Here is a 72,089-nt window from a genome sequence, read left to right as displayed (position 1 = left end):
ACACACACACACATGTAATCTTTTTCATACATACTTTCCATATTGTTTTCTTCCATTAGATTTTGTTTATATGTACTTTCCATTTTATCTTCTTCCATTAGATTTTAAGCTCTCTGAAGACAGAGACTGACTTTTCACTTTTTTTGTATCCCCATTGCTTAGTGCAGTGTCTACCATATTGAAAGTATGTGTTTGTTGACTTGTTGGAATAACTATCATGTGCCCAAGGCTAGATGAAGAAAACAGGAACCTTAATTGGGAGAGTCATAACTGGGAGATTTTGGAGGGTGGGGGTGAAGCATAGGGAAAAGTGATATGGAAGTTCAGAGATCTTTTAGAGGTTTACACAGCACCAGAAAAAAAAAAAGATTGTAGTTAATGAGAGATCAGCAAGAGATCCCTAGAAACCTGGGAATTAACAAAGTAATCACTAGGAAGTGGCAAAGGGATACAGAAAGGTCGGTGAGAGGGTGCCAAAGATAAACCATGGGAAGATTTCAAGATATAGCTAAGACGTGCTGAAAAATGTCACTGGAAATAGACTTTGGACCTCTCCACTATGATTTTCATGATTTCCAATCAAAGTTACATACTGGAACTAAGTGATGACAGTTCATTAAAACTGTACAGAAGGCACATTTCTTTGTTGCTCATACTCAGTTGCATGTATGGTACAATCTTTTTCCTTTTAAAAATATCTCATTTTATATATTATGGACTATATTTAACAGTGGCTTATATTTAGAACTTAGTCAATCCCTTAGCAAATGTTGTATCCTTCAAAGGAATGAGACATGAGACTGGCAAATTTTGACAGAGAGAGAGTGATATTTCCAATAGTATATACTTTACAAAACCTGAGGAGATCAAACTTAGGTAAAGTACCTGAAGTTGGGTAGGAGCAGAGGAAGGGACTGCACCAGACAAGAAAGGGTAATTGTGAAGACATTGGCCTGGGTAGTGTGGTATTAAAAGTGAGGAGAGAAAGAAGCAATAAAAAAGAGAAGAAAGAGTATCAATTTGGTTCCTCCATTCCATGGAAAACATGGATATCTAAAACTTGATTATAAATAAGTGGATCTGCTTCCATTGGGGCAGATATTTAGATATAAAAATCGGCATTATTTCTTGTCATTTCACCCTTTGAGATCTATTTACTATAAGTAGGAAGGTTGTTTTTTTTTTTTTTTAAAGCATCCATTATTGAAATGTATATACTTGGAGGAAAGATTCTTTCTTAAATGACTATTAATATAATCATGAAACCATTTGTTTCAAGGCAAGTTATTATGGAGTGTCAAGGTAAAGGTCTTAAAGTCAGAAAGATCTGTATTCAAATCTTATCTCTGATCACATATGTGACAATAGTCACAAAAAAGTGAAAATACTACAAGACCAAGACTAAGGACTGACAGATGAAGGTGAAAAGCAAAGTGAAAAGAGCGAGAACACTGGAAAACTTGAAAAACTATAATTACTTTTCAGTTCTACCCATAATCATCCTATTGTTTTTTTCGTAGCATATTCAGTTCTATGATAATCTTTTTAAACTGAATTTGTTCCAATATGATTAATATATTGGGAGATAGTTTGATCATAATGAGAATTTTGCATTTGCTTATGCCATTTTGTTCTTGAGAAATATCAGAAAGCCACACCAGGGTGGCAGATTTGGCATAGGGTACATCTTTAATGAATGAGTTTTGGTAGGGATGTGATGCTAGTCTGCATTTGATTCTCTGGGAAATAGTAAACTCTTGTTTTTGCCTTTTCTCACCCCTTCCAACTGTGTTTATCAGACCTTGGGACAATAGGGAGGAATCTGTTGGAGTGGGGAAGCAAAAGAGGCTATAACACTGAAGGAATGAGAAGCAGAGACATGGAGAAGTAGCACAGAAAGGAAAGAAAGAGAGGATGGGAGAGAGATACTAGGTGTCTACCTAGACCCTTTGACTTTCATCATACCAAGCTACTTGCCCAGGGCTCTGAGAATTATCGATGGCTGGATGACTCATTTCAGTCTTAGGATATTTTGCTGATGGCAGCCAATGTTGATGGTGACCCAACCTTCTGCAATAAGGATTCACCTTTCCTAAAGGCAGCTTCACCTATGGTAACCACATGGGACTGAGTTTTCACAGCCCACTTCCACAAGAAAACATCAGGGTTTTGTTTTGTTTTGTTTTTTCCAAAACAAAGTGACATGTTTATTGTATTTCTTCTGGTGCAGTAAAGAGATGTGGCCCACAAAAAACTCCACCCACTCCCTACCTCCTCCATCACTACAGCCCCTGCCCCATGGGAACCAGAGTGACCATCTAGGAACTTTTGGAGGACAAGGATACTGCCACTATTTATGGTAGCGTTTTATGTATTTCTTAACTATTTAATCTGTATAAACCATGCTATCATTTTTATTAAATTCCTTTCTTTTTTAAAATTGTCATCCATGAAGTTTTTTAGTGCTGTTCCCTTGACCTCATATTCCCCATAAGTCCCTATGGTTTTTATTTAGTGGTTTTGCACAGCATAGTGATTTGTAGGAACACATGTCAAGTTACAGAAGAACTGATTGTATTCCTGGCTCCCTTAGATTTTTGTCTCTCCTGGTTTGAAATCTCTTTTGAAGCAAGGATCTGTTCACACTTATCCTTTTCATTTAACTGACTGAATTCCCTAGGTTTTCTGTTTCTAAGATTTTTAAATCTTTGTTATAAATCCAGTAAAAGCTTCAGGTCATAATCTTTAAAGCCTCTCAGCAAATGTCTTTTAAAAAGGGAAGTATTCTAGCAATGTTTGAGCATAAACCACTTCCTTTTTAAGACCAACTAAGCAAATGCAATGCTAAAAATTAGGTCTCCTGGGATGATTATGTATTTAGCTGAGTCGGATTTCTAACATAAAGAAAATAAAAACACTCTTCATTCTGGATTTGCTAAAAGTATGGCCACTATCATTTACAAGGCCATGAACAATTTCCTTAATCCAATGTTTTGAAGGATTTCCAAGAGATTTCATCATTTTAGTCTTTGAGTGGGCTAATAATATTGAGAATGAATAACAATTTGAAACCTTTGCATTTTGATGAAATCATAAAGACTAGTGAAGAGCTACCCCAGACACGATGATACTAACAAACATGAAAAGAAATATCTAAAACTAAGTAGGGCAGCTAAATTATGCAGTAGATAGAATACCAGGCCTGGAGTCAAAAGGACCTGAGTCCAAATCCAGCCTCAGACACTTAGTAGCTTCTGTGACCCTAGGCAAGTCAATTAACCTTGTTTGCCTCAGTTTCCTCATCTGTAAAATGAGCTGAAGGAAATGGCAAACTGTTCCAGTAATTTTGCCAAGAAAATCCCAAATGGGGTCATGAAGAATTGGACATAACGGAAACAATTGAGCAACGATGAAAAGGGCCATCATGACAGTGAACCAGGTGCATAGTGTAGTATAATGGATAAAGTGCTCGCTTTTGGATCGAGGAATTCCTGGTCAAAGATACTTATTAGCTTGTGGACCAAGTTACTTAACCTCACAAACCCAATATCCATATCTACAAAATGGGCTGATAATAGCATTTATCTCACAGGACTATTGTGAAAATCCAAGGGGATAACCTACATAAAACACTTTGCAAAACTTAAAGCAAATGGTTGATATTTATTAAAAATATTTTGTAATTTTGCCACAACCATAAATCATCAAGCTAATGAAATAGATAAAATAACAGGTAATGCATGTTTGAATGAATATGTACTGAATATCAGGAAACCTGGTTCTTTGAATAAGTTGAATAACTTGATGATGGCCAAGTTCCTTAATCTCTGGAATATCAATTTCTTCATCTGAAAAGAAGAGGCTTCCTAAAGTCCAGTTAAGTTCTAAACGTGTGAGATTCTGTGCTTCTAACATTCTAAACCTTCCAGGTCAATTTTTCCATTTTTTCAGAGATTCGTGATTTTATCAGGTTAGGTACTTCCTTCACTGAGTCAGATACCAATACATTTATGCATTACTTAAACTAGTTCAAGGATCTGTGGCCAAAATAACATTACTTGGTGCCAAACTTTTCAGTAGTGACTTTTTCCAAGTTTAATTGATCTTGTCCTTGTATAACAAACCTAAACTTTATCCTCAGCCTATACTCGGGACCTTTCCAACTTTCAGAATTTGTGCTTTATTAACATAGTCTTTTAAGGTAAATAGATGGCACAGTGAATAGAGTACCAGTTCTGGAATCAGGAAGATTCAGTCCAATTTGGGTCTGAGACACTAGATTGTGACTCTGGGCAAGTTACTTAACCCTGTTAGCCTCAGTTTCCTTATATGTAAAATTAATTGGAGAAGGAAATGGCAAATCACTCCAGTATCTTTGACAAGAAAACCCTGAAATGGGTTCCCAAAGAGTTGAGCATGACTAAAAATGACTGAAGAACATCAAACATAAACTTTGAGAAACCAGTCACCTCCATATCACAATGAGGTATCAGTGGACTATGTCAGTAATTTCAGCTTTTTACAACTAAAATTAAAGTGGTTTGGGTAACTAGACAACCAAATGATCCAAAAATGCTACAGTCTTCCAAGTAATTCAGGAAATCTCTTTTGCCAAAAAACAAAACAAAACAAAACAAACAAACAAACAAAAACTTAGGATGATACAGGTAGGTGGGATAGACCTATAATTTCATTAGTATAAAAAATAATGCCCTCTACTTTCAATCTATTTCTCAAAAATCTCCCTATTACCTCTAAAATAAAATTCAAACTCAGCCTGTCATTTAAGACCCTGTACATTCTAACTTCAATTTACTCCTCCTTCCTTGAGCACAGAAATGATATCTACCATATTAGCACATTTATGCAAGAAACCCATGCCTATAATGGACTCCATATTTTCGTAAGAGGTATGGTGAAGAATCCTGGATTTGAAACCAAAGGATCTATTTTGGATTCCAGCTCTGTTATTTATTCTTTTACTTTAGACAAGTCACTTAACCTCATTTTCCTCATCTTTAAAAGAAGGGGCTTGGACTACCTGGTCTTGGAGGTCCTTGCTTGTTCTAAATGTATCACTTTTAAAAAATCCTTGCCATTCTTTAATTTCCCACCTTTTCTTTAAGATTTTCCTTTATGTTCCCAATTGGATGTTCTCCTTCCCTCCAAATATCCCTAGAGTACTTTGCCTTCATCACTCTCCAACTTTTTTCATTCTTCTTTATGCCTATGTTGTATTCTCCATTCTCCCTTCCTTTAGTAGAATATCATATCCATGAGCACAGGAATGACATCATTTTCCACCTTTGTATGTTCAATGCCTAGCACAATGTTGCATACATAAATGTATTTTCCATAATAGCATCCATCTCTCTTCCTTGATATTGACCTTCTAACCTTAAACTTAATCATTCAGCTTAAAACATTGTCTTATAGGAAGGGAAGAGCTATACTTTAATCATCTCTCCTTAAGACATTAGCACAAATTAACATATCAGAGTTATGGAAGTGGAAGCAGAACAGGTCGTTTTAGATGTAGACAAAAAAGACATTGCAAAGAAAGCCCCTGGGCATCTGAGGAGATGGTATGACGGCTCTGTGTATTAATATATGTACTGGGCTGGTGAGAACCAAATCCCACTTTGTTCAAATTATCATCACCATCATTGTCGTCATTGAAGGAAGGGGGAAAAGCACTTATTAAACATCTGCTATATGTATGAAACTGTGCTAAGTACTTTCCAAATATTATCTTATTAGACTCCTAGCCACTTTGGCAAGTTATATAATTATCCCCTTTTTATAAGTGAATAAATTGAGGCAGAAGTTAAATGATTTGCCAACTTCCCTAGATAGGCAGGTGTGCTGGATGCTGGGCCTGGAAGCAGGAACACCTGAGTCTAACTGTGTCCTTAAATATTCTCTCAAATCATTGAGCTTCTGTCCACTTCAGTTTCCACAAATATATAGTAATGATGATGATAATAGCACCTACCTTGGAGTTTTGTTGTAAGGCTCAAATGCAATGATATCTGGAAGGCACTTAGAATAGTGTTGGCACATAATAGGTGCTTAATAATGGCTTCCTTCTTTACTTTCTCCTGTTCTCTTCTACAGATTGACTTAATTTCTGAACCTCTCTAAGCTTAAAGTAGAAGTGGTACAGTGGATAGAATTCTGGGATTGGAATAAGGAAGACATCTTATAATTCTGAATCTGGCTTCAGACTCTGGGCAAGCCACTTAACCCTTTTTGCCTACATTCCTCATCTGTAGAATGATTTGGGGAAGAAAATGGCAAACCACTCCAGTACTTTTGCCAAGAAAACCCAAAGGGGTGTCATGGAGAATTGGGCACAAACGAAACAATTGAACAAGTCTGAGGTACTCTTTGTAATTTGACAGTAGAACTGATGTCAAAAGTCCTTCCGGACAGTGGAAAGAATATCATCTCATTTCCATCACATCGAGTTTATTGATATGACTTTAATATCAGAAACAAGATGGTGAATTTCAGTCTAGGGGATATTTTTTAGTATGTCAGGATAGGGTAGAAGACATCTTTCAGGCCAGCCTCTCCCTGAAGGGAGGAGTTCTTTCTCTGGGTCACTTGGCATTGGTTGACTGCACAGTGCTTTTTAGTCCATCTTGTGCATTCTGTTAATTTGGCATGATGTGCCTCAAGGCAATGAGAGCATTTTTTAAAACAAAAAATAAATAAATACAAGAGGAAGGAAAAAATGCAGAAAGTAATAGGAACATATTTTAGCCCCACATTAAATAAAAATATATATATATATATATATATGTCATGGATGTGATCAGAGCCAATGAAATCTCCTGGGTTTTTCATTAGGGGCTTTCCATAGTAGAGTGAATTTTTACAAAAACATGAAGATTAAAAAATCAACCATCCCAATTATCCTTAGTAGAAAGTTGTATAGGTCCTGGGAGAAATTTTTATACTGTTATATTTACTTTAAAAAATTTCAAACTCTGAATATTATATTAGTGCAGAAGATATAAATAATGAATTATTATTCAACATAGACAAATAAAAATATAACTACAATAGCTATAGTTAATATCTTCTGAGTGCCCTATGGTAATACCAAATTTCAACAGGAATTTCAAAGCTCAAGTCAAGTGCCACCTTTTCCATGAAAGCTTTGTTGATTCCTCTAGTTACTGGTGTCTCATTCCTCATTTTAGCCTGTACTATATTTATTTGTGTACATTATTCTCTCTCTCTGCAGTAACTATAAGCTTCAGGAGGGAAATTAATTTAATTAAATTTTCATCTTTGTAGATTGGAGGTCTAAGCATGTGACTTGCATATTGGCAAAGTGGATGGGGAGTTTTTTTACCTGCAGTTTTCATCAGAAGGAACACTTCATGTGGGAATACTCCATGAACAACAACTTGCAATAGCCCTGAAGCTTATGGCCTTAAATTCTTGCCTGAGGCACTAACTTGTGTAAGTAACTTGCCCATACACACATAGTGTCTGTAAGAGACAGGACTTGAAACTAGACTTTCTGATCCAAAGCCAATACTCTATCCTCTTCTCCATTCTCATTCAATCTTAGTAGAAACCTAAAAGAAGATTTGTTTAGTTGAATTGAAAACTATATGTTAAGCCTGTTTTTCTAACTTATTTTGGACAGTTATCTATTATCTAGAATAATTGTAGAATGGAGTTTTCTGATTGGCAAAATCTCTAGTACAACAGAATCACCAAAAGGGAACTGCTATAAATTAATAGTCTGATATATTCCCAAGGAAGTCAAAGACATGAGAATAGTTTCCATACATACAAAAATATTTGTGGAAAATGGAAACAAAGTGGATCCTGGATCCCATCAATTGGGAAAGGATTGGATAAAATTTGACATATGAAAGTAGTTGAATATTTTTCTATCAAAAAAGACATTTCAGAGAAAATTAGGAAGGCTTGGATAATTTGATGCAGAGCAAAAATATAACAGAGCCAAGAAAACAGTTGCACAATGATGATAATAAAATAAGGGAAATACAAATCTTTTGAGTGCAGCAACCACTCATGACTCCAAGGGACCTCCTCTCTCTTGGCAGAGAGGTAGAGAGCTAGAAGTACAAAATGAGGCATGCATTTCCATGCTTAGCCAATGAATTTATTTATTTTATTTAGTTGTACTTCTTTATTACAAGAGAAGGCTTAATGGGGTGGATGAAGTATTATTAAGATGAGACTTGGTAAAAAAAAATTAAACTTCAACAAAGCATTAAATATTAATTACCAGATTTTCATATATGGCTTATGGAAATGAGGCTCCACATTTTATAGACACATGTATAGGGCATTTTGTAGGTCACTAGTTTTTTGAAGACATAACATCAAAATCAGATTGAAGATATTGACTGCTTTGAGAAAAGGCCTTTGTAAGGTACACAACAATGGGATCTGTCTTTCTTTGATGCCCATAAGTCTTTAAAAGATATTTCAGTGCCTCAAGACTGTTATTATAAACATCAATTATCAGGTTCACCCTCAGTTTAAATTTGTCTTTGTTGCTCCATTTATTTCACTCCCTATTTGGGTACCCTTACATCCTGTTAATGTTCTCTCTCTCTTAAAGAATCCCTCATGTTGTCCTTTGACTATGTAGGGATCTTCATTAGGGACTCCCAAACAGGATTGCCTTATCCTACCTGGGTCCTGAATTCCATGCCTTTTTCCCTTTTAAAAGGGCTCTGCCTCTTTAACTCTCCTCCAAATGCCCCACTCTTTCAGGCATTGTTATCCATTCTCACATGACAAGTCAAGACTACTGTATGTATCATTATTAAAGAAGGATCACAAAAATGAAAGAAACCTCAGTAGAGACAGGATCTGCCAATTGGGACTGAGTTGGATGGGGCAAAGAGCACCTTCTTCACTGGAAGCAAAAAGAAGCAACAAGAAGCAAAGCCTGGCCATCCTTCCTTATTGCTTGCCTTCCCCCACCCCAAATTATTAATATCCATATAAAAACTCATTTCGTCTTTCACTTAGTCTTAGAATACAGCCATTGAAAAATGTTGTCACTAGCTCAAAGTAACTTAAAATCTAACTAATGTACTATTTGTGAAGTTGTGAACTGATAAACTGATCAGACAAAAACTGATGTTTGCAGTTTTTGTTTTCTTGGGATTTTTTGGCAAAGCAATTGGGGTTAAGTGACTTGTCTGTGACCAGATTTGAACTCAGATTCTTCTGAATCCAGGGCCTCTTTCCATTGTGCTACCTAGTTGCCCCTGATTCCACCATTCTAGAAAACAATTTGGAACTATATACAAAGAACTATAAAATTGACCCAGCAATGACACTTTTAAAAAAAGGAAAAGGACCTATATGTACAAATAATATTTATAGCAGCTCTTTTTTTTGGTGGCAAAGAATTGGAGATTGAGAGGATGCTCATCAATTGGGGAATGACTGAACAAACTGATATATGGTTGGGATGGAATACTATTGTACATTAAGGAATGATGAGCAGGATGCTTTCAGAAAAAACCTGAAAGACTTACATGGACTGATGCAAAGTGAAATAAGAAGAACCAAAGAACATTGTATACATTAACAGCAATATTGTATAATGATCAAATATAAACAATTTAGCTATTCTCAGCAATACAAAAGTCTAAGACAATTCTAAATGATGAAAAATGCTATCCACCTCCAGAGAAAGAACTGGTGAAGTCTGAATGCAGATTAAAGCATACTAATTTTTTTCACATTTTGGGGGATTTGTGTTTTCTTTTGAAACATGCTAATGTTTCATACCATTAATATGCTAATATGTTTTGCATGACTGTACAAATCTAATCTACATCAAATTGCTTGCCTTCTCAGTGACTGGGGAGGAAAGGGAGAAAATTTGAAGTTCACATTTTTTTTTAAATGTTGAAATTGATTTTACATGTAATTAGAAAAAATAAAATATTAATTGGATATGAAAATATATACTTATAAATAAGTCCACTTGTCCTCTAGGTAATCCCTCTGCAGGATTTCAGCAGAGGAAAAAAGAGGAAGAAGCTAATTTGGTATGATCAGCTTTGAAGCAAATTTTTGAGTTTTCACACAGAAAGAAAAAAATTGTGAAGCTTCTGGCTTACCCTGGGGGACTCTGATTTTCCTGGTTCAGTTCATTTGTTATTTGTGTGTTATTCATTATTTCTTGACGTGATATTCATAAAATAAAAAAAAGGATGCATGTAAAGAGAGGTACCAAAGTTTATGGGCAAATATTCAGGTGAATGGAGAGATCAGTAACACCCCATTACTCTCATTAAGGCAGGTCCTGCAAGATCCAGATGAGATCATTTGAATGTTAGAGGGCTTAGGAGAGGAAAGAAAGGAGATAAATCTCCAAGTTATTTTTAAATATTTTCTGTCAGACTATAGACATGTCTTGGCTGCTGTTTTTAATGAATTATCCATAGTCCCATCAGGAACTTTGGCCTAAATGTAAGCGGAACATTTTTCAGCTGTTCCTAAAGGTTCAGCAGCCTGAAACATTTTGGTGCTTGTGGGGAGGATTTCTTTCCTCACATGTCACCTAAGTCAGTCTTATTATGTCAGTGATGAGAAAATAATAGGGGTGAAGAAAATGAGGATAATCACCGTAATCAGAAGTAATCCCTCCCCCTTTTTAAAGAATACGTACAGGCTTTAATTTTACTGTTTGTCATTATTTATGGTATTAAATGTCCTTGCATGCAAGTTACTAATGAAAGGAAAATGTATCAATGTCCCTCATTGCCAGTTCTAAGAAACTCCAAAATAAAGCATTTATTCAATACTTTGTTTAATTATGACAGTTTGTTGGGCCCCAAATCTACTTTGTCTAGAAAAGCAACTTGATCACTAGTAAGAGTTCTGAATATGAGTTCAGTTACTGTCTCCAGCTCTTATTACCTATGTGACAATGGCTAAGTCAATTAGCCTGTCCAAACCTCAGTTGTACCATCTGTAAAATGGGGTTAATAATATCTAGAGTACCTACTTCCTAGGGTTGATATGAGAATGGAATGAGACAATGCATATAGATAGCTTTTCAAACTTTAAGGCAATGTAATTCTGATTATCAAGACAGATACAATACTTCGTGGTATGATATGGTTTACTTAACATACAGGCTAGCACAATGTTCCAAAATTTGGATTTTCACTACACATGGTGTTACTTGCTTTGGATTCACCTGAAACATAAACATAGCCTGAGCTTTATTTAGGATTCATAAATAACAACTATTCAGCCATTATTAATAAATAAAATAGAAATTTTCATTTTGTCTCAGTCTTCCCCATGCCTAATATGATACCTGGTAGATAATAAAGCATAGAGTAATTAGATATTATTTTATCTTATTGCATTACAGGTTAGAATCTATGAAAGGATTCTCCTGTTCTTTGAAATGGAAGTTTTGCATAGTCAGCAATACAAAGAAAAAGAAACAACTAAGTTCTATAGATATGAGTATCTTAGTAGCAACTATTTATTTAAATTCATTTACATGCCTCTTCTAGATTCAATTATTCAAGAAACTGATATATAATAATCAAGCATATAACATCCATCTGACAGCATGGAAAGATTTGTTTGGGAAAAAACAAGAAAAATATTCTAGGTGGTTATAGTATCATAAATTTAGAGCTTGAAAGGATATAAAAATGCCTAATCCAACCCTTTCATTTTACAGATGATGAAACCAGAACTGAGAGGAATAAATTAACTTATTCAAGGTAATACATGAAGTAAATAGCAGTAAGATTGCCTGACTCCAAATACAGCATGTTCTATACTACACAATGACTTCAAAATCCTCAGACAGCTTATGATTCAGTTGGGGATTCAAAGCTAGTACATATGAAACAACTAGAGGATAGGATTATATATAATTATATGCCAGGTAATGTGATTGTGAACATCAATACATTAGGAGTTAGGCTACTGTGGCTTTTTATTGATGAACTTATGTGCATAAATTATATAATCTAATACCATGCTGGTTTGCAAATTATTGTATAATTATATCCTGTCATGTTCTCTAATTACATCATTTGTGTTAGTTTTGAGATAAAGACATTAAAAAAAACATTAGTTAAATATACAAGTAGATATTATTATTGGGAATATACTCCAAGAAAGTCAAGAATAGAATGATTCAACTTGCACCAAAGTATTCACAGCAGTATTTATTCTGGTAGTCAAATTTTGAGGATGATTGAACAAATTGTCATCTATGCATATTGTTGTGCTTTACAAAGTGATAGATATGAGGAATTCTCAGAAACATGGGCAGACTAGCATAAACTCGGGCAGAATTCTGAATAAATGAGCAAGACTAGAAGACCAACATACAAAATGACCAAAAAATACAAATGTGAACACTAAAAAGGTAAATTTTGAGTCATAAAAATGACCAATGTTTATCCTAGAAGCTAGACACTCTTCTTTGAGTAGATAAGGTGAGGGACAATAGGTAAAAAAAAATGTCATAAACACAATCAATTGTTCTATTTAATGACTTTACTTATTTTTGTTGTCTTTATCACAATAAGAAGAGCTCAGTAAGTTGGCAAAAAGTATAGGGAGAAATAATTGCAATGTAAAAGCAAAAGGTATCAAAAAAAGGTTATTTTAGAATAAAAACAATGTATGGTCAGAAAAGGAAGTGTAATGTAGTAAGATAGATGGGCTGCTAGATGAATTGTCTAAATGCTGCAGAAGGTAAAAATGAATAAAAGGCTAACTGCACATTAGCCTGATCCTCCCTGAAAGGACTTGAGCAAAAATGACACAGGCTATGAAAATATGGATGATTTGTGGTCTATAAAAATAGTAAGAGTACCCACATGGAAAGATAGGGATCAGGTATGTGAATGTTATGGAATATTATTGTTTTATAAGAAATGATCAATAGGATGATTTCAGAGAGGCTTGTTGAGACTTATATGAACTGATGCTGAGTGAAATGAGAAGAACCAAGAGGATATTGCATATAGTAATAACAAGATAGTATGATAATCAATTCTGATGGACGTGAAATGATTCAGGCTAGTTCCAGTGGTCTTGTGATGAAGAGAGCCATCTGTACCCAGAGAGAGAACTGTGGGCACTGAGTGTGGAACATAACATAGCATTTTCACTCTCTCTATTGTTGTTTATTTGCATATTGTTTTCTTTCTCATTTTTTCTTTTTTGATCTGATTTTTCTTGTGCAGCATGATAATTATATAAATATGTATAAATATATTGGTTACAACATATATCTTAACATGTTTAACATATACTGAATTACTTGCCATCTAGGGGAGAGGGGAGGGGGAAGGGGGGAAATTTGGAACACACGGTTTTGCAAGGGTTAATGTTGAAAATCATATATGTATATGTTTTAAAAATAAAAAGCTTTAATAAAAAGAAAGAGAGGGATCAGTGAGGGCTGGATCAGAGACAGCTTCAAGAAGGAGTTATGTCATGGACTGGCCTTTGAATGTCACTTGAGAGAGTCTGTAGTTCACCCCAATATCTCCAGTTTCTTTTTAGGTGTGTGTTTTTTGGATGAGACTTTTGTATGACCCCTTCTTACATTTTCAATTTTCTTCCTCTTTACTCCCTCTCCTTACATTGTCTGATTGAATTATTCTAGCTTCTTTGCTATTCTGATACAACATCTTCCATGCCCCATATTCTTGCTTTGTACTGACTGCCACTTACTTGTGCCTTCAATGTGTTCCTTCCTATCCCTGCCTTTTAGAATCCCTGGCTCTCTTCAACACTTAGCTCAAGTACAGCCTTCTTTGGGAGTAATTTCTAAGGCTCTTAGCTACTAAAACTTTTCTCTCTGAGGATATCTCCAATCTACTCTGTATAGATCTTGTCTCTACTTATTTATATTTCCTCCATTAGAATATAATCTCTATATAAATAAATAAAATAAAAAAATAAAAAAAATCTAAAAAAGAATATAATCTCCTTGAAGGCAGGAGCCATAATTGCCTTTTTTTGTATTAGCAGCACCTAGAATACAAAATAAATGATAATAAATGCTTCCCCCCCCTCCCCAGGCAATTGGAGTTGTGACTTGCCCTGGGTCATACAGTTAGGAGGTGTTAAGTGTCTGAGGCCAGATTTGTACTCAGATCCTCTTGACTTCAGGGCTGGTGCTCTATCTACTGCTCCACCTAGCTGCCCCTAATAAATGCTTAAGGGACTGTCTTATTAACCATCTTATTACTCTATTAACCATATATCCATCCAGCTATGTAGTATGAGGATGGAGCCTGGACCTAGAGTTTGAAACACCTGAATTCCAATTCAGCCTCAGAATTCCTTATTATCTATGTGATTATTTACTAATTTAATATTTTACTACAATGTGTTTTGTTGGTTTTGTGACTAGGCAAATAACTTACTTTTCCTCCACTCTAAAAAAGGGATAATATAGTGCCTACCTCCTACTGGTTTTGTGAAGATCAAATAAGATATATGTAAAGCACTCAGCACAGCAATTAGCACATGACAGGTGCTTAATAAATGCTTGTTTTCTTCTCTTTCCCTCTTCCCCGTGCCTGTGGGAGTGTAAAGAGACAGGAATGATTTCAGAGCATTACTGCTTGTTCAAATATGAAATAATACGTATCTCAGAAAGTACATCCATTTCCTACCAGGCTGTCTTTGACTGCAAGCTACCCACTCTCCACTCCCTCATGTATGATTTCCTAGCCCATAGAATGCCAGAACAACATCAGAATTCTGAGAATTATGTACTGCATAGCTTTGGATTTCCCTAAGGGAAGAGTCATCTTAAGGAGCAACCTGCTAGAGTCTGAAAACTTACAAATGGGAGGACCCGGCAGAGAGAGAAGCATCAGGGAGAGAAGCCTTGTCCTTGGAAGATTGCCCCTGTTCAGGCCAACAAATGATCAAGCTGCTTTGAAATGGAAATGATTTTTGCCTTTTAGAATATCCTTCCTCATTATGTGAAAACATTTCAAGCTTATCTGGCAGCTGAAGAAATGATTAATATTAGTTGCATATAGAAGATGTCACAGCATAGAAACTAATGTCCAATTTAGGCAAGTAATGGCGACCTGCCTCTTTTCCTCCTACTTTCCAGGATCAGTTTCCCTACTACTGCTGTCATTTAGTATCTCTATGGATTGAACTGAGTGGTATTGTTCTGTGGTAGTGGTATTTGTTTTGTGCTTCCCCAAGTATTTTCAAAAATGTCTGTGTTGTTTCTAGGGTTTTCAGATTGTTTTTATTTTGCTAGTATTCTCAAGGGCATTTATTCTGTACATCATGGTACACCTCCGTTTATTTCACAAACTGATCCCCCATGAGATCCTTTTGTTCCTGAATAGGCTAAACTTTAAGTTTGGAGAGCTCATCCAAATACTAGTAATATTGGTATTTATATACTTTATTAAGATTTTCAAAGCTCTTTGAAAATATAAATTCATTTCATCCTAAAAATGCCTATTTAAATGTAATTGTCATAGAAATTATTATCCCTATTTTTAGATAAGACAGCTGAGGTTGAGAAATGTACCTTGCCCAGAGTCCCACTGCTTACTATCTCAGGTGGGATTCAAACTCAAGTCTTTCTTTTTCCTTTTAAAATATACTTTATTTTCAAATTCATTTAAGACAAATTTTGAGTTCCAAATTCTCTTCCCTCCTCGAGTCCCTCCTTTACCCACTGAAAAAGCAAGCAATATATCAATTATACATGTAAAATCATCCATATTAGCCATGTTGCAAAAAAATAAGCCAAGAAAAATGAAGTAAGTAGAAAAAGTATGCTCCAATATGCATTCAGAGTTCATCAGCTGTGTCTCTAGATTTGGATAGCATTTTTCATTATTAGTTCTTTGGAATTGTATTGGATCCCTGCATTGATTAGAATAGCTAAATCATTCAGTTGACCATATACAATATTGCTTTCACTATTTACAATGGTATCCACATTCTACTCACTTCATTTTGCATCTGTTTATAACATATTCAGGTCTTCTGACTCCAAATTGGACTCCTTTCTATTCACTGTCAAGGGTGCCTCTTGGCAACTTGGCCTTCAAGGTCTGCCCCATTCCATAAAATGAATTAATAATAAATACTGAGCTTTAGCACCTGGTTGCCAGATAACAAATCTAATTTTATGTATCTCTTTATAATTAACAAATAACTTTCACAGGCATTACGTCACCAAGGCCTCAGAATTACTAAGTAGGATGAATATTAGTGTTTTATAATTGAGGAATCTTATGTTAAAAAGGAACAAGTGACCCAAATTCACAAAACTCCTAAGTGACAGAATCAAGATCAGTACCTAAGTCTTGCAACTCCAAATGCAATGCAATTTTCCCTAAATGAGGTTGACTTCCATAACATAAAAAAAGATTTGGTAGATGAGAATTTTAAATTATATTATGCCTGGTTTTCATGGTTATAATCATGTTGACATTTGACATTTTAGGTTATTATATTGCCCCAATATAGTGAAGAATGAAAAGAAAGGAGAGGGGAGGAAAGAGGATGAGAGGGAGTGAGGGAGGGAGGAAAGGAGAGAAGAGAGAGAGAGAGAGGAGAGAGAGAGAGAGGAGAGAGAGAGAGAGAAGAGAGAGAGAGAGAGAGAAGAGAGAGAGAGAGAGAGAGAGAGAGAGAGAAGAGAGAGAGAGAGAGAGAGAGAGAGAGAGAGAGAAGGAGGGAGGGAGAGAGAGAAGAAGAGAGGGAGCGAAGGAGGGAGGAAGGGAGCTTTGGCCTGAGTCATCCAGACTAGTTACATAATCATATATTTCCCAAGTATTGCTCCAGCGCTTATTTCTTCAATCAGTTCATTATTATAAATACTCTTGAAAATTCATTTGGTATCTCTGAGCTCTAGATACTTCAAATGTGTAAGTTCAGTAGATTAGAATAGAAAATCTGAAAGAATTATAGATTTATAGTTGGAAAGAACCTTAGTGATCATCTAATCCCTTTTTAAAAAGACTATTTTACAAATGAGAAAACTAAGGCCCAGAAACTATGGTCACACAGGTAGTAATCAGAAATGCCAAGGTCCAAACCAAATTCAGTAGTCTTTTCATTGAATCATGCTGCTCCCCAACTCTTTTCTAGTTCTAACTATTTATGATAAATCCATTACCACTTATGTATTGGGCATTTATTGTATGCTAGATATCGTGCAATTGCTGATATTTCAAGAAAAAAAGTCTATTCCTTCTAGTAGCTTACAGTTTTATTGATAAATGTCTACATTAATTTTAACAAATGTTTATTATTTCTCCCTTTTACTTCCCCTCCAAATTTCAAATAAATAAGAAAGAAAAAGAAATAAAGCCATTGTAACAAGCACTATCCAGCAAAAAAAAAATTCCTATGTTAGCTTTGTCCAAAAATGTAGGTTTCCTCATACATCTTGAGTCCATCATGACTCTGACTCTTGTCTTTTGGAATTGTAGTTCGTCATTGCATCATAAGTTCTTTCAAAGTTGTTTTTATTTAAAATGTTCTCAACACTGTATAAATTGTTTTCTTAATTCTATTCTACATCAGTTCATTGAGGTCTTCCCAGTTTCCTTTGAAACAGTTTATTTCAACATTTCTTATGGCACAGTAATGTTCCATTATACTCATATAATTTGTTTAATTATTTCTCAACAAATGGGCACTCTTGTAGTTTCTTGTCTGGAAATACTATGATAATAACTGCTAAATATTTTTGTCCTTCTCTTCCTTCCTTGATCTCTCTAGAGTAATGAGGCTTGTAATAGCCTTGATATGGAAAAGAATTTACATAGTTTAACGATTCTTTTGATATCATTCTAAATTGTCCTAAATCCACAACTGTACTAATAGTACATTATTGTGTCTATTTCCCTTAGTCTCTTTAGTCTTTATCATTTTCCTTTTTTGGAATTTTTGCCGACTTAATTGGTATGAGGCAGAATTTCTCTGATGATTAGCAATTTGGAGCATTTTTTTTTAACATAGTTATTGATAGCTTTCACCTGCTCCTTTGAAAACTGGGTATTCACATCTTTTGATAATATATCTATTGGAGAATGGCTTTTACTCTTATAAAATTGAATCAGTTCTTTCTCTATTTTGTATATAATATGTTTGTCAAAGAAATCTGCTGCTAAGATTTTTTTTAGTTACTTGATTCCCTTTTAATTTTAATTGTAGTAATTTTGTTTATATGGAATTTTATACAATAAAAATTGTCCATCTTATCTTCTTTGATTTCTTTTATCCTTAGTTTGATCATGAATCTTTCCCTAGCTATAGATCCAAAAAAAGTAATTTCTTTCTGGCAAAGAGTTTACATTTTAATTAGGGACATATATAAGTCAAAATGCATAAAAGGAATACAGAAAAGATGGAAAGAAACCTTAAAGGAGGTGGCACTAACAGCTATAGGGACTAGGAAACATCCATGATTTAATGGTTTTCAAAAAAAAAGAATCAAATTTCTACTCTAAGGGGGCTTATTCTCTGAGCTTACAAGTTATGCCTATGGTAAAAGCTAAATATGAATACAAAGCAATATTGTAAAGGCCATCTCAGAGGGTTAAAGAATCAAATGATTGATATTGAAAATAAGTATATAAGGAGGAGAATCCTTCCCTTCCAAAGTTTTTTCATTTCATCTTCTCTTTGGCATCTGATCAAAGAGCATAGTGTCTTACAAGTAGGCAATAAGTCTTCAATGAATGTTTATTATTGACAATAATAATAATAATAATAATAATAATATATTTATTGTCAATCATCATCACCATAACTGACTTAATGTTTACAAAGAACTTTTATCACAGGTACCCAGGGCCATAGTACCAGTATAATTAACTCCATTTTATATATGAAGAGACTAACATTCAGAAAATTAAGGGACTTGTCCAAGGACATAGAGTTAATCAGAAGCATAGAAAGGGCTCTACTGAAATCCATTTCCCTTTTCATTTAGTTCTAGTCTTAAATTTCCCGGCCAGCCTGCAACAGTTCAATTTGTTTCCTTTTTTTTCCAAGCCATGTTTTAATTTTGACAAAGCTATATTGCAGAAGTTATCATCTCAAACATTTCTTTCCAGAATCGTGTGTACTGATAACTTATTTCCATTTCAGCAAATCTTTCTGCATTTCAATTACATTATAAACTCTAAACCTTTTATTAACATCATGCATGGCCTTTGTCAAGTACAGAAGAATACAAGGTACCAGGCTTGAAGACTCTAGTCTTGAGAGTGCACTGTCTTTCTATAATGGTACTTTTGGTTCAATCATACATGCCTTTGACAGATTGAAATAAACTGAAAAGATAGCCAGGATGAGAATGACCATGAACCTGAAGCAATATAATTGAACTGAGTTTTAAATCCTGTGAGTGGTGCTGCATTAGCTAGGGGATGATCTTCAACAGAAAGAATTTCAATTCTTCAAAACAAGCATTTTCCCCCTTATATACTGTAGGAAGTGGCAATTGACATTTTTAAGTCAGAACAATGTATCATGCAAGCCTAAATCCTAAATTAAAAGACCTTTAGATGAGCAAATAGGCAACATGGCCCACTAGGTAAACAGCTAGCCTTGGAGTAATGAACATTTGAATTTATATTCTGTTATGTGAACATGAACAAGTGATTTAACATTTTGGTACCCCTGGACAACTTTCTAAGAGTCTGTGTTATAGGGGAATTGTTCATCTGCATCAAAGGATGGAGTTTTCATACTAAGAGAGCTTACTATAAAATGAGGTCCAATAAAAGAAAAATGGAGGAACTTCTAGTTCATTTTCTTTTGCCTCTTCTACAAATTCATCTTGAGATTCTCTTCCTCAATAGTACCTCAAATAACTTTCTTCCTTATCTATCTCTGAGAACAAAAATAACCCAATACCACTCATTTGCATCTTAGATTAGTATAAACCATTCAAATAGCCTTACTGAAGGTATTTTCTATTTCGCCTACGTGTACTATCATTTTAAATCTTCTCTGTAATTCCAGGAAAAAAAAAAAAAAACTTTTGTACTCTGTTAGAATTATCTCAAGCATAAATGGGTAGGAGAAGTATTTGGAGGCAGACAGGTAATTTCCAATGATCAGGCTAGCCGTGCCAAGTATGTGAATCCCAAAGAATCCCTATTAACCTCCAGAAGAGTCCCTTTCTTCAACTGTCTTACTCTTACACACGGAATTAGAAAATGTACAAGGCTGAATCTTGATCATGAAATGAAAAGAAAAATCAAAGTGGATCATTTTTCTAGTCAAAATCCAGCAAAGAGAAACAGAGAGGCGTGTGGACACTAAGTATAAAATGTATTCAGGAACAGCTCAGTGGAGCATGCTAATAGAAGGACCAGCTATATGTTAGATAAGAAAGGGACTCAGATGCACAATGAGGAGTCTGACCTTAGGTGGTGTATAAGAACAGGTGCCAATTAGCACCTTATTACTCAATTTTAGTCTCAGATCCAGGATGAGCAGAACCTGAACTCAGGGCTGGCACTACAGGGTAAGGATGGTCATGGGTATTAAGCAGTTTAGTGAGCAAGGAAAAATTTTAGGAGCAAGTAGCAGCTTTATACTTATGTGAGTGTAATGGGGTTTCAAATCCAGACTCCAAATATCATGGAGTCTACAGAACAATGAATACAACAGGCTTTTGGATTTCTATCACTCTGAATCAGCAGAATTTTCACTTGATAATGGCTAATTTTAGCAGCAGTCTATTGAAACTCCAAATAGGGGCAAGCCCACAGTTATTTTCATAAGACTAAAACATAAATCAAAAAATTGCAGAGCTCAGATAAGGAACTCAGTTATCATATTTTGGATGAAACCAGATCACTTGTGGAATACTGGAAGTTTGTAATTCCCTAGTCTGAGCTGTCCCTAAGATCCTGGAATAACACAGTTTTCAATACCCCCGGGGAAAGTAGCAGAACTCAAGAAGATATGTGAATCAAGATATTCCCTTCAGAAATGTGCAGAGTCTAACCTCAATATAAATTCTGAAATCAGAGAATAGGTTAGAAAAGTGAACAAAAACAAATTCTACTAATAGAAGCCTACTATAGTGACAAGTGACTTAAGACACAAATCTGAAAGAGAATGATTCTGAAATATCAACATGCAAAGTCTCAAAGAAAAATACAGAACAGGTAAAACAAGATATTTTAAAAGAATTTTAAAGGTCTTCTTTATAATTAAAGTGCTCAAAGAAAAAAATGGATAAATAATAAAATCTATGGAAGAAAAAGCTGGAAAGAGAAATAACAGCTTTGAATAAGAGCTAGAAAAATTCCTGAAAAATTAGAATGAATCTAATGGGAGTTAATGACTGCATGAAAAAAAAAAAACAAAAAAATATTAAAGTCAAAAGACTAAAAAAAATAGAAGAAAATCAAAGATATTTCACAGCAAAAATAATTGACCTGAAAAAGAGATCAAGGAGAGATAACTTAAGGATCACTGTATTACTCAAAAGTCATGATCAAGAAAAGGGACCTAGACATGTTTCAAGAAATCATTAAAGTGCCCAGACCTCTTACAACCAGAAGGCCAAGTGAAAAAGAATGAACCCACTGGTCACCTCCTGAAAAAAAAACCCAAAGTGAAATTTCATAAGAACATTATACATAAGTTTCAGAGTTTTCAAGTTAAAAGAAAAATGTTTCAAACCTCCAACAATTTTTTTTAAAGAATTCAAGTAATAAGAAGCCATTATCCAGAACACAAGATTTAACAAATATTTCTTAAAGAAACAGAAAGCTTGGAATACCATATTTCAGAAGGCAAAGAAGATAGGCTTCCAAAGTAGAGTAATTTACACTGGAAAGACAAGAGTAATCCTTTGAAGCAGGGCAGCGGGGAGGGAGAGAGAGACAGCATTAATTAAATAGAGAACTTCTATACATTCAAGATCAAATGACCAAAGTTGCATAGAAACTTTAATCTGCAATCTCAAATTAACATTAAAAAGTAAATATAAATGAAAAATTATAAGAGACTAAATGAGGATGAAGTATTTACATGCTAATATGGAGAGGGGATATGTGTGTGTGTGTGTGTGTGTGTTTGTGTATGTATCATAAAGGGACTCTAATTAGAGGATTTGGAGGTGGGTTTGTTATGTTTTAATTAGTTTTTAAAGAAAGAAAAGGAGGAAAAAGAAGTACATTTGAGTGGGGTGGAAAAGATGGAGGATATCATTTCATATAATCAAGGAAACTGGAAATAAGAAAAAAAGGGGGGGAAGGGAAGGAGCCATCTATATAAACCAGGAATTAAGAATGGGGGAATGAATTACATTTGAATTTCACTCTCGTCTGAATGGGTCAAAGGACGGAAGAGAATACACACACACACACACACACACACACACAGAAAGACAGACAGAGAGATGAGTATAGACATAGACTTCACTCTATAAAGTGAAGGTAGGGAAGAAGAGAAAAGAAAAAGAAGATTAAGAGGGAGGATATAGGCTAAAGAATGAACTAGTTCTAAGCAAAACAAAATCTAACTATAGATATTAAAATATTTATAGCAGTTATTTTTACAATGACAAAGAATTGGTAAGTAAGATTATACCCATCATTTAGAAAAGGATTATATGTATGCAATTTAATACCTTTGTGCCATAAGAAACAACAAAAGGGATTATTTCCTAAAAACCTGGGATAATTTTTATATCCTGATGCAGAGTGAACAACAAAACAGTTTATATAATAACAATAATGTTGCAAAAAGAAACAACTTTGAAAGACAAACTCTGCTCAGTGCAATGATGAACTGCAATTTCAGAATACTCATAATTGCTACTCACCTCCTAATTGAAAATCGTTGGACTACCCAAGTAATTAGTGGATTTGGACATGGCCAATGTGAGAATTTATGTTGCTTGACTCTACATATTTATAATAAGGATTTTGTTTTTCTTTCTCAGTGAAAGAGGAAGAAGATATGAGAGGCAGAGAAGGTAGATTTTTGTTGATTGAAAAAAAATAATTTAAGAAATAAATTCAAATGAGTGGATTTGACCAGATGGCTTTTAACAACTTTTTCAGCTCTAGAGCTAAGATGCCAGACATAGCTAGTTCAGCACTCACTTGCTGAACTTAGAATCAGAGTGGGAATTCTAGGTATGTAAACCTGAATGAGTTGTTTAACCTCCATCTACCCTAGTTTCTACATCTATAAAATAAGGATAATTATAGCACTAACCTCCCACAATTATTGTAAAGACAAAATGAGATAATATACATAAAAAGATTTTCAAACCTTAAATGCTTTATATATCTGTTAGCTATTATTAGCTATGTTATCCTATAATACTGATGGAATATGGAAGCACTATTTGCATATGCCCAGCGTCATAATCAATATCTAAAGTTTTGGGATACTATTCATTTTCTCCTTGTTTCTGAGATTATTCATGTTCAGGAGGCATACATCAAAGTCTTAGAATGAGAAGCAATCACAAAACAAAAGAATGAAATCTAAAGTATTATGTTTATCTTTTAAAGCTCTTCACAGTCTGCTCTCCTATCTTTCTAGTCTTCTTATATTTTACTCCTCCAGTAATCTGCAATCCAATGATTTTGGTCCCTTTCCTGTTCCTCACATATAATTCTGCACCTCTACCCCCATTTCTAGACATTTCTCCTAGCAACTCCTCATGCCTGGAACTTCACCTCCTGGATTCTCTGACTCCTTTTTAAGTCTCAGCTAAAACTTTCTTTCTCCCACAAGCCTTCTCATTTTTACTGACTTCCCTCTGTTGACGATTTCCAATTTATCCCATATCTTGTTTGTACATAATTGTTTATTTGCTGTTTTCCCCATTAGGCTGTAAATTTCTTGAGAGCAGGAATTATTATTTACTTTATTTGTGTCCCAGCACTTAGCACAATGCCTGGGACATAGTAACTTATTAATAAGTTCTTGTTTACTTATTGTTTTTCTTCACCCTACCACTAGTCAGTTTTATTTCTTTCATTCAATATCCTTGAAAACGGAGTCAACCTTATTATCTATCATTTTGCCTTATTAAGCAAAGTTAGCCTGCCTTCTCCCATTCTCTGCCTCCAGAATTATCATTTTCCTACATTCAGGGTCACAGGCTCATGACTAACCATAACTCATCAAAGAAAAAGGAGTCATGGGGGAGCTACAGGTAGGGTTAGTGGTAAATATCTATGGATACCTATTATCAGCCTTTTTTTCTGGCTAAAGAAGGGTCTAGTCAGAATAAAGTTTGTAATACCCCAAAACAAAACAATAATAAAGAATCTGGAGAATGTAAAATATTCATCAAATGAACTAAAAGTTTTTCTTGAAAACAAAAAAGAAGACGTTATTGAGAGCATTCAAAAGTCCATGGGATTCTAACATCTTGGAGGGCAGGTGTACTCTGCAGCACAATCCCCAACACCCGGCTACTTCTCCTATGGTCTCATTGCCATGATTCCTTTCTCTCAAGAGAAATTTCCTCAAATACATGGAGAATTTTCCTCTGTGTTAACTGATGTCCCTAACAGATTGCTTCCCCCCTCACTCAACACTTCCCACTCTCCATTTGTTTTTGCCTCAGGTAAAAAACAATCCTAATTATGAATCTGTGCAAGTGAGGTTGAATGGAATAAGTGTCACAATTGATCTTTGTCATTTGAAATTAAAGAATGCTGAAAAAAATCCACGTTTAATATGAAAAAAAAGACATTTTCTCACTATTCTTCCTCACAGTTCTGAATTTAAATAAGAAAAAAGAGCAATTCCAATCCAGTATAGATCAGCAAGTCATAAAATAATCACGCCCAATTTTTCAAGTGACAAGTCTGTTGATGTGAAAAAAACAGCTACTGGGCATGTTAAGCACTTTTTTTTTCCTTGAAAGAAGCTCCAGACAGGCTTAAGTTTCCTAGAGGATCCTTGTAATAATTATAATAGCTCATATTTATATAGCATTCTAATATGCAAAATGTTCTCCTTACAACTAGCCTTTGGAGGGAGGTAGAAATAAGATATATTTGTTTCCCTTTCTAAATAACTTCTCTAATTGCAAGTCATTTAAATTAATGGTCTTTGTTTTTCAAAGACCTAACTACTTGCAGAGCAGACATTGGAAGTGAGGGATAGAGCAATATTCTTATACCTGTGAATACTCCAACCCATGTTCCCTAATTTCCCAGAAGTCAACTCTTTAGAAGCCTTAATTTCAGCCCAGACTCATCATTGTTGCTCATTCTAAGGAATTCTGGGACTAGTAGAAAAATGAATCTTCCCCCACTACTAGGTATATGCAAAAAATAGTTACTTTCATTAACAAAAATCCTGCTCCTGTGGCTGGAGAAATTTTGTCACCCCCAGAACAGTGTAGAATGGTGATTATCTGCTGACAGTCGTGACATAACTGCTAAATGCTTGCAGATTTAATGAGATTAAAGAGGAAGCTTTGGTCTCAGGAGTGTAGGTCCTGTGAAATTCAGGAAAGGAAAAAATGAAACAACCAGGCAAATGAAAAAATTAATTTTAATAAAAAGAAAATAGCCTGCTGTGGTATTCACTTGTTTTTCAAAGACCTAACTAGTTGCAGAGCAGATGTTGGAAGTGAGGGAGGAATAGAGCAATGTTCTTACACCTATGAATATGCCAACCCATGCTCCCTAATTTCCCAGAAGTCAGATCTTCAGAAGCTTTAATCTCAGCCCAGACTCATCATTGTTGCTTATAAAGAACACCTGGGAAACAACAATTCCATTTCCAAAATCTGCTACTATTGGACTGAGCTCATATGCCTTATGAATAAGCAATTTCCTGCTTTCCCCTTGATTTCTATCATGTCTTTGTGTATAAAATTTTCAACTTTTCACATACAACAGTGGGTATGTGATAAATGCTACAGTATTGTCAAGTTCCTCTTCTTGCAGAAGAGAACTGGCATCTCGCTAACAGGTATGAGAGATCAGGAAACACTGGCTGCATTCTGCTTTGGTGTCCCTTCAGTTGCTCTGGATATGACAATGCTTAGAACTTGTTATCTGCATTGAAATGAATTACCACCTAATTGATCAGATTGAAAGAAAATGTGCTTATTTTAGCTTTTCCCCCTTTTTTCCACTTTGAGACAGGGATTAAGATCCTTAAAAATGCTAACCTTCTTCCAAGTCCATAGCGAAATCTATATGCAAAAGTTTATATCAACCAAACACTATCTACTGTCTTATTATGATAGATTACAATAGCGCTGTAGAAATCAGATTTTTCTGGGAGTCACTTGTGGTCTCTGTTCTGACACTAACTGCTCTATGATCTTGAACAAATCATTGCCTCTCCAGTCCCTAGATTATTCTTCTAAAAAGTAAAGAGTTTCATATTAGATGATCATTAGGTTCCTTTTCTTTCTCTGACGTGATGTGATTTCTTATCCAGTCTTATTTCTTAGAGGGAAAAAAAAGCTGGATTTAGAGACAAAGGCCCTCAAATCACAACCTTCTTATGCATTTTCTGTGTGTTCAATGTTGGGCAAATTATCTAACTTCTAAGAAGTTTAGCTTCTTGGAGGCAATTTAACTAGACTTAAATATGTTTGCAATCTGGCTCCAATTTAACTTTATAGCCTTACTACACATTATTTCTATACATAATAGACTGGGGTTTATGAAGTGTTCAGGGAGGACTAGTACCTCTGGTGTGGGGCTTACCAAGTCCTCTTTAGTACTTTACATCTGCCTTTGGTGTCCACCTCTCCCCTAACTGTCATCTGTGGCTCTAAGAAAGCTGCAGCATGCCAGTGGCCATACCCCAGGAAAACCATTTTGGCAAACAGACTCAACCAGACTAAGGGTAAATGACAGGCTTTAATCCTAAGGGATATCTACCCCCAAGAACATGAAGTTTTCTCTCAACAGATTGGGCATGTAAAAACAATTTATTCCAGCAACCATGAAGGCAGCTAAAGTGGAGCTATGCAGCAAGTAGAGCTTAGTCAGACAATGAAGAACCAAGGTCATATATTGCACTCTGAGCCATTACCAGTCATCATGACTTTTGTCTTGCCATTGAACTTTGGTGACTGAAATGAAGAGTGAAGGAGACAACTTTGTGCAATTTTGCCTCATTTAAATTTAAGCTTGTGAAGTCATTATCCCATGAGGTTATTGGTCTTCAAAAAAGGATGAACAGCAGCACAATAAATCAGGGCAATTCTGCCACTTTCATCACACTCTATCTCCTATCTTTCTGCCTGTGCACTGCACTGATTATCCTTAATGCTTAGAATGCACTTATCAAAGCTTTGGCTTAAGCACTACCTTCTACCTGAGACCTTCCATGTTTGCACCTCAGTTGCTAGTGCCTTCCCTCCAAAACTGTCTCGTATTTATTATATGCTTGTCATTGTGTATACATGTCATTCCTCTCAGCTAAACTTTTAAGTTTCTTGATAACTTTTCACTTTTCTGTTTATAACCCCAAGTACTTAGCACAGTACTTAACACATCTAACACATACCTGTTGATTTTACTTTACTTTACAACCATTTATCTTCCTATTCTCTCTTGTTTGGGACATTATCTAGTTCTTAATGTCACTTGGAAAATTTCAGTGGAAATCATCAGGAGTTGGTAAGAATAAAAGATATAACCCCAATGATTTTCAACTTTCAAAGTAGCATCTTAGAACTGTGGTTAAAGAAAATATCAGAAACAAACATTAGAAAAGAATTTTAAAAACTAAATGATGTGGTATTCTCAGTACTTAGTAAAAGAATCAGTCATCAAGTTTATTCCCAGAACTCTTACAATAGCAGAGATCAGAGCTAAAACACCCTATAAGGTCATCTTGACTGTCCTCCAGGAGCAAGTGCAGAGTTTGTCTCTATAATATGCTAAATTGGAGAAGTTTTCCATCTGAATGGAAGTGTACCTTTGAAGAGGTAATCAAAACTAAAATACAGTGATGTGATAGAATACCATAGGGCTCAGAAAAATCACAAGCCTGTGAACTTTGAGTCTACATAAAAATATGAATATGAAATCATGTTAAGTAAAAACAAAACAAAATTTCATATACTCTAAATTGTAGCAATGTAAGAAACATTCCTCCATATTAACAAAAAATAAGAAAGAATTTGGAGTGATTTGAAAAGGTAAGTGTAATATTCATTTTGAAAATGGGAAAAGGAAGGATCTAGCCTTGTGATTTCATCAATATAGAGAACTCCTGATTGAAGAAATTCCCTCTACCAATGTAGATCTATATCTATTCTACAAATCAATAAGCATTTATGACTATATGGTAATCATTGTGTTAATCTCTGGTAATTCAAAGAAGTTTATAATCCCTGACCTCAAGAAGTTTATAATATATTGCAGAAGACAGCAGGCAAACAATCATGTATATGTGTATGTGTGCAAGATTTAAATCAAGTCTTCCATATTCCCAGGCCTGGTTTTCTACCCATTCTGCCATGATGCCTTTTATGCCATATTAAACCCTTTCATTTTTATAGAGTTGCCTAAATTCCTACTAACATTTTTAAAAGATACAATCTTCAAAAGTTATTTCTTACATTTAAGCAAATGCAGAGCCATCCTTAATTAATAGTTTCCATGTAAATATAAATATTAATGAATCCTGATAGTTATAGCCAGTAGGATAACTCTAAATTTCCCGTATTCTTAGTTAATTGAAGGGGGGGGAAAGTGATTTCTAGTAAAAGAGAGAGAGAGAGAGAGCGAGCGCCATTCTTTTCTCACTCATATGCTATTCCCCCTTCAGTTTAATGACTATTTCTGATCTATTTTTGCTGCTTTAGCCATATGTTAATTCCTTATTTACATCAATTACACCAGTCTTGCCTCATAGTTTCTCTAGGATAGAACTGTATTATATTTACATTCATAGTACTCTGAATAGAAAAGGTCCTCCATAGAATTATTTTAAATTAATCAACTAATTAATCAAATAGTTAATTAAAGCAGTCATTGCTAATCTCACCCAGTGATCAGATACACCTTCTGTAGGTGAACATCACAGACATTCATTAATCAGCATAGAATGAAGTCATGGATGATTCTCCTAAATAAATATTATATAATGTCTGTTTTAGAACTGGATGTAGTAAATCAGACACATAAATCATAAATATCATATGCTAAAGCTACACATCCAGAATATACATAGTATATACTATTTTAAATATATATATGACCTCTTATTGCTGAGGCATCATTTCAAATTGAACACATGATGGCTGACTAATCTTACCTGTTCTGCAATGACTGTTGTACTTTCTGTACTCTCATTAATTCAGGTCCACTAGCTTCCAATCCCAATCCCGGGATTAATAGTTATCTCAGATTGGTTATTTGTTGCCTATAGATCAATGCATTAAGATCCTTACCTGGTTTTTGTCCTCAGTAGCCTTCACAGTTGAAGTATTAAGCAGTAAAAGATGATCTCAGGATTCAGCTTTCCCCTAATTTGGGGGTAGCAGTCTCCATCAAGCTGTCATAAAGCTTATAGGCATTGTTAACCCTAAAATTTATATCTACATATAATTACTACTTTCTTTTTATTGTGTTCCGGGTCTTTTCCATTTGGAGACATTGTTTATAGGCAATTGACCATCTTTACTTGGAGAAAAGTACATGGATTCTCCTTAAATAATCTTTTGTGGTTTGTATCCTTCTTTTGTTCAGGGAATCAAAATAACTTCCCTATGCATAAATAGGAATGGATTGCCTATTACATAGACTGACAATGTCCACTCTTTTACTGACTTGACAAGATGTGCCTCTCCATCATTCACCAAATAGCTTGGGAAAATCATGTAGCTTCTTTCAGGTTCAGTTTCTTCTTCTATAAAATATATACTTTCTTTTAACTTTTAAAAATTTTGAGTTCCAAATTCTCTCCTCTTGAAATCCTCCCCCTTCCATTGAGATGTTATGCAATATGAAACCAATTGTACATATGAAATCACACAAAAACATATATTCCTATTAGATATATTGCTGAAAAATAGGCAAGAAAAATAAAGTGAAAAAAGTATGCTTCATTTTGCATTCAGAGTTCATCTGTTCTCTCTTTAGAGATGGATAGCTTTTTTCATCAGAGGTCCTTTGGAATTACTTTGCATCGTTATATTGATCAGAGTAGCTAAGTCTTTCATAGTCAATCATCATTATAATATTGCAATAATCTCCAGGTTCTACTATTTTACTTTGAATCATTTCATATAAGTTTTCTCAGGTTTTTCTGAAACCATCCTTTTCATCATGTCTTATATGACAATAATATTCCATCACAATCATATACCACATCTTGTTCAGTCATTCCCCAATTGATCAATATCCCCTCAATTTCTAGTACTTTGCCATCCCACAAAAAAGAGCTCTTGTGTGTGTGTGTGTGTGTGTGTGTGTGTGTGTGTGTGTGTGTGTGTGTCCTTTCCTTTCTCTTTAATCTCTTTGGAATGCAAATCTAGTAGTCATTATTGCTTTGTCAAAGGCAGTACACAGTTCTATAGCTCTTTGGACAGAGTTCTCCAGAATGGTTGGCACAAGTTCACCAAATATTACATGTCCCTATTTTTCAAATTCTCTCCAACATTTGTCCTTTTCCTTCTCCTTTATGTGAGCCCATCTGATGAGTGTTAAGGGTACCTCAAAATTGTTTCAATTTGTTTGCCTCTAATCAACAAGTGATTTAGAGCATTTTTTTCTTATGACTTTTAACACCTTGATTTCTTTTTCTGAAAACTATTTGTTCATATTCTTTGACAATTAACTTGGAAATGGCTTTTATTTTTATAAATTTGACTCATTTCTCTTATATTTGAGAAATGAATGAGACTTTTAACAGACAAGTTTGCTATAAAGTCTCCTTTCCCCCCAATTTCTTGACTTCCTTCTAATCTTTGCTGTATTGGTTTTCTTTAAATCTTTTAAATTTCAAATAATCAAAATTATAGATTTTACTTCCTGTGACTCATCTCTTTAGTCATAGATTCTTCCCTTATCCAGAGATCTAAGATGTATATTTCTCCATGCTCCCTCAATTTGCTTATGATATCATCCTTCATGTCCAAATCATGTACCCATTTTGACATTATCTCACCTGTTTTTGTGAAATGGTGACTTTTTGGCCCCAGAGCTTAGATCTTTGAGTCTATCAACACTAGAATAGTATAGTCATTTCTTACTATGTTGTTTTTTTTTTAACCCAATGTGCTTCAGTGATGTACCACTTTATTTCTTAGCCAGTTCTATTTTATGATTGCTGTTCTGCAATATATTTTGAAATTTGGTACTGCTAAGCTGCCTTTCTTCATGTTTAGAATTGATACCTTTGATATTCTTGAACTTTTGTCTTTCCAGATGAATTTTATTATTTTTCTAGATTTATAAAATATAGTTTGATTAGCATAGTACTAGATAAATAAATTAAAGTTGAATTGCCATTTTTATTATGTTGTTTTAGCTTACTCATGTGCAATTAATATTTCTCTAATTGTTTAGATCTGTCTTTATTTGTATGAAAAGTTTTTTTCTAATTGTGTTCATATATTTCCTGGATTTATCCAGATAGATTCCCAAGTTTTTCTTTCTATCTCCTCCTGTTGGGTTTTGTTAGTAAGATAAAGAAATGTCAATTATTTGTGTACCTGCCCTGCAATTTTGCTACCCTGCAATATTGCTAAAGTTGCTAGTTATTTTGATCAGTTTTTCACCTGATTCTCTAGAGTTCTTCATGTTCACAAAGAGTGATAGCTTAATTTCCTTATTGCTTATTCTTATTCCCTTAATTTTATATTCTTGTCTTATTGCTATGGTTAGCATTTCTAATAATATTGAATAATAATGGTAACCATGAGCATCCTTCTTTCACACCCTAATCTTATTGGAAGGCTGCTAGTTTTTTTCCCTATCAGAAATAATGCTTGCTCTTAGTTTTAGATAATAACTATCAATTTAAGAGAGGTTCCATTTACATTTATTCTTATGCTTTCTAGTGTTTTTAATACAAATTAGTTTTTATTTTGCTAGAAGCTTCTAATGCCTCTTTTGATGAAATCATAGGATTTCTGTTAGTTTTGTAATTGACATGATCAATTATGTTGATACTTTTAAAATATAGAACCAGTCCTGCAATCTTAGCATAAATCTCACCAATCTATAGTTTTCTTTGTTTTTGTTCTCCTTGATTTATACATCAGCACCATATTTGTGGTCAATACCTATTTGTATCATAGGAAGAATATAATAGGGCTCTTTACCTATTTTTTTCAATAGTTTATACAGTATTGGAATCAATTGTTCTTTAAATGTTTGGCAGAATTTGCTTATGAATCCATCTGATCCTAAGGATTTTTTTCTTTAGGGAGCTCATTTATAGCTTGCCCAATTTCTTTTTCTAAGATAAGGTTATTTAAGGATTTTATTTCCTAGTCTATTAACAGGGCAATTTATATTTTTGTAGATATTATCTTATTGGTATATAATTGGGCAAAATAGCTTTTAATAATCGCTTTGATTTCATCTTCCCTGGTCATACATTCATTGTTTTCTTTTCATTTTTATGCTGGTAATTTGGATTTTCTTTCTTTTTAAAATCAAATTAACCAATGATTTATCTATTTTATTTGTTTTTTTTAATAACTAACTCCTAGTTTTACTTATAAGACCAATGATTTTTTTAAATTTCAATTTTATTAATCTCTTCTTTGATTTTCAGGGTTTCTATTTTGGTTTTTAGTTGGGGTGGTTATTTTGTTTTCTTTAAATTTAAGCTTTTTAAAGTTGTATGCCCTATTCATTCATTTATTCTTTTTCTTTTCTTATTGATGTTAAGTGCTTGAGAATAAATTCCCCTAAGTACTGTTTTGGCTATATCTCACAAATTTTGGTATATTGTCTCACTGTTTTTATAATCTTTAATGAAAGTATTGATTGTTTCTATGATTTATTCTTTGACCTACTTATTCTTCAGACGTAGGTTATTTAGTTTCTAAATACTTTTAGTCCATGTTTCCATAGATTATTGCATTATCATTTTTTGTGTTATTGTTTAAAAAGAATGCATTTAGTATTTCTTCTTTCTTGCACTTGTTTGTTAAATTTTGATTCTCTAACAGGGGTCCTCAAACTACGGCCTGTGGGCCAGATGCGGCAGCTGAGGATGCTTATCTCCCTCACCCAAAGCTATGAAGTTTCTTTATTTAAAGGCCCACAAAACAAAGTTTTTGTTTTTACTATAGTCCGGGGCTCCAACAGTCTGAGGGACAGTGAACTGGCCCCCTATTTAAAAAGTTTGAGGGCCCCTGCTAGCACATGGTCCATATTTGCGAAAGGCTCATGTACAACTGAGAAAAGGCTATACTCTTTTTTAAATTCCCATTTACTTTTCTCTAAAGGCTTGTAATACCTAAATTTTCTAATATTCTATTGTTTCTTTAATTTAATTTATTTTATGCCTTTACATCCTGGATGGGGGAGAAGTTACTATGTATTAAAAGTGAAGAATTATTTTGTCATTAAAAAAAATTCCATGAAATAAAAGATTTAAGAATGTAGCAGCCTATTTAAATATCATCTATTTATAGAATAATGGCAATATTACTCAAAATAAGGGATATGAGTAGGTCAAGAATCTGCCTCCAAGATTGAACAAGGTCAGTGTGAGGTATTGTATCACAGGATATGAAATAAAACAGACAAAATTGCTGAAGTAGTGGTATAGTTGAATACAAAGTTGAGGGCACCTTAGATCCCTATAAAGTGAATTATCAGATCTGGTATAGCATCAGTTCCTTCATATATAAGTTCAGCAAGTTTTTGGTGTTCTATAAAAAGTTCTTTCGGTTAGATATATCTGCAGTGATGATAATGTCTATCTTTCCATGTTTTGTGGAGGAATCCTCAAAGAGATAGTGTGGAAGGAAGATGACAGCTAGAAAATAACTATTCTTCTAAAATAAAAATTTATTACTATCTTTTGGTTTTGCGCCACCTACATTTCTCAATGTATCTTTTCTCCTCTCTTCTAAAATGTAAAAAAAAAAAAAAAAAAAAAAAAAAAGGGAAAAAAGATAGGGAAGAGGTTTAGTAAAAAACTAACCAAGATATTGACAAAGTCTTACATTAAAGACAATGCTCTATGCCCATGGCTCCCTACCTCTACAAAGAACTAGGGAGCAGTACTCTCTCACTTTTTTGGAGCTAAATATGACCATTAAAATTTTATACAATTCGATTTTGATTAGTGATATCACATCAATCCACATCTACAAATTTTGGAATTTTTTGAACCTTTGTTCAGTCAGTGGACATCCACTTTGTTTCCAATTCTTGACTACCGCAAAAACATTGCCATAAATATCTGAGTGTATGCAGGATCATTCTTTTTGTCACCAGTCTTTATGACATGTATGCCTAACAGCAGACTCTCTTAGGATAGATAAGGTCATTTGATTCACTTTCCTCACATAATTCCCAATTGTCTGCTACATTTAACTATTCCAAACTTTTACCATCATCCAATTTGCTGCATGTGAGATTTTTTTTCAGAATTGTTTTGATTTACATTTCTATTGTTATTAATGATTTAAACCATTCTCTCATGTGGTTGTTTGCAATTCTTCTTTTAGGATCTATTTGTCCATATTCATTGATCACTATCTATGAGAAAATGGCCTTTATGTTTATAAATTCTGTTAGTTATATCTTGTAATCAGTTATATATTTCTGTTGGTTATATCTTATAAGCAGAACCTTATTAGTTCTGTTAGTTATATCTTGTAATCAGAACCTAATTAAAGATATTTTATACAAAGATTTTTCCCAATCATTTCCCTTCTTAGATTAGTTGTGTTATTTTTTCACAAAAGATTTTTAATTTTATATATTTTAAATTATATTTTTATTTTTTATAGTTACCTCTACTCCTAGAAGTGTCTCCCTAGCCAAAATTATGAAAGATACTTTTTCTATGAAATAACCTGTAGTACTATAAAATGATAGTCTAAATCTAATTTCTATCACACTGCAGAATTTTTAAGAACACTGGTGTTTAATATAAAATAGCACTTGACTTTCCATACATTATTCATTCATCCTGACAAAATGTCCCATGAGTTGTATCACTATTATTATTTCCATTTTACAGTTGAGGAAAATTAGGTTTAGCAAGATTAAGTGATTTATTCAGAGTCACATAGTAAATATTGAATACAGGATACAAATCTTGATACTTTGACTCAAATTGTATTCATTCATTCAATGAGAATTTAAGTGTATATATGCAGTGAGTGTTTACTAGTTTATTAGTTTAAGTGTTTACTAGTGCAGCTACATACTGAAAAAGATACCATATTAAGGATTTGATAATCTAAAAGGTGTGTAGAAAAGAAATAAAATACCAGTGATTTTATTTTATTTATTTATTTTAATATTTTATTTCATTTATTTTACTTCATTTATTTATTTGTTTAGCCCACATAATACATTATGTTATGTGGGATAAATGATGTAAGAAGCTTTACATACTAAACATGGATTGGTGGCCAGAATAAGAATTTGTTTGCAAGGGACTTAAAACTTTAAGATTTATAAATAAAATTTTTTCATTTTAAAAAAGTAGAGCTACAGATGCCATAAAATTAACATGAAGATTGAGTTCCCCATCCATGAAATCAAGGTGGTGGACTGTTGTTGCTTAGAAGCAAATCAAGAAAGGGGGTGGAATATTTAATATCCATTGTCAGATGTTTAGTGGAAAATCACTAAATCTAAGTAGTAAAATATCTGTGTTAATTTTCTTACTTCAAATCACTTTGAAAAAGAAAAGTTGACAGTGCTGTGGGAAATAACCTCAAATATGTTGAAACTTAAAGGATTTTTTTCCTTTTTATAAAAAAATACCATGCTATTTTTTCCAATTTCATATTCTAAGATGTGTTTTCAATGCCAGGATAAACCAGCTTCTCACAGAAGGTCAGGCTTATCTGTATGATGCCAGGTCAGTTAGCAAAGCTTTCAGAAACAGGGTATCTGAGGCAAACTTTCTGGAAACAAGTCTTTGGGGGATTGGTGGTATCTTATGTGATGTCATGATGAAGAAGGGCTCAGAAGGTTATATTTACTGTTCCCTACACATGCCCTGCTCATTTCATGCTCTACTTTTTTTTTTCTTTTCCCTACCCTGAAGTGCCCTTCGGACTCTCTTGCTTATCTAAAACCTCTTTATCCTTCCAGCTTACTCTCTGCTTCCTTGGAGTTTTCTCTGAGCATTCTAGCCTGCATGGGTCTTTTCTTTCTCTAATCTTCCATTCCTCTTAGTAAAGAGCAAAAGAGAAATATATCTAGAGTTTGAAGAGATCTGAAAGTACATCTGATCTAATCTCTTCCTTGAATAGTTGAGGTAACTGAGCCATGGGGTGCTTCATTCATTCGTATGGAAAGTAAGTGCCAGAAGTGGAATTTGAATTCAAGCCTCCTTATTTAAGGACCATTATTCTTCCCAATGTAACTTAATAAGAGTCTCTAATTATTTCATTATGTCAGTCCTTTATATTTACTTATATAAATCCCTTGGAAATTGAGTGCATGCTCAGTTGAGGCAGTTGGGAAATGGCTGAATAAGTTATGGTATATGAATATAATGGAATATTAATTGTTTTATAAGAAATGATGAGCAGGCTGATTTCAGAAAAACTTGGAAAGACTTACATGAACTGATACTGAGTGAAGTGAGTGGAACCAAAAGAACGTTCTACACAGTAGCAAACTAGATTTATCTCTTTTCAACAATGTGGTGATTCATGACAATTCCAATAGACTTGGGATGGAAAATGCCATACTTATCTAGAAAGAGAACTATAGAATTGAAAACAGATTGAAGCATAGTATTTTTACCTTTTTGTTCATTTTTTTCTCATAGTTTCTTTCCCCTTTTTGTCTTATTTTTCTTGTACAACATGACAAATATGGAAATATATTTAAAATGATTGCTCATATTTAATGTATATTAGATTGCTTGTTTTCTTGGGGAAAGATGGAAAGAAGAATAATCTGGAACACAAAGTCTTACAAAAATGAATGTTGAAAACTATTTTTACTCATGTAAAATGTGTGATTTACTAGTCTAATAACCATGCCAAAAGAAAAATTGAGGTGAAGTTGGCATAGACTTCTCCATCATGAAGTGATGCTAAATCTTATTGACCACTTCCTTTTCTCTTATTATCAAACTATCTTTTAATATAGCATGATTTTCCCCAAAAATTGAAATCTCAGATTTGGAAGTTGAAAAATACATATGCTTTCTCCCTTTCCCTCCTGAAAATCAGGACAAGATTTCACTATCTCTAGTTCTATATCTCTCCTATTTGCAGTGATTCATGTTGTAATCAGCAATATTTTCACTTGAGGCAAATGTCAGAAAATGGATTGGGTAATTCAACTTGGGTGTGCCTGGGATAGAGGAAGAAGCAAGCCTTCAGTAGAGGCTAAGAGTTCAACTTCTCAGAGAAAGAAGGACCCTCTTGAGACAACCAAAATTTCTAGCCTGATATTATCATGGCCATTGGGAATGGAGTTAGATAAGGGAGGATGACTAGTAACAGGATAAATCAGGGAAAAAGCACATCTCTCCTGCCAGGTAAAGATAGATAAGAGAAAAGACTACCCAGGAAAGTATTATTATCATTCTTTAAATGTCCTGTACTTTTCCTACTTAGTTACAATTTTGTCAAGGAATAATCAGATTCTTTTAAAATCCAGATATAGGATTTATCCAGGTCTGGTGAATCCTAAAGGGCAACTAAGTGCTTTCATTATCTCAATAAATTCTTTTAAATCATATTATTATGGATGTTGAAGGTAGAGCTGAGTCTCTGTATTCCTTTCCACCTTGAAAATAGCACACAGACCAATGGGAAGTTTGGGACCTATTTACATAGTGAGGTTCTTGAAAATGGAGGCTTTTACATTTCTTTGAATGCTCAGCACTTAACATAGTGCCTGGCACATAGTCGACATTTAAAAAATGTTTCTGGACAGATAAATGCTTATTAACCTTGCCCAGTTTTCTGGTGGATTAATTAAATACTGCCTGAATAGTAATTTAGTCTCTCATTTTGATATCTTTCAATCAAAGTAGAAAATCAATTAGTGAGAATTTGAGTACCTACTATGTGCCAAAGATTATGCTAGTTATGGGATTGGAAGAGGCCTAAAGGGAAAAAATATGACACCTGGCCTAAAGAAGTCTCTTATTTAGTTGGAGTATGTGTAATCATCATATAAAATGTTTGTTGAAAATGCACTTGGCAATAATTTAGAGCAATTATTTCATAAATGACTAAGTAGAATCATAATTTCTTCTTGTAAGACTAAAAGCCACTGGCCATTTCTATTTCTCTTAGCTTTCATCTCTTTCCTCTAGAAAACTATTTTGTTCTCTTGAGATAAACCAAGTGCTGATAGTCCTGCTAGCTTCAATAGCACTGTTTCTCTTACTGAAATGAGCTATTTCAATTGCATTCATGCCAGTGACTGATTGTGCAAGAAACAGTTGTGTTTTCCTATATTGTTTTTCTCTTCAGTCATAACCTGACCTCTCTTTCCCCTCTCCTTGGCAGTCCTAAATTTCTTTCTTTCTTTTTTTTTTTTGAAGCAATTCAGTGAAGAGACAAAATCCCCAAGGAGTTCTTTTTCTAATCCTTCTTATCTGTTTTGCCTTGTTTTCTTCAACACTACCTAGGAATTATTTAGACTTGTCTTTTGTTTTAAAGATCTCTTTTTTCCTGCTAGCTAGGGAAGAGCTTAGCTGGTCAGTATCTCCATTCCACCCAATCTTTAAATCACTGCCATGTCATTTTCATTTTCTAACCTCAGCTAAGTGGGCCGGCTGAGTATTTTCAAAAAGAGATGGTACAAGTTCATTAATAAAAAGCCATGACACATTTACTTTTTTTTTCTTTCTTTTTGACAAGGCCATGAGACTTATAGATCAGGGAAATATTCTAGATATTTGCCAGGATTCTAGAGAAAGGATTAAACAACATCTTTCATGCTATTCTTTTATAAAAGACGGGCAGATGTCGACAAAAGGAGAACACAATAAAATATATTAAGAATTGGTTGAGTAGTCTTTAATGGAGGTATGGATATTTGAATGATATTTCCTATGGAAATGTCCCAAGATTCTATGTCCCAAGATTTCCTATGGAAAAAGTCCCAAGTCAGGTGGTTGACCTGAGACTTTTTTCAGTGACTTAGAGATAAGCACAAAAGAATTCTTGTGAAGTCTAGAGATAATATAAAGCTTAGAGAAGATAGCTAACAAATTAGGTGACATGAATCAGGACTTAAAAGCTTTTGCCAGGCTTCTCTATTGACCTGAATCTAATAAGAACAAATTTAATATAAAAAAATGAAAAATCTTACCCTGAAGTTCAAAAACCCTACACTTTCACAAATACACAATGGGTAAAGCAAGGATAGAGAACAGTTCATCCAAATCAGATTTGGACATTTTAGTTAATTTCAAGCTCAGTCAACAGTGTGACATGACAGTCATAAAAGTAAGGAGACTTTTTAGAATTGTGAAGGTGATCACATTCCTATAATTCTGCCCTAGACAGACCACATCAGGAGTCTTGTGTTGAGTTTGAAGTATCACATTTTATGAAGGATATTGATAATCCAGAAAATATCTTGAGCAAAGCAACCAGAATGGTGATGGGGCATATGAGAATAGAAATGAAAAAACTAGGGTTTTTATCCTGGAGATGAGAAGAATTGAGGGAAAGCTAATATGTTCATTTTGATCTTTAAGCATCTGGGGAAAAAATGAAATTGTTCTCCTTACTCTCATAGGGCAGAACTAAAAAACATCAAGTAAAAGTTGCAAAGAGGCAGATTTAGGATTAAAATGCAGAAAAACTTCCTATCAATTAGACCTATCTAAAAAAAAATAGAATGATCTGCATTAGGATGCTGTGAGTTTGAAGTTACCAAACAAAATTATATTGTAAATGGGATTTATATAAGGTACGGATTGGATTAGATAGTCTTTTTATTTCTTTCTAACTCTGAGAGTATATAAATGAATTTATGCTAATATCATAACTCCCCTGTTGATAAAGTGGATAAAGCACTGAATTGGGAGACAGGAAAACCTGAGCTCAACTATTACTCAGATACTAACTAATAGTATGATTCTAGGCAAATTACTTAACATCTATTTGCCTCAGTTTTCTCAACTATTAAATGGAAATAATAATAGCACCCTTCTCACAGTGTTGTTGTGAGGATTAAATGAGATTTTTGAAAAAAAGTATGGCACTCTAGCTAGCACACAACAGGCACTATATAAATGCTTCTTCCTTCCTCTTTTGCTCCTTGCATACTTACAGGACAAAAGAAGAATGATGATCCCAAAAAAGAAATTGAGAGTTTACTGGACAGATACGAGAGAAGCCAGGAGTAGCAACATAAAAGACAAAAAAAAAAAATCACATGAGAATGTTTAGGAGGATGCTTAGAATAGTGGTCAGCAATTTCTAAAAACTTAAGCAGGTCAAGGAGGATCAAGACTGAGAAAGACCAGGATTTAGCAACTGAGAGATCTTTGGGGTAATCTCTGAGAGGAGATCCAATAAACCAATGGGATCAATGCAGAAATGAGTGGATGGAGAGGAAGAGAACATAAATAACTTTCTAGAAACTTGACAGTGAATGGCAGAAGGGATGTAAATAGTAGGTCAAATAAATATTAAAACCAAGAGGTTTTTGAGGAGTAAAGTTTAAGCACATTTTTAGGCCTTAGTAATGAGTCATTACATAGGAAGAGATTGAAGAGAAGAGAAAGACAAGGAAGAGAATGATGATAAATATGTAACTGCCTTCTGTGAACAGAGAAAAGGAAGAAAAGAATAAGAAATATTGCTAAGACTAGCTATTTAGAGGAATAGAGGAGCTCTTATCAGGTACTCTCATTCTCCTCAATGAAATTTGGCAAAAGGTCAAAGCACTTATTCTAAATAACTGGCATCCTGATTAAGAGAGGGAATTTGGAAGGAATTTGGAAGAATCACCCTAGGACTGTGATAAAAGAGGAGGAGGATTGCCCAACATTAGCAGCAAAGGCCCCTTATTTCTGAGGGTCTATTCCCTCCATTTGTAGAGGATGAAATTAATCCATTTTGTGCCTTTTCTAGGGACTTTTACGTGCTGGGAAGTTCACAGTTTAGGTCTTAGAATTGGAAAGGAATGATAGTGACAAGGATTCTTCTTGGGCAGTGGATAGTAAAATATTAAAGTGGAAGATCATGACGTCAAATCAGGTCTTGGTAACAAGTGAAGATGTAGTGGATTCATTTGAAGATGATATTAATAAGCACTATGTTTAAAATGACAAGAAAATTATGTTGAAATTGATAGGTTTCTTTCAATTCCACGTATGAAGTTATCTATACTTTACCATGTGAATATTTATTCTTTACTGCCACCTTGTGGTCTTTCCACCTTAGAAAACACTTTGGATTTGTTTTGTTTTTTAAATTTTCTTTCCTCCTCCCTCCTTCCCTCCCTCCTTCCTTCCCTCTCTCCCTTCTTCCCTTCCTCCCTCCCTCCTTCCTTCCCTTCCTCCTTCCTTCCTTCCTTCCTTCCTTCCTTCCTTCCTTCCTTCCTTCCTTCCTTCCTTCCTTCCTTCCTTCCTTCCTTCCTTTCTTCCTTCCTTCCTTCCTTCCTTTCTTCCTTCCTTCTTTCTTCTTTCTTCCTTTCCTTCTTTCCTTCTTTCCTTCCACGCTTTCCCTGCCAATCAAGGTTTCAAGTCCAAGCAGGCTCAGACTGGTAAGGTTTAGCACATTTGAAACTTGGACACTAAAACTCTTATGTGCCCTTAGTTCCTGAACCCAAGGCTGGAATGTTTAGTGGACACAGAAATCAGGGGATATATGTGAATTCTGTGAATAATAAATTGTAAGAACATTGGATAAATTATTCATCCTCTCTAACCCTATTTTCTCTTTGATAAAAAAAATAAGCAAGTTGGCTTAAATGATCTCCAAGACCCTCTTCCAATTTAAATATTTAAGAACCAATCTTTGGAGGAAAAGGGTAACAAAGAAAGATGAAGTAGCACAGTGCAATAGAACCCCATTCTAGGATTTAAAAGGCAGAGTTCAAATCATTTCAGCAAGATAGCATATATTTATTTAACAATCTACAATGTCCTGACATTGTGCTAAATTTTCAAGATAGTACTGACTTGCTATGATCGTTGAAGTTCTCAATTTAGTTCTCTGTAAAAAGGGTTAATTAAGTGATCTTTAAGGTTTCCTGTAACTAAAACAAAAGATATTAGTCTTGTCATGCCCTAAGTACTTATTATGGTAACATAAAAATGAAACCCAACATGGAAACAATATATCTGACATAATATTTTCAGTAAAATTATCTTTCATTATCACTTATTAGTTATTCATAGCATGATGGGTCTCCATATGTTATGTGGTACTTAAAGGAGTTTAAATGATGTGAAACAATATCAAGTTGAACAGAAGGTTCTCATCCCAGATTTGTCACGAACTTGCTGGGTGACGTTGGTCACACTTCTCTGGGTCTCAAGTTTTTCATATGAAAAATAAAGAGGGATTTTAGATTGTTGCCAAGGCCCCTTCTAGGCTAAAATTGTATGAATCTACTTTTTAACTAAGACAAAGGAAGGGTTCCAAAGGGTTGTAAGGGAGAGATATTCCCAAGGAGACAAAAGAGAAAAGAAGGCTGGATGTTAAGTACCATGCCTAAGTGAAGGAGCAGGTCAATTCTCTGAGAGCCTCCACAGCTGTGAATCATAACACTTGAAAGAGTTGCAAAGTAGCCTTCGCAGATGTTCCTTGTGGATTGAGAATGAAATAAATTGGAGGCAGAGGGAAGAGGAGAGAGGGTAGAGAACACAACTGCCTCTCAAGTTCCTTGTATCATCATCATCCTCTCACATGAAGAGATCCATTCTATGGGTCTGAGTTAGACCTCCAGCAGCCACTGGCAGGTGGCTGCCATATCACAACAGCTGGAAATGCTGGAGTTGTGTCATAAAGCACAACTCTATAGTTGAGTGATGCTTTAACAAATAAGTAGTTCAAGTGACAGCATGAATCCAACACTTATCCATTAGCTCTTGCTTTCTTTTGCTCCAATTCTTCATCTTGCTCCCCATAATGACATTAAGAAATAAAAAAGTGAGAGCAGTTATTTTTTCTCTTTCCCTTGAGAGATGATTTAAACTAGGCTTTGTATCTCTAAAATATATTTGGTTGGTTTTTCTAATAGTCTTTGTAATTTGTTAGTTTATCTAGCTCCTTAAAGTAAGAATTTCCCCAGACACTTAATGCCCTTTGGATCAGCAGTCTTACATCACCTCTCATTACATTTCAATTCCTCCACTTAGAGAGAAGTTCCTCTGTCATCTTCTCCCAACCATGTCAAATCCAAATGGAATCACAATGAAGCCAGAATGAGGCCAAGTGAAGCCTTCTTCTGGCTATATTCATTCTGTGCCTTATTTATTCTAGCCTAATATAAACTGCTCTCCATTAACAACAACAACAACAAAATACTTTCCATTTCATAGTAAAAAAAAAAAAATCCTCTGTTTTCAAAGAGCTTTTTAATCCTTGAAAGGTATCTCTGAAAAATAAATAATAAAGAAACTTTCCCTTTATTTTTTGTAATTTTAGATTCCTTTCTGAGGATTAAAATATACCCCTGGTCATATTTCTTATTTTAAAGCTCTCCATTTACATAGGAATGCTTTCTCACCATGCTGCTGTAATTCCCATAATAAAGAAAGAAAGGTCAAAAATGTTTCCTTTAAAGGGGAAATTATGGAAAGATTTATCTGTGTGTTAACTGGAATGCAAGAAAACCTGGATTCAAATCCCAAATCTGACACTACTGTGTCACCATGAGCAAGTCATTTTAAGCTGTTTTCTAAACCTCAGTTGTTTTTTAGAATTGTAAAATGGGAATAATAGTACCTAGTTTACTGGGTTATTGTGTTTTAAATAGAGTACACATAAAAGTACTTTGCAAACTCTGTAATGCCAGGCCAGTAGTAGTTAATATTAATAAGTACTCTTTGCTAATGATCATTTTTGTTTATTCAACACATATTTATCAAGGACTTAAAATGTTAGGCGAACTGGCCCACATAATAAGAATGCTAAGAAGAATAAAACATGGTTCCTACTAAGAGAGATAAGCAAGGACTATAACACAAATCTCAATGTGATCTGTGTTTAGGAAAGATGCATATAATGTGATTTGAGAAATTTGAACAGGAAAAAAATATTCCATCACAAGCTAAACTAAGTTTATACTGAGATGCTATTTGCCAACACCCACAGATGGATGGGACTTCAAGTTTTTTGCTCAATCATAGTCAATTTATGAATCAATTAAAACAGAATTTTAGAATTTTGATATTCTGAAGCATGATTCATCTTATTCAGCTATGAACACTGCAAATATACTTCATCTGAAGACTTTGGCAACTAGGTATCTTGGATACTGTAATCTATTATATTCATATGATGTTACTAATAGTATGATCTAGTGGAATGGGTATGAATTTGAGGACCCGAGTTCGTATCCCAGTTCGATTATTAACAATTAATATAACTCTGGAATTGATTCATCCATCTGAGGCTCGTATTATTCTTTTGTTAAAAGATAGGGGTAAATTAAGATGATCTCTAAGGTCACTTCAAGTTCTAAATTCTAGAATCCATCCATTTACAAAAATCTTAGCTCATATTTTACTGGAAAAATAATTGAGACAATTCCCTAAGAACTCCTTCTCTCATTCTCTGTATCTCATATCACTCAGATGTCTTTTTCCACTCACTATCTTTGCCTTTGTCCCATCTCATATTAAGAAATAGTTCTTCGGACCAAGGTAGACCTTGGTAAATATGCTAGCAATCCCATTTCCCCAGAGATTTCTCTCTCATCCCCACTCTCCCATTCTCATAGTCTGTAACTGTTTTCATACTGCCTACAAACATATCTATTTCTCTCCATTCCTCAAAAAAATTTCATTTGATTTATCATCCCTAATATCTCACCTCTTTGTCTAAACTCCTTGCAAAGCTCTCTCTTCTCACTTTGTTCTTTCTTTAAAAGCTTTTTATATTCAAAACATACACATGAATAATTTTCAACATTCACCCTTGCAAAACCTTGTGTTCCAAATTTTTTCCCTCCCTTCTCGAATGCCCTCGCCTAGACTGCAAATAATCCGTTATATGTTAAACATCTGCAATTCTTCCATACACATTTCCACACTGACCAGGCTGCACAAGAAAAATCAGATCAAAAAGAAAAAATGAGAAAGAAAAGAAAATGCAAACAAACAACAACAAAAACAGTGAAAATACTATGTTGTGATCCATGGTCTGCTCTTTGGTTGCAAATGGCTTTCTTCATCACAAGACCAATGGAAGTGGACTGACTTATCTCATTGTTGAAAAGAGCCACATTCATCAGAAATGATTTTGGTATAATCTTGCTGTTCCTCTGTACAATGATATTTTGGTTGTACTGGCTTCACTCAGCATCAGTACATGTAATTCTCTACAGGCCTCTGAAATCATCCTGCTGATCATTTCTCATAGAACAAGAATATTCCATAATATTTATATACCATAACTTATTCAGCCATAATCCAATTGATGGGCATTCACTCAGTTTCTAGTTTCTTACCACTACAAAAGGGGCTGCCACAAACATTTTTGCACATGTCTCATTTTGTTCTTAAAATTCTAGCTTCTGAATTCATCATTCAACAGAAACTGCTTTCTCCAAAATTATTAGCAATTAATTGCCACATCTAATAATCTTTTCTCTGTCATCCCTCTTGATATCTCTGCTACCTTTGATACTATTAGTTATTCTCTCTTCAATATTCTTTTCTCTCTAAGTCTTCATCACATTCCTCTTTCCTGGCTCTCCTCCTTCTCATATTAATATCCTTTGCTAAATCTCCATCCTAATCATAACTACTAGCCAAAAGCATCTAATAAAACTCCTGAGCTATATTCTCTTCTTTACTATTTTATTTAAGGAATCTCATCAGCTCCTATGAACAACATTTGATGATTTTCAAATCCACTTATCCAGCCCTAACCTCTGTGCTGACCTCCAATCTCAAATCTCCAACTGTTTATTGGATATCTAAAATTAGATGTTCCCTAGACATCTTTAAACTCAATATATACAAAGCTGAAATTCCCTGTCAAAAAAAAATTCCCTCTCTTCCAAACTTTCCTATTACTACTGTTGTACCACCAATCTAGAAACCTGTCATTCTCAACTTCTCATTCTCTTCCTCCATATCTAATCTATTGCCAAGGTCTGTTGAATTTACCTTTGTAATATATCTTTCCTACACCCCTTCTTTCCTCTGACCAGCACTCTACTGGTGCTGGTCCTCATTACCTCACATCTGGATTATTGCAACCCTCTGCTGGTTGCTTCCCTTTCCACAAGTCTCTTCCCACTTAGATATAAAAATGATCTTCCTAAAGTATATAACATCATAACAGCTCCTCCACTCAGTTAACTCCAGTAGCTCCCTGTCACCTAAAGGGTCAAATATAAACAAACTCATCTGTCAGGTATTCAAACCCTTCATGACCAGCAACTTCTACTCTGATCTTTCCAGTCTTATTACACTTTTTACTGCCCCATGCTCACCACATAACTCTGCAATAGTTACCCCAATTTCTTTGCTGTTCCTGAAGCAAGATACTCCATCTTCCAACTCTGGGAGTTTTCCGTGACTATATCCCACACCTGGAATGCTCTCCTTCCTCATTTCTGCCTCTTGGATTCCCTGACTTCCTTTGAGTCCTGCCTAAAATTCCACCTTCTCCAAGAAGTCTTTCCTAATCCTGCTTACTTGTAGGGCTTTCCCTTCTGGTTGATAATTTCTAATTTCCTACATAGACCTCGTTTTTATTTATATGTTGTCTCCCCTTGTTTATATAGTTGTTTGCATGTAGATTCTGAACTCAAAAGCAGGAGCTGTCATTTACCTTTCTTTTTATCTCCAAACCACAACACATAGTAGATGCTAAATAATATGCTAAATAATAAATGAAATTATATGAGCAACTTAAGCACTTAACTCACCAATGAATTTTTGATGTTTTCAAATTATTTTTCTTCTCCATAATGCTTAATTTTTTCTAAGACTACTTAAAGGTAAATGAAGCCAGCTGATATTATGGCCATGCTTTATTAAATTTATGAGAACTAGATAAAATGTAATCCTTTCTCTATTCAGTATTGAATTGATTTCATTCAGAATGGATTCAATAAAATTCATTCCCACTAAGAGAGCTTAGAGGTTATTTATAATATTTATATGTAATACATAATTAGTAATACATATTAGATAGAAAGGTTGTTTATAATGTTTGTATTTACCACAAATTATAAATAATAGGATCCAGAAAAGTTAAATGACTGAACCTTCTTCAGTGACTCAGTGGCAAGGCAAAGATTCTAGATAGTCAGTCTATGATTTAATAAATTTATATTTTAATTTAATAAATATGATGTGCTGGGTAATGTGCTAAGCAATGGACACACAAAGAAAGACAAAAGATAATCCATTCTCTTTTTCCTACATTATGCTGTTTCATATCAAAACATCTACCCGCTTTGTGAAATATTTCTGTAGCGCCTTCAGGTACATTTTCCATAAGAGAAAGACATATAGTCAATGTGACTTGCACTAAAAAATTATGTACTAGGTTTAAGAGGCAATCCATTCTCTCTTTTAATTTTCTTCTTCTTTTTGCTTTTTCTTGTTTTTTTTTTTTTCATTTCTGGCCTCCAAAGAAAATCAGGAAAAGCTCATGGCTTCTTTTCAGCACTATGTTAACTAATCACCGTGGACAATCTCTCTCAGCAATCTGACCCAGGACAAAAGACTTCTGTTCTTCAAACTGGAGTGTTGAAATTCCTTTCCATGCTAAGTTCCCATACACACACTAGATGAGGCTTTGAGGATATGTATCTCACAAGGGAAGGGCTGTTGATTTTAGATGTTAGTTGAGATTCATTAGCACATATGCAGAATATAAATTGGGAGTATGTCCTTCAGAAAGGAGGTCATCATATCCAATGTTCAATACTTGCCTCTTCATATAATTCCCAACTCATTGTCTTCTTGATTACTTCCCTCATCCTTCATATCAATGTGTACAGTTAAGAATTTGACTTTCTAAAAAATGTAGTCATTGAAAGCTATAATTCTAAATGAGATTTTTTTTTTTTTGCTAGGAAGTGGCAACTATTCAGCATGATGTCTCTCCATTAATTGACAATAATGAACTCTGACTTGGAATCCATGGTGATTTTAGTCCCAGATGACAAACTGCCATGTACCATTACCCAAAACTTTAAAGATCTGACAACTTCAATTTCATCTACCAAGCCCAGGTAACATATGCATACTTTGGGGGGCGGGGGAGAGTTGTTGGTAGGTCCAGCTGATGATAATCTGGTGAAGAGTTCCTGAACTCTCTGCAACCTCATCTCAGAAATGTTTGAATGGCAGATGTATATCTGCATTGTAGTTCCCAAGTGTAGCTGCGGTTATTTTTTCCTTCATCTATGCACTTTGATGAAAATAATGATAGCACTTAATTAGTTATGATAAAGAAGTGAAAAGTATTGCTTTATGAGATGATGGTAGGGTGATATTTTTTAAAAATAAAGTTTTTAAAATTTTGGTAGATCATTGGAAGATTAGAGTTTCCACCAATCATTTCCATTAAGCTGAAAATCACTTGAGAGTTTCCAAAGTACTGGGAAGTTTATGTAGTGAGTCTTGTGGTTTTGGTTTTTGTTTTTTAAATTTTTGTGTCCTTGGCCTGAGTTTTTTGAGCTTTTTTTTTTTTTTAATTGCTATTAGGAAATAAGTGCTACAGAATGATTTTGCTTCCTTGGATTTATATCCCTGAGACATACAACTGATTCGGGGGTCTCAGGGAATGTAGATCACAGATACAAATCTCTGGAAGTCAAATAATTAGTGAGGCCCTTAGAGATAAAGACCATATGCTCATTAGTTTATGAGAAGGCTAGAAAACTTAGAAAGCAGAGTTTACTCTTAAAGGCTTATATGACTAATGAATTTTGACTTTCCAGATGACAACAAAATGTTAAAAGCAAAATGTTGGAGCTGACAATAAGCAATATTCCTTGACCCAATACAGAATTGAAAGATGAAAGTTACGTTTTAATACTTCAAATAACTATGAATGTGCAAAGACATCTTTTTCACACCCATAAAAGGCATCATCTATAGTGCCTGAGCTCTCCAATTGAAGTTAGTGTGTTTTTATAAAGCTCTTTGTCTTTGAATTGGATTTATGAAGTGCTGTCTGGAAGCTTGAGAAAGAGATTCTCTTATCACAGAAAGGTCAGGGTTGAGAAGTGTAATAATGAAGTCATTTGCATTGAAATGAACTTGTTACTAACTCAGTCCTTCAGAAAGCCTTCAAAGTGGAATGAGAGCCAATATCATAGGTCATGATTTTCTTATTTAAGCTCCACAAGTAAGTTGAAGGGATTTCTGGCTAGTCTGATTCAAGGATGGCTAGGAAATCATGGGGCAATCTCAGAAAATTTAGGATGACATTTTTATTCTGGCAGCAGTGAAGTAATGAATTTCAAACTTGTGTCTATGGAGTAAAATGGAAAGAGTACTGAGTATGGAACCAGGTGAGTTCAAATGTCACCTCTTACATGAACTACCTGTGTGACTTTAAACAAGTCACTTAATTTTTTTTATTTTTTTTATGTTTGCTGAAGTAATTGGGATTAAGTGACTTGCCCAGGGTCACACAGCTAGGAAGTGTTAAGTGTTAAGTGTCTGAGGCCCGATTTGAACTCAAGTCCTCCTGACTTGAGGGCTGGTGCTCTATCCACTGCACCACTTAGCTGTCCCCACTTAATTTCTCTTCATTTTAGCTCCTTTATCTGAAAAAATGAGGATATTGAATTAGCTGATCTCTGAGGTCCCTTTCAGTTCAAGATTTATAATCCTCTAAACTCTAGTTGAATTATTGTTGTTCAGTCATATCTGACTCTTCATGACCCATTTGGATTTTCTTGGCAAAGATACTGGAGTATTTTGTCATTTCTTTCTATAGTTCATTTTATATATTTTAAAACTGAGGCAAACAGAATTATGTGACTTGCCTAGAACCACACAGCTAGCAAGTGTCTGAGACTAGATTTGAACAGCTGAATATTCTTAAAGGCCCTACAATCTATTTATCTCACCATCCAACTGCCTTAGGTGAAATAAAGGACTGAAAAGTCAGACTCGATTTAATATTGGTTTTGTTGGTGATGATGCAAAAAGCATTTTCTTGCTTTCTTCTTTCCCCAGTTTAACCACATGGTATTCTTAACTCTGGGGTATACTTAGCCATAATTAGAGTTGAGGAAATCTTTTGATATCCTAGGAAGCATAGCATGAAGAAAAGTAGTTTTCTACATCCATATTCTGCCTATGTGTTTTTTATTTTATTTTATTTTATTTTTTTTTGGTACGACAACCCATGAAATAGAAAAAATTCCAGCCATGATCCCATAATAATCTTCTCTGCATCTTATAGGACTAACATCAGCCTAGTTCGCTTAAAGTTCATTGTGTGTTTGTGACATTTGGGGTTTTCTTTTCCAATCTGAAATGTATTTTCTTCCTTTAATTTTCTATTTTTAAATTGATCCTAGTGTTTGTTTATTCTGCAACATTCAGTTCTCAAAGGATAACAAGAAAAGTCAGATCCCAAGACAACAAACATTTAGGAATAATTCAAATGGTATTTATTGTTCAAGGCCGGAAGTGTGTTGCATTCAATTATGCAGAAAATAAGGAAGACGTTTTGATGAAAGTTTAGAAATTTTTTGTGTGTGTATGTTAGACAAAGATTTTTGTTTTAATGACATTTGGCCTTTGATTTCAGAAGGTTTTTTTTACCCTTACAAATTCAGCTAACTTGATGTTGAATGGTTACTTAAGGGTGAAAAATTATATCAATTATAATATTGGATGGTTTAAAATATTCAAATATTGGAAATCTCTGTATTTGAGGAGACGAGTATAATTCACTACATTCCCATTTCAATCAGATACACTTAAGTTCTCAGGAAACATACCCACAACTATGTTTTTGAGTCTTGCCTATTTTCCTCCCTAAACCTCATAAATTTAGGGTAATGCCAAAATAACCAAACAAAAACAAAACAAAACAATCCTAAACTTAGAGTCAGAATCTACCACTTACTGATTTAAATGGATATGAGCAAGTCATCCTGTTGAGTCATTAAAAAAGATATGATTCATCTTCTTTTTCATCTTTAAAAAATGTATAATATTTTATTTATTTGACATGATTGTTAGGAAAAAATACTTTATCAATTGTGAAGTGCGATATAAATATAAGCTATTATCTTTCCCTTCCTCAAAAACTGTCCAGTGAGAGCATCATCAATCTGTTACCTTATGTAATGCAACCCAGTTCTCAGGTTTCTATCACCTATCAGGGATAGGGAACTTTTTTTTTTTTTTTTTGGTTGGGGGGGGGCGGGATGGCCATTTGGATATTTACAACATCATTTGCAGGCCATACAAAATTATCAACTTATAGAACTCAAGCAGTGGAAAGTTGTTATACCCATTTTTCAGCTCATTATCTCTTACAAGTTGCCTCAGCAAATGATTTATTGGGCCTTATATGGGCCATTGGCTGGACATTCCCCACTCTTGAATACTATGCAATAAGACAGCTAAGTAGTATAGGGGAGTAGACCTGGAGTCAGGAATATTTAAGTTCAAATGTATCCTAAGACATCTAGCTGTGTGATCCTGGGCAAGTCATGTTATTTCTGTTTGACTTATTCTTCTCAGCTTTAACTGGGAATAATAACAGCACCTACCCCGTAGAATTGTTGTGAAAATCAAATGAGATATCTTTAAAGAACTTATCATCTCACACATATATAGATGTTTATTCCTTTCCTCCCTTCCAATAAATCACCATCTATTAAAAAAAATCTTTAATCATACTTTAAAAAGTTGAACTCTTTCTTTGGCTACATCTCTCCTTCTTTTGAGTTCTTAAGATCATAATTAGAGATGCAAGAACAGCAGTCATCTGTTACAGTGGTGTGAAGCTCAGATAGAAACAGATCCCTGCAGGCAGAATAGCGCCTTAGAAAAATCAAAATTATATTATCATTATGTTGTATTTTTATTCATTTTGTTAAAGATTTCCCTATTTACATTTCAATATGTTTTGTGAAATTGGGAGTTTTGAAAATGGGCAGCAAGTTAGACACCTCAGATGGGGGGCCCCATCCCCCCAATTCATAGAACAAAAAATTGAGATTCAGAGCTATAAAATTATTTGTTTGAGGTCACACAAGTGATAAGCAGCAAAGCCAGCATCCAAACATCTTGAAGAAATTCAGCCTCTTTTCCCATTATCATGTCAATTGAAACTCCTTAAATTCTTTTTGCTGGAAACTTTCCTCACTTTCTCCTGACATTGAAAGGATATCAATGGAACACTCCTGCCATGTGACTAGTCCATTTTCTTTTCCTATCATATATTTCCCTGTTGTCCTATTGTCCTGTTTTCTTTTGAAATTGTTCAAAGTTAATATGTTCCGTCCTGGTCCCATCCACCATGTGCTGCTCTGTTGCTCTCTGTTTGAATTACTACCAAAGAAAGTAATTTATAAAATAGCCACTATCCATATGACTAGTTTCTCATCTCTATAAAATATTAATGGAAGTGTTTATATACTTACTGATGGTATCCTTGGTAAAAATATGAGAGAGGACCTGGTAGACTTCTACAGATCTGATTCTCTGCAACAGAATACATCTTCACAGTAATACAAAAGACTAAAAACTTTAGAGAATATAAAACATCATTTGTTAGGATCATATAAGAATCCTTTTTAACTATAAACACAGAGATAGTTCTCTTCGTTATATATGGATATATGTATGTGTGTCCAGGATGTCATAAAACAGGTCCTTGGATTTACCAAAGGCATCTCTCATGGTTTTAGATGATGTACCATAATGATGGCATTAAGAATAACTCACATTTATACAGCAATTTACACTTTGCTTGAATTATTTTATTTGATCATCAACTTGTGAGGAAGATGTGGGTATCTCTCTTTTGAAATGAGGAAACTAAATATTTACATGCTGGGGTCACACAGCTGCAGGCAAGATTCAAATACAGTCCTACCCAATTCCAAATCTGTTACTCTTTCAGATTCTAAATGATGTAGGTATGATAAGGTTCTCCAAATAGTCCTGTTTTCAGATGTCTTTGTAACTGTCTAAATATTCCCCTCATAGTCTTTCAGCTCCATTTCTTACAGTGATTTAGTCTACTGGAAAAGAACCAAATTGATTATGTTCTGAAGTATACCCAACATTTAGAACCATAACAATTACAATGGAAATTGTTGGGAGCACATGAACTATATTTTGCATGATTATTTATGTAGAACTCCATAAATTATTATTACAGTAGGCTATAACTAACTAACTGGACTTTGTCCATTTCCTTCTCTGGGAAATGAAGGGGCAGTCAGGCAGATGTAGAGATAGTATGAGTAAACAAGGGGAAAAAAAACCCAGTTCAGCCCAAACTTGTATTAATTGCTGACAGAGATACTAGAAAAGCTTTGTAAAATGTCACTTGAGTGATGAATTTTCAAAATATAGAGCCATCTAGAAGATTGCAGCCCATCTAATATGGTCCAGACTGAATTTGACTAACTCTCTAGTGCATCATAGGCTCATGGATAAGTCACTTAAGCTCTCATTTGCAAAATTAGAGATTGGAACTTTTTATCCATGATTCTATGATCCCCTGTGGTCCATATTATCAGAGATCCTATTAAATTCAGTATCTTTTGTACAGCTGGCCAAGAAAAATATGGTGCAAAAGATTATTATTATATCCAAGCTATTTGGAGAATGAATTAGTGTATATTTAGTTAATGTAGTATAACTAGTTGAACCTATACCCTACTCCACATTCTATATGGCCTTTCATCCTGCCTCATCTTACCACAAGCATCTTGCCATCTGTCCTGTTGTCACATATATAGTCCCTTCCCTACCCCCCACCATTTTTACTTCTTTCTCTAGGGATCAGTAATTAAATCAATTCTGCCACTTCTTCTGGAGAATACATGACAATCAACTGCCCTTGTGGATTTCCATGACAATCCATTTGCCACTCTTAAGACATTTCAAACTATTGCTTTCAGCACCAGGTAATTCTCCAAGACTATGCATAAATTGTAGGGCAGATAAAACCCTGGCAAGGGAAATCCCTTACCAAGATCGTTCTATATTGAGGAAATCAATAGTCCAATTAAAAAATAAAATAAAAATCAAAAATAAAACTAAATTGAAGAATTTAAGATAATTTCTAAGATCCTTTCAAACTCTATAATTTCACATTTGCCTCTAGCAAAAAGTGATCCACTGTCACTGAGGCAAGACAGAATTAAATCAGAAAGCAGCCAAGGAATTAAGACTATATAGTTAAACTTTTGGAAATATTTGAGTTTGCATGATCTTAAACTAACAATCAAAATGGTGGCAAAAGGTTCAATACTACAATCATTAAATTACTGTGAACAATCACGTTACAAACAATAAGGAATAACTAGCTAACATGAATGTATTCCAACATAAGTACTACCAAGTCCTTTTATAAAATAAACTGTACTCTGCCTCACTGTTAATTAAGGAAGTGTAAGAACATAGTCCAAAGCACATGGTCAGGTGACATAATTTTTAATATAGACCAACCAAGTGAAAATGTGTATGTGTGTATATTTATGGATATGTGTGTATGTGTGGAATATACATACAATGTGTTAAGATATATATGTATATATACATATATGTCTTCATAATATATTCATACCTCTGCTATTTTAAGTTCTATATTATAACATATAACAAAAGTTATATGTAAAATTATAAGTTATTGTAATATATAATATATAACCATAAAAAGTTTGTAGATTTTTTTGACACCTGGGTATCTTTAAGATATTGGGTTGCCTAATCTCTGATGCTGGTGATAAAAGTAAGTCAGAGATTACTGGAGTGGGTATACAATTTCACTCAAAATATCCATGGAGAGTTTTCTGTCTCAGTCTAGGTTTGGGATTTACAGTCAAATTCATCAGTCCAGCTGAGCAAGTAGAGTCTGTTTTGTTTTGTTCTTGCTTATACTTTTGGAAACTATTTAGTAGCCATAATGAATTTGTATAAACCACTCTAACTTTCTATTATATTCTTACAAGCAGTAAGGGAGGGGAGGAATGAGTGAGTTTCTTAATAAAGATTGATTTAGAGCTAAAACTTCCAGTTATTTACTCTTTTTTCTCTGTTGGATGTCCTGAACAACCACATGCTCCATCACCCCTAAAATTCTATCCACAAAGGCAAAACTTGATGTTTCTATATGGACTTTTCCATTCGTATCTTGAACATTAAAGATGAAGATTAATCCCTAAACCATTTCTTTATACATATTCTTAATCTTTCTCTCACATTAATGGATTACACAGCTCGAAGTCATTTTACTTCTGACAACTCTGACCCTGATATTTAACTTTGAATCTGCTTGTCTATTCCCATTCTCCCCTAAAGCTAGCACTTATGCTGGATCTCCTAGTACTTTAGTTTTTCTGTTTCTGACAGAATCCGGATGCTATAAAACAAACTTCACTCATTTTGATTTAGCTCACAAATATTGTCTTAGTTTTAAAAAATCTGTTCTTCCCTTTTCTGGGAAACATTTCATTGTAATCCTATTATTTCTGCTCCACCCATGAAAACAAATACTGGCCCAGAAACATCACTGCTAACTTACCTAATGGCAAACAGGCAATGGGTCTAATGAGGATCAGACAGTGAGTCTAAGAAATTTCACATACTCCACCCATTTGATTAGATTTTCACAGGAAGTGGCTTCTTAGGGGCATTATTAGTATATTCACTTCAGACCTGCTTCTTAGAGGAACTGGAAAAAATAGAAAATGAGTACAAGGGAGAGAAAGTAGAAATAAAAAGTAAATTTTAAAAAGTTGATACTAAAGCAATACCTATTCACCAGGCCATGCAGAATTTGGGATTATGATTAATTATTTGAGTTTGGAAACAATCTATTATTTTGTAATAACTCCAACCTACCAGTTATGCTACCTTACTTTTTCTTCGGTGATGATATAATTCAGGATCAATATTTAATATATGGATAAAAATAATATATAGGTAAATTCCAAAGTAGAAACCCCTTCCACCAGTAGACCATTACGTATTTGCAATATAATTTTCAATCTTTGTTTTATACAACACAAGATTAAGCAGGGCACATAGCGACATCTTACTGAATTTTTTGATTGTTTTAAGTACGACATTGCTTCTTTTGCGATGCATAAATGTTAAATCTAAGAGAATACATAGTTTGACTTGAAATCATGAAGACTCTTTCCTTCAAGAATAAGTTCAGCTCCATAATTTTAGGAGAAAGGAGACATTTAATGCTTGTTCTTCCATTTTTCTCATCCCCAACATCCTACTAGGCTTAAGGTGAATATTTGATAATTATCAAAGCTATGAAGCACATTATTTGCTTTTTCTTTCTCTTAGAAGCTCAGTCATGTCTAATTTAATAATTATATTTTCTTAACAAGTTAAAACCCTACATTTTAATATGGAATAGCTCTGCTACATTTCAATACACATAATTTACTGAACAAGTATGCATTGAACTCCTACGACATAAAAATATCTCACTTAAAAAAAAAAGATCTTATAGCCTTCTTATGTATTTTCTCATTTGAAATCATTTAAGTCCCTATGTACTAGGTGAACAGGTGTCATCTCCATTCAACAGAGGGAGATAAAGGTTGAATGACTTCTTCAATACCACATTGATAATTTTTTTTCTCTTTGGAAATTTTTAAAATTTTTTAATTTTAAAGCTTTTTATTTTTAAAACATATGCATGGATCATTTTTTAACATTGACCCTTGCATAGTCTTTTGTTTCAGATTTTCCCCTCCTTCTCCCCACACCCTCCCCTAAATGGCAAGCAATCCAATATATGTTATACATTTTAAAATATATGTTAAATTCAATATGTGTAAACATATTTATTCAATTCTCTTGCTGCACAAGAAAAATCAGATAAAAAAGGAAAGTAAATGAATAAGAAAACAAAATGTAAGCAAACAACAACAAAAGGAGTGAGAATGTTATGTTGTGATCCACATTCAGTTCCCACAATCCTCTCTCTGGGTGTAAATGGCTCTTTTCATCACAAGATCATTGGAATTGGCATCAATCATCTCATTGTTGGAAAGAGTCATGTTCATCAGAATTGATTGTCATATAATATTGATGTTGCCATGTACAATGATCTCCTAGTTCTACTTATTTCACTTAGCATCATTTCATTTAAGTCTCTCCAGACCTCTCTGAAATCATCCTGCAGATCGTTTCTTATAGAACAATAATATTCCATAACACTCATATGCCATAAATTATTCAGCCATTCTCCAACTGATGGGCATCCATTCAGTTTCCAGTTTCTTGCCACTACAAAAAGGGCTGCCACAAACATTTTTGCACATACAGATCCCTTTCCCTCCTTTAAGATCTCTTTGGGATATAAGCCCATTAGAAACACTGCTGGATCAAAGGGTATGCACAGTTTGATAACTTTTTGAGCATAGTTCCAAATTGCTCTCCAGAATGGCTGGATCTGTTCATAGTTCCACCAACAATACATCAGTGTCCCAGTTTTTCCATATCCCCTGCAACATTCATCATTATCTTTTCTGTCATCTTAGCCAATCTGAGAGGTGTGTAGTGCTATCTCAGAGCTGTCTTAATTTGCATTTCTCTGCTCAATAATGATTTAGGGCAATTTTTCATATGATTAGAAAGTTTTAATTTCTTCATCTGAAAGTTGTCTGTTCATATCCTTTGACCATTTATCAATTGGATAATGGCTTGAATTCTTATAAATTTGAGTCAATTCTCTAGATATTTTAAAAATGAGGCCTTTATCAGAACCCTTAAATGTAAAAATGTTTTCCCAACTTATTGCTTCTCTTCTGATCTTGTCTGCATTAGTTTTATTTGTACAAAAACTTTTTAACTTAACATAATCAAAATTATCTATTGGTGTTCAATTATGAGTTCCAATTCTTCCTTGGACACAGATTCCTTCCTTCTCCACAGATCTGAGAGGTAAACTATCCTTGTTTCTTCTAATTTGCTTATAATATCACTTTTTAATGTCTAAATCATGGACCCATTTTGATCTTATCTTGGTATGTGATGTTAAGTGTGGGTCAATGCCTAGTTTCTTCCATACTAGTTTCCAATTTTCCCAGCCATTTTTGTCAAATAGTGAGTTCTTTTCTCAAAAGCTGGAGTCTTTGGATTTGTCAAATACTAGATTCCTATAGTTTTTTACTATTTTGTCCTATGTTCCTAACCTACACCACTGATTGACTACTCTTATTTCTTAGCAGGTAGCAAATGGTTTTGATGACCACTGCTTTGTAATATAGTTTTAGGTCTGTTGCAGCCAGGTCATGTTCATTGGCCTTTTTTTTTCATTAATTCCCTTGAAATTCTTTTTTTTTTCTTCCAGATGAACTTTGTTATTATTTTTTCTAGGCCTGTAAAATATTTTTGGGGGTTTTTTAGGGCACTATGTAACTATATTAATTTAGATAGTATTGTCATTTTTATTATATTCACTCAGCCTACCCATGAGCACTTGATATTTTTCCAAATCATTAGATCTGACTTTATTTGTGGGGAAATTGTTTTGTAATTGTGTTCATATAGTTCCTGGCTTTCCTTTGGCAGATAAATTCCCAAATATTTTATACTATCGACAGTTATTTTGAATGGAATTTCTTTTTGTATCTCTTGTTGCTGGGCTTTGTTGGTGACATATAAAAATGCTGGTGATTTATGTGAATTTTTTGTATCCTGCAATTTTGCTAAAGTTGTGAATTGTTTCTAATAGTTTTTTTAGTTGACTTTTTAGGGTTCTCTAAATATACCATCATATCATCTACAAAAAGTGATAATTTGGTTTCCTCATTACTTTCTCTAATTTCTTTAATTGCTTTTTCTTCTCTTATTGCCAAAGCTAACATTTCTAATACAATATTAAATAGCAGTGGTGATAGTGGGCAACCTTGTTTCACTCCTGATCTCAATGGAAATGGTTCTAGTTTGTCCCTATTACTTATGATGCTTGCTGATGATTTTAAATAGATGCTATTGATCATTTTAAGGAAAAGTCCATTTATTTCTATACTCTCTATGTTTTTAATAGGAATGGGTGTTGTATTTTATCAAATACTTTTTCCACTGCATTGATAATTGACAAAATCTAAAACCCGGATTTCTTTCCTCCAAGTTTAGTTTTCTTTTTTATTCACCATTATAATGTCCTCTCTAGGATCTGTGGGGATACAGAGTGCTGGCCTTTGAGAAGCTTATATTCTAACTATTACAAGCAAAACATATATATATATATATATATCAAGCCAGAGATTATATAGGGAAGATCATGATAGTATAGCTCAGACTGTAAACAAAGCCTGCTCAGGAAACCAAAAGTAGAAGAAAGATAAAGATGAGGTAGAATTACCAGGGAAGATTTATTAGGGAAGGGAAGAGAATATATTTAATTCATTAAGCACTATATCCAGACACTGTACTAAGTATTTTTACAATTATTATTTTATTTGCTAACAGAAGTAAAGGTACCTGAATCTCCTACACATTGATATTACTAAATGAACAGTGGCTTCTCACTTTTTTGTTCTCAAGAATAATTTTTCCCCCTAAATAAAGATTTATATATGGTCAGGTATATGAAGCTCCTGGGTAGTCCAGAGCATTAGGCCTGGAGTTAGAAAAATCTGAGTTCAAACACAGATTCAAACACGTACTAGCTGTGTGATTCTGGGCATGTCACTTAATCCTATTTATCTCAGTTCTTCATCTGTCAAATTGGGATACTGCAGAAGAAAATAGTAAACCATTCCACTATCTTGCCAAGAAATGACATGGGGTCATATAGAGCCAGACACAACTGGACAATGATAACAACAAATGGCCAAATATAGACCACTTCTAAAAATGCCTTGGTAGTTAAGTAAATTAGTTATTTGTTGAATCAAGCTCAATGATACCTATTTAATTATATTGAAGTTATTTAAAAGCATTCTAGTGATTTTTTTAAAATCTCATTAAGAAATCTCACAAATGCTTAACTCCTCCTAGGTCACAACAAATTATTAGAAAATAAATCACCCTGGCAATTTTTACAGTGATCAGACTAAGTTAATTTTTTCATTGCAGTCAAGCATGAAATACAAGGCAAAATATATCCTGACATTATTATAAGGAAGCAGATGATATCAGTCAAGGTATGAAAATGAATGACAAGAACATTTGAACCAAGGACCAAAAGCCCAAGATTTTAGTCTCTGCTTCTACACCTCTGTTGCTAATCTCTTGGGTGATCTTAGGCAAATCCTTTCACCTATCCAGACCTCAGTTTCTTCATTTATGAAGAATATTCCAAATGCCTTTTAATTCAAAAATACAGCATAATATTGTATTCTGAAGATAAAATTTCCTTTTCTAAGTAACAATCCCCAATCAGCCCCATGACTCATGGTTCTTGAGCTAATGCTAATTAGTTAGAAAATTAGTAGAAGAGTTCACATTGATGTTGATATGAAATCTCAGGTGCTATCCTGTAACTATTCCAAAAATTTTGTGGCTTATGTATTCCTTTTCTTTTTTTGATTCTTGGTGCCTTTACATAGGCTTACTGTACAACAAAAAGTAGCTTAGGGCAGTTGTCTTAATGAATATCATTTTATGCTTGGACTAGACCTGTGAATTCATTGGGTACCCACTATATATCTGGTATTATGCTAAATTTGGGGGATTTAGAAAATATGTTAACTCTTTTAAGGAATTTATATTTTATCAGAATAAACAATATGTATGTTTACAAGTATATATTAAAAAGACAGAAGTGTATATTAAAGGAAGATTTTGAACTTGAAAGAAAACTAGAGGTTCCTTCACTTATTTATAATTCTTGAAAAATTCAGCACATTTCATTAATTCAACAAAAATTCTGGATTTGATAAGGAATTTGAAAAGTTTCCAGTATTAGTTTAATATGCTAAGAAAGAAATAGTATAAATAAGACTGAGTCGTAAGTCAAATAGATATTTTAAACTGTTCAAAAAAGTTGGAATGAATAATTTGCTTTTAATCATCTAGTAAGAAAAATGCAAGTTTAAATAACTCAGAAGATTCACCTCACACTCATCAACAAATTGATAAAGATGGTAAAAGATGAATATAGTATAGTAGAATTTGGAGAGCTTGTTGAAAGATAGGCACATCTGTTTGCTGTTGACAGAGCTATGAATTGGTCCAACTGTTCTATTATCAGTTTCAAATTACATAAGAAAAGTTATTAAACTGATCATTCTCTTTGACTCAACAATCCCAACACTTGGCACATACCCCTAAAAGAAAAATGTTTTTTATACAAGAATAGTAATAATAGCATTTCTTATGGTAGAAAAAATATTAGAAACAAAGTGGGCATCCAGTGATTTGAGAATGACTAAACAAAATGCAGTATATGAATGTAATATAAAATCAGAGTACATTTTTAAAAAAGAACCAACTGCCTGGATGTTAAGAACTCAAGGAAGCATTAGAAGGTTTATAGGATGTATTATGGAGTGAAGTAAGAGGAACTAGGAGAAAAACATATAAAATTATCACATTAATGAAAATAAAACACTGAAAGATAGTCATATTCTCTATAATTGTAGTAATCAGTTACAAGCTATAAAGAACAGATAATGAAATATGCCATGAAGAATTCAGAATGTAGATTATTGAATATTCTTTTCACTTCAGGAACTATATTAGTTTGTTTTACCTAATTTTTTGTCTACATTACAAGGAAAAGTCTAACAGAATGGAGAATTCTAGGGTGTATATTGGAACAATGGCTGATATAAAAAGAAATCAAAAATAGTTAATTAAAAAGAAGAAATAAGTAAATGGTAAAGATGGAAAAATTAAGCTTTTCCATATAAATTGAAGGCTTGAAATGACTACTAAGCATTTTGTAGGACTTTCACTCAATAAACACACTATCTCCTCATATGTAATTACTGGTTAATAACCAGAGCTTCCAACCAACCCATTAATATGTTTTTTAAACAACAGTACAATAAACTCATGAAATTTAAAATTCAAATAAAACCTCTTCTTAAATTTATAAAATTTGCAAATACTTTTTTTTTTATTGGGTTGAATAATCTCAGGCTACTGCCACTGAGAAAGTAAAATAGTATAGTGATTATTTTGGATACAAAACTTGTAAAAAGTATCTTATAACTTCCAACTGTCATTTGATGGGTAGAGAGAGAAACCTGGAAGTCAGGAAGACAGTTTCTCATTTAGACTCAACTACTACTAGCTAAGTGACTGGGAAATCACTTAATATTTATTTAATCTCTGAGTGTTATAGGCAGAAATCTAAGACTGCAAAGACCCTGAAGGGAATGTGTATTCTCTTCAGCTCTGTCTGATAATTCCCTAATATCTCCAGCTGTTTATCACAAATTATCTTTGATTTAGTGTGTGTGTGTGTGTGTGTATACATATATTGTCTCCCAAAATTGAATATAAGCTCTCAGAGGGTAGTGACTGTTTTACTTTTGTCTTTACATTTTTAATACCTAGCAGAATATCTAGCACATAGTAGGTACTTTTTACTAAATGGTAATTGATTAATAACTTGCAGAATACTTATAGTTCTCTATGTTCTCTCTAGTGTCTTGTAACTTTATCCTCTCAACAGTCATGCCTTGCCAAATCTCAGCTTTCTATTACTCCTATGATCTGCTGTCTTTATTCCTACTTAGATGTACTGAGTGAAACTGGAGAAAACCATAAAACCATGCTGACTGGATCCATCACAAATTTATGTTATATAATCTAACTGTACCCTCATTGTGGCAAGAAATTCCTTTTATAATTCCCTCATTGACTCCCACTCTCTATGGCAGTTTTTTCCTAACCTTTTCATGCTTCCTCAAATTTCCCATAGTTCCCACTACCTCAACTCTCTCAGTAGAGAGCCTTGTTTCACATTTCACTTTTTTTTTTTAAATGAGGCCATATCATGAGAACTCCCACTTTTTTTCCACCTAATGTTACATCACAAAGTTGACTTCTGCCACCAACTCTTCGTTTACCTCTTGCTCACTTGAAAAAGTAAATGGCCCCATTCCATCTCATCTCCTCCATCTTACTGGCCTCTCTATCATTCCTATTCTCCTATTAATCTTTATCTCTCTCTGTCTAATGGTTGTTTTCCTACTGCCTCAAAACACGTCCATGACTATTCTATCTTAAAAAGCAACAATAACAACAACAAAAATATCAAGTCAACTCTCATTTGATCCATTCATCTTTGCTAGATATCCTCTTATTATGATATGGACTTCTTTATCTTCAGAGCTTGTCACAGTGCCCAGCACACAATAGAGGCTTAATATATACTTACTTGTTGACTGACTGTGTTGGTTGAAGGAGCTTCTCACCAATTAATTTGCAAGAGTACTAAAAAAAATAAAATAGCTTACATTACCAAAAAACTACTTTTGTGGTATATAGCAGATTTGGAGAAAGAAAAACAGAAAGGAATAAAAGCCAAGGTAGAAGGTACAAAGAAGCAGGAGGGTTTACATTTTGACAACATGGAATTGAGAAATTAGTATTTGATAATTCTCCACTTCCTACTTTCCTTATTATTGCCTATATTAACTCAAAAATTGCAGGCCATACCCAGTTTGGCTTGGATGGGAATTGTTGATTATAAAAGGTTTTCCCCTCAAGGAAGAAGACAAATTTTAGAAAGTTTAGTAACTGCAATTTGCAAGAGCAATTCTTTATGTTCTAAACATTATTGAATCAGAATATTGCTTTTTATTCCCTAACTCTCCTCTAACTACAGACACTGGCATCAGTCTATCCTGTGCCTTTTTGACTATATGAGTGGAAGGCTACCATATTTTGTTTTCTCCCAAATTACATGCAATTAAAATCAACACAAGTAATTATTTTAAGTAAAATGGCTTGAACCCAACTGACTGCTGTGCACATTAAGAATGAGACAAGTAATACATACACACCAGATAAAATTGGATTGAACTGGAGAGCAGGTGTTTCTAATGTACACAAAATGATTCACTCAGTATCTGAATGTTTAAAGTGCCTCTATCCATGCCCTAAAGATGTTGTATGACACTTTCTTCTATAAACTTATAAACTCCATTTACAGTTCTGCTGGGAAACCCTGAATGTTTTGATTACAAATTTAGAATGTTCATCCCATGGGGTCCCAGTAAATCCCAGGCTAACAAGTTCAATTCAGAATTGCCTTTTGCATTCTCCAGGAAGTAATTCAAGACATATGCTGCTAAGCTGGGGAAGCAAGAAAGGGCCTTTTTAATAGAAAAAAATGTAAGATGCTTTTGACTGCAGTGACTTGCATGTTGGGTGACATTGAGTTCCTATTTCTACTTTTGCCTTCCTCTATCTAGTCAGAGAAGTCTGACAGGCCTGAAAAGACAGTCCTATCAACACATCAATAAAAGTATAGGCCATTTTTCTTGCATTATTCATCAGCTCCTGCTGAAAATAGAATCGAAAGTCTTCTCATTCCTCATATCACTTGTCACTGTGTCTTATACTTACATTAGTTCAATTTAAAAGACAGTCCAGCTTTGGAAGAGAACATATTTTGTCTCACAAACTAAAGGATTCAAAGACTTGTTATAATCAACCAATCAATCAATAAACAAATATTAAATGCCTGCTATTTGCCAGGTATTGCTTTAGGTCTTGGGAATGGAAACATAAAAGTGAGATGATCTTTTCCTTTCAAGATTAAAGATAGGGACCTAAAGAATTATTTGGTGTTTTTATCTTTGTATATCTGCTTTCTACTCCAGTGACTTGTTCATTATGAGGAGTATGACTTCAATGGCATGACAAACTCCTGGTATGGAAATGCCTTCCACCATTACAGAACCAGTAACTTGCCAATAACAAAAAAAAATTTAGACACTTATCTGGATCTAAAAAGTTAAGTGACTTTTCCAAGATAGCACAACTACTGTGTCAGAAATCAACCTTGAATCAAGATCTTCCTCTTTCTAAGGACAACATTCTGTTCTCTATAGTTTATTACCTCGGAAAGCAACATGCTGTCAATCAATAGGGAATATTGTTTTCTTTATTGCAAAACTGATAAGTCTCATGAGTGATTCAGCCACAAAGAAATCTGACCTCATTTCAGGTCAATTGAAGATGGAACAATAGTTTCTGCTAAATTTCATCCCTCTTTCCTCTCCCTCTAGTGGCAACCCGAGGAACTTCAGCAACTCCAGAAGTCCTTACCTCATAGAACTGTCACCATGGAAATTTTTCCAGCCTGCTGAGGATAGGTAAATATAATCCTATTCATCAACTAGACTATTCATCAACTTGAATGATTCTTTTGATAAATGCATTTAATATCTACAAATAGATACTGGATGACCATTTATCCGGTCTGTTATTGCTGATTTCTGCAATAACAGACCGGATAAATGGTCATGGGAGAGAGTTAATTGTCACATTTGCAATGTGAGAATTTACATATCAAAAATTGGCAAATACTGCACATCTATCTTGATTTGTGGTTTGGTCTATTTCTATGCTTAAGAAAATTATGGAGAAAATGTTCATAATAATCTAGATTAAGCTTAAAAGTCTTTTTTAAGAGAGCTGATTATTAAATATTGACCAGCACATTCCTGCATTTAGGTTAAATTTATTATAGTATAATAGTATGAATTCCTTTGGCATTCTTTAAATTAGATTAAGGAACTGGTATTACTGGATGAGATGAAGTAATAGTTTTCTATTCAGAAATTAGTTTGCGGCAATCGTTTCCAATCATGCTTTTAAGTCCACTTTTAAAAAAAATGTGTAGGCATTTGATTTGCTGTACATCACATTTGCCGTGCTCTTATCCCCTAATGTTTAGTTCAGTAGTCTCTGCATAGTGTTGACACTTAAATATTTGATGATATTGTTCTTATAAGCACTACAATAAGAAAAGGGGACATTATGAATTTGAAGCTTTTGTTAGTTGAACTGTATGATTGGTAAGATCTTTTTCATTGTTCAAATGCTTTTAGGAAGAAAGAGCATATACACAAAAAAGGACAGAATATCAGAGTTAAATAACAGTATAGAAATATTGAATACATCACAAGGTAGTCAGTATATGCTTAACTGTCCAGATGAGAGATTTTATATAAAATACTTTGCAAATCTTAATAGGCTATTAAAATGTTCAGTGTTATGTTATTTTCATTTTGTCTGATAGTTCAAATATAATAATCTAGAGACAAGTAATTATCTTGATGTTATCTTCTATTTAATGTTCTAAAGACTTGCATATGTATATGAAATAAATGCTTTTTTGTAATTAAATAAAAACATTAAGATCAGGTTGCTTGGCAGAAAACTGGTGAAAAAAATTTTGCAGCCAAGAGTTCTGATAAAGGTGTCATCTTTAAAACCTATAGAGAATTGACTCAGACTTATAAGAATACAAGCCATTTTCCAATTGATAAATGGCCAAATAATATAAACAGACAATTTTCTGATAAAGAAATTAAAACTATTTCTAGTCATGAAAAAATTCTCTAAATCACTATTGATCAGAGAAATACAAATTAAAATAACTCTGAGTTATCACAATACACCTCTCAGATTGACTAAGATGACAGGAAAAGATAATGATAAATGTTGGAAAGGATATGGGAAAACTGGGCCTCTGATGCATTGTTGGTAGAGTTATGAAATTATCCAACCATTCTGAAGAGCAATTTGGAACTATGCCGAAAGGGCTATCAAACTGTACAAAACCGTTTGATACAGCAGTTTCTCTACTGGGTCTATATCCCAAGGACATCATAAAGGAAGGAAAAGGACCCACATGTTCAAAAATGTTTGTGGCAGCCCTTTTAGTAGTGGCAAAGAACTGGAAACTTGAGTGGATATCCATCAGTTGGGTAATGGTGGAATAAGATATAGTATGTGTGTGTGTATGTGTGTGTGCATGTTACGAAATATTATTGTTCTATAATAAGTGATCAGCAGGACTGTTTCAGAAGGCCTGGAGAGACTTATATGAATTGATGCTAAATGAAGTAAGTAGAACTAAGAGAACATTGTGCACAGCAACAACAAAATTATGTGATGATCAATTCTGATGGACTTGGCTCTTTTCAACAATGAGGTCATTCAGGCCAATTCCAATGATCTTATGATGATGAGAGCCATCCACATTCAGAAAGAGAACTGTGGGAACTGAATGTGGATCACAACATAGTATTTGCACCTTTTTGTTGTTGTTTGCTTGCTTGTTTTCTTTCTCATTTTTTTCTTTTTGATCTGATTTTTCTTGTGCAGCATGATAAATGTGGAAATATGTATAGAAGAATTGTACGTGATTAACATATATTGGATTACTTGCTGTCTAGGGAAGGGAGATGAGAAAAAGGGAGGGAGAAAAACTTAGAACACAAGAGTTTTTCAAGGGCGCATGTTGAAAATATGTATATTTTTTTGAAAATTAAAAGCTATTATTAAAAATATTTTTAAAAGATCAGGTTGCTTGGGAATGTAATTCAAAGTGAGAGGTAAACTCCATCTAAGGCTAACTATTATGAAACCAATAGTCAATAACTATCATAAGGAAGAATTGAAAAAAAAACTTTGAGGAGAGAGTTCATCTCCTTTGAGTTCACTGAAAGTATCCTCTGTACAAGTCTAGTAACAAGAAGATGACAGGGAAGATGTGTACCTCATGCTGTTCCTACATTATTTTGAGTTCGGATGCTAAGTACCTGTATTTTGAAAGCTTTTTGTTCCATTAAGTTTAAATCTTATGAATATTTGGTAGAGCAGCCTCTATATAAAACTTCCTTAAGTTTTTATGGATTAATATTTTGTTCTGACAATTATGGACAACATGTTCTTATTCCTGTACCATCATGGGTTAAGTTCACAAAGAAATTTTGAGGTTGTTGTCATCTGGAATTTTTTCTCTTAATCCCTAAAAGATAGAAAGCTTCTAATATGTAATTCTGACTGCTAGATCATGTCTTGCTAACTATTTAATGGTGCTAAATGTTTTCGTACTTTCTCCTATTTCTTTATATAATCTGCAATGATCACTTGATCTAGACTTGTTGAACTTAATCCTGCTTGAATTGCTGATGAAACCTGGTCTTGTCTTGTTTTCAAAATCCTCCGCTTCTACAAATATGTTTGTTGCTATTCTTGTTTGCCCTTCATTTTCAAAGAAAGCCATGATGTCAGGGAGATGATGCCATTACATGCAAGTGAATTGAATTTGAGTAAGGGAGTGCTGTTCAAGGTCACTTGCCTCACTTTCTCCTCCAGAATCATCTGAGTCCAGTAGCCATATATATTCAGGATGATTAGAGATGGCACTGGATATAGTGGGAGACCTTAGCTTTTTTAAATTAAGGTCTTTAATAAGTCTTACTCTGACTGAGGCAAATACCCATTCAGTGATTAAGGCTAGATAAGAAAAAAAATCTATATATGAGTCACCCATTTGTCTGATGCTCTCTTATAAAAATATTGTTGGCTAGATCCAATGTGGATATCTACCATGAAGAGCTTTTGGATCCTCTCCTTGGACCTGATGTATTTTATTTTGTGGCTGTTCAGTAGTATCTGACTATAACCACATTTAGAATTTTCTTGGCAAAGACATTGGAGTCTTTTCCTTTTTCAGCTCATTTCCTTCTTCATTTCCTTCTTCAGCTCAATTTATAGATGAAGAAATTAAAGCAAACAGGAATGAGTGTCTTGCTCAGAGTCACACAGTTGGTAAGAGTCTGAAGACAGATTTGATCTCAGAAAGATGAATCTTATTGATTCCCAGCCCAGTGTTCTATTCATTTTATAGACTCTATTTAAAAACAAGTGGACTTTGGTTACGTTCCACAAATCCAATGATATGTACCTGATATTAACCTTTATTATTATTAAATGAAGGGCTTTTTGCTTGGGCCAAAATTATTTTGTAGTTTTTAGACCCATTCAACATGTATTCCGAGGATATTTATGATGACTCTTTCTTATTTATGGCAAGGAAGTAGTAAGTTTTTATTAGCTACCTTAGAATGATGGGCTTTATATTTCATTAAAATTTTATGAATTTTTGGGAATATTTCTCTATTCATGTCTTCTTATATGCTTCCAAAAGTAATTCTTAAACCTGGTATGACACAGATGATAAGTGCTTTAAATATGTTCTCATTAAGCTTTGATTTCAGGATGACAATAAATCTCTTAACATATTAACACATTAAACCATAGTTTTCTCCTTGATAGTTATATGTTCAATGTGAGTGCCTAGTTAGTAAGTATTGCCTTTGTCCCTTGACTTATTCTTATAATTAAGATCTTGTTCTCATCTTTTTTCAATTGAGTTCAGAAACAGTCCTGAGACTAGTCGGTATTCTACTATTGTTTTACATTCCATTTTCTGCACACTATTATATAGATGGATAAAAAATTGCTTTATGTAGTTGAATAAACCTATTAGGATTTCAGATTATCCTGTCTAAATTCCCTGAAAACATTCTCAGAACAACTCAAGCAGCAGACAAGATAGCAAGAATTATATACCGCTTCCTATTCACACACAATCTTGATCTTCTTGGCCTGGTTGCTATTCTCTGACTTTTCATTCCTGTAGCTTGGAGATTGAGTAGTTGGTATGATAACCTCTATTAAAAAATGATTTTGAGCTTTTTATAAATTAATGCTACATCAGGTTGGGCAATTGTGAACAAATTTAGAACATGATAATCTTCTAATTTTAGCAAAGATTTTTGTTGAATTATAAAAGATATTTTGAGATCTATATTTATAAATGTAAATATAAATGTCTATACTTACAATTGTAAATTTATGTAGATTTTTGTTATTTTTCAGTCTGTAAAAAATAATAAGGCTAGGATTTATACTTCTAACCACTGGGTCATGTCATGCTAGATAATCAGTTAAATTTGTTTTTTTACAATCCATAATAATAGATTGCACAGTACTGTTAAGCAACAATTCCAACTGTTTGCATAATCTATATGGATTACAGAGGCTGAGTTCATTAGGGATAATGCTTTTATAGTTCCTAGTGGGCAGTGATCTGCTCCTGAATTATCATAATAGAGCCCTTCTTTTCAACAAATAAATCTGCATTATTTAGCCATTTGTTCAAGACCTATCAACTTACTGTTAGTTAAATTCATGTAAGGCATTGACATTCTAGTTAGACAGCTAAATGTCTAGAATGCCAAACCTGGAGGCAGGAAAACCTGAGTTTAAATCTGTCCTCGGATACTTCCTAGCTGTGTGACCCTGGGCAAGTCACTTAACCCTGTTTGCTTTAGGCTCCTCATCTATAAAATGAGCCAGAGAAGAAAATAGCAAAGCATTCCAGTATTTTTTGCTAAGAACACTCTCAAAAGGGATCACAGAGTTGGATATGGCTGAAAACAAATAAACAATAACAACAAACACATTCAAATGGAGGAAACAATCCATACCTCACAAATGTTGCTCCCCTGGGAAGTGGTTTGGTCATAGTACTGTTATGCTTGGTTTGGGGCAGCTTACCTGTCCTTCAGTGACACAAAAATCCCATATGATAAATGATGTATCCTAATATTAGAGCTGCTTTCAGGACAGATTTATGACATTGTTGATTCATGCAAAGACTAAATCTAGAACCTATTAATACACAAACACTACTTAACCACACACACTGAGAAAAGAAACAATATGTTATGAGCAGAACCAGGAGATCATTATACACAGCACCAAGAAGATTATACGATGATCAATTCTGATGGACATGCTCTCTTCAACAATGAGATGATTCAAGCCAATTCCACTTGTTAAGTGATGAAGAGAGCCATCTGTGCCCAGAGAGAGCACTGTGGCAACTGAGCGTGGTTCACAACATAGCATTTTTACTCTTCTTGTTGTTGTTTGCTTGCATTTTATTTTGCTTTTCTTTTTCTCTTGTGTGGCACAATAATTGTATAAATATGTATACATATATTGGATTTAACATATATTTCTACAATGTTTAAATATATGGACTACTTGCTATTTAGGCAAGGATGTGAGGAAAGGAGGAGGGAAATTGGAACATAGGGTTTTGCAAAGGCTAATGTTGAAGAATTGTTTGTGCATATGTTTTGAAAAATAAAAAGTTTTAATAAAAAAATCTCAAAAAAAGAAAGAAAGAAAAAATGTCAGCCACTAAGACCACCATAGATTCAGAGACCAGATTTTTCGTAACTGGAACATACCCTAGACTATAACTTCAAGCACTGAGCTTCTTACTGTGACCTACAGAACAACGAGAAGTACTTCAGACAACGAGATTCACTTAGAGCTAAGAGTCACCATTTTCTGACAGTACATCATCACCTGACATTGTGGAATAAGGTAGAGAACCCAACTTTAAGTCTAGTCATGTCTCTAAGATCACCACTCACTATTTCCTGATTCAGAGGCCAAACTTAACCTCCTTTTCCCCCTGGTATTTTCAAAAAGAACTGATGCTAATTTACAGAGTAACAATAGCATTCTAAAGACAAACCACATTAAAAGACCCTCCATCTCCTTGTTAA

Source organism: Antechinus flavipes, chromosome 5 (assembly GCF_016432865.1).
Source record: "Antechinus flavipes isolate AdamAnt ecotype Samford, QLD, Australia chromosome 5, AdamAnt_v2, whole genome shotgun sequence".
In the NCBI taxonomy this organism is placed as follows: Eukaryota; Metazoa; Chordata; class Mammalia; order Dasyuromorphia; family Dasyuridae; genus Antechinus; species Antechinus flavipes.
The sequence above is the reverse complement of the archived record's forward strand: the minus strand, read 5'-3'. Positions refer to the sequence as shown.